Raw genomic sequence first — 60,254 nt, 5'->3', positions numbered from 1 at the left:
ATATATATATATATATATATATATTGGAGAATAGCATCATTATTATCATTATTTATGTACTGGAAGAGGTCATACGTAGTACTTGTCTTATTTTATGAAAATAATTTATATTATGATTATCATTAATTAATATATAGTTTATTATGCAAGTGCACAAATTTTTTTTCTTCATATTATTATAAACCGGCTAAAATGTAATTAATTTAAGTTTTGCATTCTTTCCAAATTAAATGGACTCCACATCAATTAAAAATTCAGTTAAGTTCTTCATATTTTTTTTAATTTTCTGTTACATGTATAAAAGTATGAGTTAAATAAAAATAAAAATAAAAAAGAATGGTTCAACGATTCATACGGCCAAATTGTTACAGTAAATATAGTTAGATTAAAATACAACTTTGAATTCCTACCGCAATAAATTAATTATGTCTATATTCTTACCCCTGTATAGTTTCTACTTTTACTACTTGTTCATTAGACCCGTTTTCGATGGATTGTTTATTTATTAATGAATTCAAGACCATCAATTCATTTCATTTCGTCCTATTTATATATATACTGGTATATCATCGCCCGTGCTAATTATGCAGTTTTTTTAATAATTAATTCGATTTATATTAAAATATGAGTAATATATATCATAATAGTAAAATGTAATTAATAGCCATTATGCAATTTGAAATGATTATATTTAAATTAGGTCACACTATAATTACAAAAACTAACGAAGAACTAAATTATAATTTGAAATAATAAAATAAAGGCAAAAACTTGTGTGAGACGGTCTCACGGGTAGTATTTGTGAGATGGATCTCTTATTTGGGTCATCCATGAAAAAGTATTACTTTTTATGCTAAAAGTATTACTTTTTATTGTGAATATGGGTAGGGTTGACCCGTCTCACGGATTATGACCCGTGAGACGGTCTCACACAGGGACGGATCCAGGAATAACAGTTGGGGTGGGCTTGAACTCAATATGATAAGTTATATATTATTAAAAAAAAAAAGTACATTATATCGTTCAACGAAGTTGTGCCTTACGGGATTTTAAAACATAAAATTCATCAATAATAGAATTTACATCAATATGTTTAGCTAAATCTCGTTCAATATAGAGTGTCAAACAATCGGCAAGAAAGTCATCCTCCATTTTATTGCGAAGTGCCGTCTTCACATGCTTCATTGCTGAAAAAGCCCGTTCAATAGTGGTAGTAGACACAGATAATGTCAAAACAAGATGAATCAATCTAGTCAACATAACATAAACACTTGACCGTCCACTCTCGGTCAATTGCTGACACAACTCAACAAGTGTAGAAACCTTTAAATTCTGCATCACATCGAGTTTATAAATGTATCAATTCATACTTCAAAACAACAATTTCTTGATCTGTGAAATCTCCAGGATAAAACTTCTTCGCAAGCTTGCAAATATCATCACTGTTAAATGAGTCAAATGAATTTTTAGGATCTAAAGCTATACTAAGAGAAAGAAGTTTCACCGATGACTCATTGAACCGAGTATTTAACTCCATCAAAATGAAATCTATTGCTGCATTATAAACATCAAAGTGGTAATGATGTTCTATTGAATAAACCGTCGCTAATTAAAACCGCCGATCCACCTTTTTTTTTTTTTTTTAATAATGTAGCGACGGTTTTAGCAATAACCGTCGCTAATAATTGCGACAGTTTTTGATAAACCTGTCGCCGATCCACATCGGCGACAGGTTTACTAAAACCGTCGCAAACGTAGCGACGGTTATCAAAAACCGTCGCTAAAACCGTCGCTAAATAAAAAAAATGGGCTGGGCTACGGCCCAGTATAGCCCTAGCGTAGATCCATCTCTGGTCTCACATGAGACTCACTCTAAAATAAAAAAGACAAATAAACTAAACTCAAATTTGAAATAATCAAGTTGCAAAAAATATCAACCGTGATATCATTTTTTGGTTATATTCTTAAAAGTTAATAGTAAAAGATTTCTAGCATGCAAAATATCTTCCATTTCATAAATGCTATCATTTTTGTCGTTTTTTCTATATTGGATAAATCTTCATGCTAACGCGATATTTTACAAATTACGCTAGTCAAGTAAACCGCACTGGTCAAACTATGTACAAAAGCTCGCCCGAAAAAATGTTTGATAGAGAGAATCAAAATTCTGACCAGTAATCAAATAATCATCTACTTTGTCAATTCAAATATCCCTTAAATCTTTTAGATTTTAGAATCGATATATAATAATCATCTAATTAATTAGGTTATGTAGTCTAAAAATCAGAAAAAACAATTTGTGTATCGAAAAACACAATATATCTCCATTCTTTATTTTTAACATAATATGACCATACTTAAATCTTATAATTGTAGCGTACGACGGAAATTGTACAAAGAAGAAAAAAGCCAATGGATGGAAGTCGCGAGAAAATTATATTATATTATATTAATTATATTATATTATTATATTATATTATTTATGTTATTTAAAAAGAAGACCCCAAAAGACACGGAGATTTCAGTGGCTTGGAAATTCTAGTAGCAGCCAAAGCTATTCAGGTGGCCAACAAATACAGACAAGAAAACTAAACTAATTTCGAATGCTAAATTTTGACTCTCCGTTTCAAATTGGTTAACGGGGTTTCAGGATTTTAACAGACAAAAGACAGTCACCGGAATTTGGTCTACGTTGTTCAAAACAAAATTTGGAGATGTTATTCCTTTTTCCAGTTATTTTGGTATTCTCGTGTTGATATAGAACCAATTTCAGGAATCAGGGAGAATTTTATTATACGTGGTGGTTTCAAATGGGGTTCTGCTTAACTTCCTTAGGAATCATGTAACCCTTTGAAAATTCTGCATTTTCCCTGTGTAAAATCTGTTGGAGGTTCAAGAGAGAATTGAACAGCAGGTACGTACGAATTCATATTACCCATTCCTCCATTTTTCCATTGTGTTGTGCATGAAATTTTATTGCATGGACAATATTTGCGTATCACGAACCTTTCATCTCCCGTGTGATTTTGCATTTCATCCAAGCTTGTCATAAAATTTCAAGAATTCAATTTTGTCATAAACTCCCAGTTTTATCAATTTTAGCGTCTCTTTTTAAGGGAAAATTTATCATAGTTTTCTGGGAATTTGTGATTATGTTTTTCGAAAACTCATGCAGAAAATTTTAAAAGGTTTTCATTTAACAGAAAGAGGGAAATGAGGCAACCGTCTGGTTTCCCGGTGTTTCCACCATGAAGTTTATGTGGTGAAAATCTAAAACTCTTTCCCCGGAAGGTACATCATGAGATCATATAATCTTATGACAAAATTCAGAAATTAAATTTTGATGAGAACCCTTTTCAATAGATTCTGTACACTTTCTTCGTCGTTTGCAGTTAGCGATTAATGTTTGTGAAATTTCAGTCGGACAGCAGGTGAGACTTTCCTGGATCGAACAAGGTTGTGAAAGCTGGGATGGATCAATTTAGGCAGGTTGGGGAGGTTTTAGGTGGTTTGAATGCCTTGATGGTATTAAAACATGAAATCCCGATCAACCAAAGACAGTGTTGTTTGCTTTACGATATGCTATATTTGGCATTCAAAACGATTTCAGATGAAATCAGGCAGAATTTAAGGCTTGAAGATAGGCCTAACAAGTGGAAAACACTTGAGCCTCCAATGAAAGAGCTTCACAGAATATTTAAAGAAGCTGATCTCTATATAAGACATTGTTTAGAGATTAAAGATTGGTGGGGTAAAGTTATTAGTCTTCATATGAATAGGGATTGTGTAGAGTTACACATTCACAACTTGTTGTCTTGTTTCCCTGTGGTTATCGAGGCTATTGAGACGGCTGCTGAGATTTCGGGGGTGGATGAAGAAGACATGCAGAAAAGGAGACTCGCCCTTTTGAAAAAGTATGATCAAGAGTGTGATGACCCGAAGATGTTCCAGTGGATGTTTGGGAAACAATATTTAGTACCTCGAGAAATTTGTGATCGGTTAGATATGGTGTGGAGGGAAGATAGATGGTTGCTTCTCCAAAATATTGGAGCGAAGAAAGTTGTAGAGGGGAATTTGGTAAAACTAGCAGAATTTTTGCTTCAGAAGATGAATCCAACAGAAAACACGAGGGTGAAGCTCTTGCCGAGTCAAGTTTTGGTAGGATCAAATGACTATTTTGTGAAGCGTCGTTTGGGATTAGGAGGAGGGAACTATAAGGAGATTCATTGGTTGGGTGAGAATTTTGCTTTGAGGAACTTTTATGGAGACCTTGAGCCATTAAGTGCTGAGATTTCTTTTGTTCTTTCGGTATCTCATCCCAATGTGTTGCAGTACCTTTGTGGCTTTCATGATGAGGAAAGAAAAGAGGGGTTTCTTGTTATGGAGCTTATGAACAAGAATCTTAGTACCTACATAAAGGAGAATTGTAGTCAAAAGAAGCAAAATCCATTCTCTATACCAGTTGCCGTAGATATTATGCTACAGATTTCAAGAGGAATGGAATACCTGCACTCGAAGAAGATCTATCATGGAGAATTGAATCCATCAAATGTCTTCCTCAAATCAAGAAATGCTTCCATAGATGGTTTTTTCAAAGCAAAAGTGACAGGTTTTGGATTGTTGTCCATCAAGAACTATGCTTCCCGAAGTGCAATACCGACTGGAGTTGATCTTGATATTTGGTCGTCCCCGGAGGTGTTAGCAGAACAAGAGCAGCACCTTGGTGGCAAATGTACTGCAAAATATTCTGAGAAAGCTGATGTCTACAGTTTTGGAATGCTCTGTTTTGAGCTTTTAACTGGGAAAGTCCCGTTTTCTGATGGCCATCTTCAAGGGGAAACAATGGCTCGAAATATACGAGCAGGGGAGAGGCCGCTTTTCTCGTATACTTCACCAAAATACCTAACAAATCTAACCAAAAAATGCTGGCAAACGAATCCAAATCTTCGTCCTACTTTCTCATCCATAACTAGGATACTACGTTACATCAAGAAAATGTTTGTTATAAATCCTGACCATGGTCATCCAGATTCCCCACCGCCACTCGTAGATTATTGCGACATGGAGACTGGATTCTTGAAGAAGTTCCCTCACGTAGCAGAACCCGTCTCACAAATCCCTTTTCAGCTGTTTGCTTATAAACTGGTTGAAAAGGAAAAAATCTGTGTTAAGAACTGGGACTTAGCTATCGACGGATTAGCAGTTCACCGTGCAGCATCACTGGGTGACCATGAGCATTTGGCAGCCATTGATGATCTATTCCTTGCACCAAGTGATAGAAGGTCAGTTTGTTCAGAAATCATTGACAGGAAATATTCAACCATGGTGGATCTGAGATCAGTTATTTCTGAGATACCCCGTCGGAAACTTCTTTCAATAGACCAAAGGTCGTTTGACTCTGAAAGTCCAGGAAAGAAATTTTCTTTTACCGTAGCTGATCAAAGGCAGCTGGCGGTGGCAACTCCTGATATAAGGGTTGATCAAAGGGAGGATAAAATCCAGGCCATGGAGAACAAAACTGAGAATAAAAATTTAACCTGTCACAAACTTAACGTGGAGATTCCAGACAAGGTAATTTTATCAAAATCAGCAGATAGTAAGTCAACCAGTCCCAGGCCTGAAGAAAATAAGAAATCTGCAATAACCAAAGCGACTGATCAGAATCTAGAAACCACTGAAGACGTGGAAAAAATATTGGTGTCAAAAACTGTACTTGATCAGAAAACAGTTACCTGCGAGTCTTCAGAGATGAAAATGACTTCACGGGCCACAGGATATCAAAAATTAGTTGAGATTCCTGAGAAGAAAACACTGCAAAACACAGAATTTAATCAGAATATGGTTTCTGTTTCTGCTGAAACTTCTGGTGCGAGAGGTGAATCAAAAACTAGAAGCATTCAGAAAGATGGAAATTCGAAAACCTCAGAGAAGAAAGCTCTACATATCAGGAAACTAAGAGAGACAGAGACCAAACAGCTTCCAGGTTAGTTTTTCTTTCTCCCTTTTTTATAACCTGTTTAGCTTAGGGGTATGAAAGAATTTTCTTCGTTATGACCTCAAGAGTATGTAATACATTTGTCTAACAGGAACACCGAAAAGTGACTCACCAAGATCTTCACCAACAAGAATTAAGAAAACAAATCCAAGTTACTTTGCGTCTTCCTCACCAGCAAGACTCTCAAAAATTCTTCCTGCTAACTCTCCATCGTCCTCACCAGCAAGACAGTTCAAAACAAGTACGAGTTACTCTCCATCTTCCTCACCAGCAAGACAGTTTAAAACAATTCCAAGTCACTCTCCATCTTCCCCAGCAAGGGACCTCAAAATGAGTTCTTCTTCACCCAAGCGTTCTTCACCAAAGCGCTCAGCAGTCCATGCATCGACAGAGCATTCATCACCATTAAATCCATGTTCACGGTGTTCACGTCTTGAAAGACAGATCTCAGGACCACCAACTGTTATAAGCCCACAAAGACCCACAATAGATCAGGTTCAAAAATCGTGTAGCATTGTTGTGTTATCCAACAATTATGGATATTCAAATTCATAAATATGTTCGTGAAAGGAAAAAGAAAGCAGTTTTTGATTCAATTACTCATTTTACATTGTTTTTTGTAGCCAAAGAGCTAGATATTTAAGACTTCATTTGATATTTTGTGAATATGATAAATGTTTCTTTCGTCTTTAAATGCATCAATAGCCTCTAACAAGAAATTGACAGATATTCAGTGTTTAGGATCAAGAATTTGCATCTGCATATCATATTCAAGATCTGACACGGTAGCGCATGTACCATTGTGAACTACATTTCCGTACTCAATCCCAAAAGTGTGTAAGTATCTTTGAGACGACCCAATCCTCGTCAACTTTTTCAGCAGAAGCAAAGAACTCATTGCCAGGTGTTGAATATCCGAAAATTAGACAAGGATGGGCATTTGAATTAGTAGAAAAACATTCATCTACTTCAATATTTTAAACTTAGGATAGATTAGATTAAGTTGTTATCCACTTATTTGATTTGTACAAGTATATCTAATACTTCTCAGTTCATTAAGAAAATAAGAATTCATCTTCTTCGGCATATATTATATTATATAAAATTAAATGGTATCAGAAGTCGGGTTCGGCCAATGACAAAGTACGGCATGGCCCCCTCTTCCGACAACACCTCATCTCCGGAGACCACAACCCCAAGCTTGGGCGATGTGCGTCCTCTTTCCATCACATTACATAAACTAAATGGCCGTAATTTTCTGCGTTTGTCGTAATCTGTAATGATGTTCATCTGCAGTCGTAACAAAGAAGACTTCCTTACGAGCATGGTGACTGCCCTGATTCCGGCATTGCCAAATTCAAAACATAGAAGGCTGAGAACAATTTGGTCATGTTATGGTTGATAAATTCACAGTCACTAACTAGTTTGCTACTCTCACCCGCCATCGGCAGGAAATTGATTTGACCGAGGAACATGCCTGGATTCACTACTGATGAGAAACTCTACCGATCCATTGCTAAAAAGAAACACATGTTTAATTTTTTTTTTATGGGCTTATATAGCAGTCTCGATGATGTCCGTGGTCGGGGTCCTTCGCTTAGGACATCCGAATTTTGTATCTTCAAAAATTATTTCCGTTTTTATCCATAAATAAAGGTTCGTGTTTTCCTCATTATGATGTTTGTCAACTGTTGAAATATTCTCGTAACACTTTCAAACCACGATCATATACATAATCAAAATCTTTTGCCCTTATTTATAGCAATATTTGAAGTCTTTCACGTGTGAAAAACATAATGGATACATGTTGGTTCTTATTCTTTGTGGATGATCATCCTCGTCTGTCTTGGTTGTTTCTCATGAAAGAAAAGAATAAGAATTCCACTATTTTTAAAACCTTCCATGCTATGATCCGAACACAATTCTCAACTAATATTCAAATCTTATGCACTGATCGGGCAAGAGATTTCTTTAACTCTATCTTAGACGATTACCTAATCACTCAAGAGATTGTTCATCAAAGCTCTTGCATTACACCCCTCAACAAATTGGTATTGCTGAACGAAAAAATCATCATCTCCTAAATGTTGTTTGTCCGCTGTTATTCACTCATAATGTCCCTCGTCATTTCCGGGGTGACGCCGTTTTACCAGCCACTTACCTCATCAATCTGATCTTTTTTGTGACCTTAACTTCCGAACACCAGTTCAGACCCTCCTCGAGTTTTACCTCAATTCCAACGTCCTTCACGTTCTGAACTGTATCTTTATGGGGTTCTCTCCTAATCATAAATGATACAAATGTTATTCTCCTATCACCGGAAAATTCTACTCTTCCATGGATTATTAGAATAGATACTACAAATGTATAGCTGATATAGTTGATCAGTTACTCACCTACACAGTGCATAACCAACACACACACGGTCGATTGGTTAACTAGTATAAATAGTAGGAGTTGGGTAGTTGAGAATTAATTAGATATGTTCTCTCATAATTGTTCTTAACCGCAACATTAGTCTTGCGGCTTTCTCATCAATAAATCCTTTTTCCTGATATGGTATCAGAGCAAAACTCTGACTGATCTTCGCTTCAACCTCAAAAAATCAGTTTCATTCCTCGATTAATTCGTTTTTCATGATGGTGAAAGCTGGAGGTCAGGCGACTAACAACAGCTCAAATCAAGCTTCCGCGAATCGCACATTTGTTGAAGATTCAAGCAATCCTTACTTCTTACAAAAAGGAGATCATCCCGGTCTTATTCTTGTATCTCATCCAATTTCTGGTTCGAATTATAACACCTGGAGCAGAGCGATGGCCATGGCCTTAACTGCCAAGAATAAATTCGTTTTTGTGGACAATACTATGGTTCGTCCTTCACCCGATGATCTATTGTATGGCGCTTGGGTTCGATGCAATAGTATGGTGATTTCATGGATTTTGAATGTGGTTGCTCGTGATATTGCTGATAGCTTCATGTATATGTCTACTAGTCATGAGGTTTGGGCAGATCTTTGTGATCGGTTCAAACAGAGCAATGCGCCAAGGATCTATCAAATTAAGAAATTGCTCAGTGCTCTCAATCAAGGATCTCTAAATGATAACTCTTATTACACAAAGTTACGAACACTTTGGGATGAATTAAAAGATTATCAACCGATCTCACTTTGTAATTGTGGAACGATGAAAGATTGGACGAATTACCACAATCAGGAATGTGTTATGCAGTTTTTAATGGGCCTGAATGATTCGTATACACGGGTACGCGCACAAATCTTGCTAATTGATCCTCTTCCTGGTATCGCCAAGGTATTTTCTCTTGTAACTCAGGAGGAGAGGCAAAGGTCAATTACTGCTGGTAATACCAAACTGGACTTTGACACTTCATTTGCCTCGAGTGCATCCTCTGCTGTAGGTACCACTAGAAAGTTTATCAATACCAAAGGTAAAAGTGATAAGGTTTGTTCTCACTGCAACTACACTAATCACACCGTAGACAAGTGTTATAAGTTGCATGGATTTCCACCTGGGCATCCCAAGTTTGGATTAAAGCCATTTACTGGAAGAGCTCAAGCATGTCAAACTAATGTTTCTCCAGAACTTGTTTCGACTCCATCTGTTGATTCTCTAACTCATGGTCACTGTAGTCAGCTCATCGAATTCTTGAATTCCAAGATTCAAACAATAAGCAATTCCACTTTGGAACAACAACAGCACGAGTCATCGGTGTATTGCTTCAATGGTATTTTTTCTTTATTTGATTCTTCTTCTGCTATTCAACGTCTGGATTGGGTAATGGATACAGGAGCCACGCATCACATCTGTTGCTCCTTGTCTCTTTTTACCACAATTGAACAAATTAATTCCAAAGTAGTTCTTCCAAACAAATTTTCAATTAATGTTGCCCATGTTGGTTCGGTTAAACTAGCCAACAGTCTTGTTCTTACTGATGTTTTGTATGTCCTACAGTTTCAATTCAATTTGCTTTCTATTACTGCTCTTACTAAATCACTTTCTTGTTCAGTATGTTTTCTTGCTGACACTTGTGAAATACAGGATATCAACCAAGCCAAAATGATTGGGATGGGTAGACGTGTTGGCAATCTATATGTGCTGAGCAAGTTTGGGAATGTATCTTCTTCAGTTCTTTGTAATGTTTCTGTTGATCTTTCGCATTTGTGGCATTTTCGCATGGGTCATCCTTCGTCTGTTAAACTCTCTGTTTTGAATAAGCATTTAGGTTCTTCCTTTGTAAAGCAAAATCATATACCTTGTTCAATTTGCCATTTATCGAAGCAAAAACGATTACCCTTCATCTCTCAAAACAATATGTGCAAAATGTCTTTTGAGCTTTTACATATTGACATTTGGGGCCCTTTTACCACTAAATGCAGTATGCAAACTCCACAAGTCAATATACGGTTTAAAACAAGCGTCTCGTCAATGGTTTGCCAAATTTTCTACTGGATTATTGGACATTGGTTTTTTGCAGTCTCATGCTGATAATTCGTTGTTTCTCAGGACAAGAATAAGTGTTTTTGTTGCTTTACTTGTCTATGTTGATGATATTGTTATTGCTACCAATAGCGAGAAAGAAGCAAGTGAGTTAAAGACGTATCTTGACAGCAAATTTCGGATAAAATATTTGGGAGAGTTGAAGTATTTCTTGGGTATAGAAGTGGCCAGGTCACAGTATGGTATCTCCATTTGTCAACGAAACTATGCTGCCAAATTACTTACAGAGGCGGGACTTCTTGGATGTAAGCCGAGGTCCACACCTATGGATGTGAATACCAAGCTTTCTTCTTACGACGGAGAATTGATGTCTAACCCCACAACGTATAGAAGATTAATTGGTCGTTTAATATACCTCACGATCACTCGTCCTGACTTGACGTATGTTGTGAATAAATTGAGTCAATATGTTGCTAAGCCACACACATCTCATATGAAGGCAGCTTTGAACGTCTTGAGATATGTGAAAGGAACAATTGGACAAGGTATGTTGTACAAGACCACATCTGATTTGAAGCTTAAGTTCTTTTCAGATGCGGATTGGGCTTCTTGCTTGGACACACGAAGGTCAATTACAGGTTATTGCGTGTTCCTTGGTGAGTCCATGATATCTTGGCGATCGAAGAAACAACAAACGGTTTCGAGATCATCTGCTGAATCTGAATACAGATCTATGGCGGCAGCAACATGTGAAGTCTTGTGGATTAGAAGCTTGCTCAAAGATTTGACAGCAGAACAAAATGAACCATCAGTGTTATTCTGTGATAGTCAAGCCGCCGTACATATTGGTTCTAATCCGGTCTTTCACGAGCGGACGAAGCATATTGACATTGATTGTCATGTTGTACATGAGCAAGTGCAGGGAAAGATCATCAAACTGATGCATGTGTCTTCTGAATTGCTATTAGCAGACTTGTTCTCAAAACCATTACATCCTACGCGTTTTAGAGATTTGTTGATCAAGATGGGAGTACACAACATACACTCACATCTTGAGGGGGAGTATTAGAATAGATACTACAAATGTATAGCTGATATAGTTGATCAGTTACTCACCTACACAGTGCATAACCAACACACACAGTCGATTGGTTAACTAGTATAAATAGTAGGAGTTGGGTAGTTGAGAATTAATTAGATATGTTCTCTCATAATTGTTCTTAACTGCAACATTAGTCTTGCGGCTTTCTCATCAATAAATCCTTTTTCCTGATATGGATATCACTTTCAATGAGGCTGAACCTTTCTTACCACATTCTCGGATTAGAGAAAGCTTGTTATGAATGAATCTCACAATCTGGAGCTTATCAACAAAATAAATGACTCTCGGACACATCTTACAATTGACCTAATCTACAAAATCCCACTAAATAACTCACAACCTCATCCTGAACATCCTATTCTACCTTTTGACCATGTTTATTCTCGTGGCCTTCCACGTGGGAAATAGGCTGTTGATTGTAAGTGGATTTTTACAGTAAAGCATAAGGCTAATGGAAGCATTGAACAATTTAAAGCACGACTCGTAGCAAAAGGGTATGCTCAAACATAAGAGATAGATTATAAAGAAACCTTCACACCTGTAGTAATGCTAAAATCATTTACTCCTATCCATTATTGCAAATTTGGACTGGCATCTATATCAGCTCGATATTAAAAATGCCTTCTTAAACGGATATCTAGAAGAATAAATCTACGTGAATTTACCACCGGATTTGAGTCAAAGACTACTGTAAACAAAGTATGTAGGTTGAAAAAATCACTATATGGATTGAAGCAATCTCCTAAAGCTTTGGTTTCACAGGTTCATCCAAGTCTTAGAAGGAAATGGATACATGTAGTGCCAACAGATCACACAATATTTATCCAATCCTCCAACGAAGACAAGGTCTTTGTTATCATTGTATATATTGACGGTATTATTATCACTGGAAACCATGAGGAGGAGATCATTCAGATAAAATTGTTGATCTCAAAGGAATTCGAGATGAAGGACCTAGGGCACTTGAAGTATTTATTGGAATAGAATTGGCCAAATCAAAGCATGGAATCTTGATTTCACAAAGAAAATATGTCTTGGACCTCTTGAAAGAAATAGTGATGTAGCAGAGCAATCCTGTCGATACTCATGTGGATCCAAATATAAAAATTGGAAAGAAATAGGATAGTTCACCGATCGACAAAGGAAGTTAGCATAGATTAGTAGGCAAGCTGATATATATTTCTCAAAAAAGAATTAACATTAGATTTGTTTTAAGCGTCATTAGCTAGTTCATGAACAATCCAACAGAAGAACACAATCCTGGAAAGAGACTATGTTTTCACAGAATTATCACAAAAAATGTATAATTATACATTTTTGCTGACTGGGAAAAAAACCTCTACGGACAGACGATCCACATCTGGGTATTGGCCGTTTGTATGGCTAACCTAGTAACATGGCGTAGCAAGAAACTGAGCAGATACAAAATTTTGGTCTTTGGCCAATGGAAATTGCGAAGGTATATGGCTTCAAATATTGTTGACTAAATTGAAATTAGAAAATCAAGAGATAGTAGAACTGAAGTGTGACACTCAAGCTGGAATCAGTATGGCCGTATGGCCAAGAATCCAGTTCATCGTTATTGAACTAAGCATGTTGAGGTTTATCGCCATTTCATATGTGAAAAGATTGAGAAGGTAATCTTTAAACTTAGCTCCGATCCTAGTCATTCACAAGTTACAGAAATTCCTAAAAAAGACCTTATTTCGATACAATCCAACTTGAAAAAGAACGTTAAATATCCGAAAATTAGATAAAAATGAGCGTCTGAATTATTAGATAGACATTCATCTGCCATTTTATAGTTTAAACTTTTCATAGATTAGATTAAGTTGTTTTATCCACTGATTTGATTTGTGCAAGTATTGGTTGTACTCGGTTTCATTAAAAGAATAAGAATTCATTTTCTTCATCATGTATTCTATCATATAAAACCACACCACGTAAACTTGAAACTGAGAATTGGAGATGCGCGTCATAAGATACAACAGAATTAAAAAAGTGCTAAGTTCAAGCCTGAAACAAATCAAACTTACAAGAGTGAAATAAATTTAACGAATTGGAGACGAGACCATATGATACAACAAAATAAATAGATTGGTAAGTGCAAACCTGAAACAAAGTAAATTTACATCAAGTTTAAAATAAAGATAACCATCAACCAACCATCTCTGTAGTTTCTTTACAATTTTATATGAGAATAGGAATTCATATACAGCAGCTAATGCTGGAATGGTATAGGCTATAAAGCTTGTAAGACTTGTAACAGATTGGAATGTACAATGAATGCCGCTGAGCAGGTTATCCAAACCACTCAAATCCAACGGTTATCTTACTGTATTATGAACGGTCGAATATATTTGCAACAGTGTGCACTAATTTGCATAGGCAGGTTAGTCGAATTTTTTTTCTGAAACTTACGCAAAAACAGATGAAGACCAACATGCCTCAGCCAGTTTATCTTCATCTTTACAAAACTGGGGTCAATGGTATAGCCAGAAACCTCGCACTTTTTGACATACTTAGAAACCATGTCTATTGTCCAGCAACATGCATGTTTTTGCAATAAATGAGTGTTGCAGATCCCAATTCTCTAAATATAGATTCATACCAAAGCCACGTTCTCTTCAAAAGCTGAAAGTCCATTTCCAATATCATTCTTCCAAAGCAGCAATGCGAGAACAAATAAAATGACGGGCCTTTGACAAGATGAAAGATACTTCACTTAGGAGCAACTTGTATGTAGGATAAACATAGTTTCTACACCATTTGCAAGAGCTTGATACGCCCAGATGAATTGGCAGCAACCACCATATTTGATTTCCTTCTCCAGCAAACGCTAGAAACGAACTGTCCATTTGAATCTTCAGTCTCCTTACCAGTTATGGAATCAAAGGAACCAAATTTGTGGGATGTAATGGGCATTGACAGAGATTTGTAATAGGCGAATACCTGCGAACCAATTACTGTGTCATTCAAAAGCTTGAAGATTGACAGGATCCAGCAAAATTTCTATATGATTACATGATATTCAGAATTATGAGGCTACGTTATTTGGACAAGGAATCAACTATTCTTGTTTTTAAAGACTGGGTAATTTAGTAGGATAGAAGCCACGAGCACGAGTAGACACCAAAAAAAACATGTTCAAACATATCGAATAATTTCGATGAACGACAGTATAGTTGAGCTTATAGGACCATTTCAGGATAGAGTTATCTGGATAAGAAAAACCTTGGGCAATGGATTTGTATGATCAAGCGCCACCAAGCAAAATCAATAGAAACCATAACTCACAGCTTCAAAGGCCAATCAATTTAACTTTAGTTCTTTCTAACTGATCACAGCACATTATTTTCTCTCCTTTTTTTTGTTATCACATAATTATACAGAAGTTGAAAGTTTAAACAGACAACCACCTCGTTTGTCTCAGAACCACATGTAATATATCCATCATGAGCTGATAGTCCCACAAAGTTCTGCAAGAGCGGATAGCAGAGTTAGGCAACAAGCAATTTCCTAAGAACTAATAGATGAACATATAAGACACGAAGTCACCAACCTTCTCGTTAGTATGTCCTCTAAGAGTTAATACACAAGCATCCTTTGATAAACAATTGGAGCTAGTCTTATTAAGATCCCAAATTTTTATGGTGTTGTCTGTAGATGCAGAAACAAGAGTTCCAGCATCCAAGAATTTAGCATAACTAACAGTTTTCTCATGGCCAGCCAATATGCACCAAGGAACTGAAGCCTTGCGTAGATCGTAACAATAGGTCTTATAATCAGCAGAGCTAAAAGCCAATAAATGAGCTGAGTCAGCTGAGAATTGCACACAGCACACATTCGCATGGTTCCTGATCGTGCATAAACTGTTTTTCTGCACCAAATGCTAGAAATCAATTTTTTGGACAAGTAAAAAAAAAAAAAAATTAATTGCGGGTAGTGACTAGAATCATCAAGGGATTTAGATACAACTTCAAGGATCATATGGGTTTTGATTCCCAGGTATTAAGATCCACAAAACAACTGGACAACCAACCCATAGAAAGTTACATATATTTTCTTTAATAAAGGCTGTTCGTTATGTCATGTTTTTATAAAGTATAACAACAAGCATTTTACTTCTGGCTCTGATGATTAATATCAAACACACCATACCAACTCAAACAACACTTGTTTTTAACAAAATCATCAAATCTTTACAACTAGCAAGAGCTTGGTAAAAGTTCTAATTCACCTACAACTTTGAACTTATTATCCATTACCCAGTATAGAAGAACAATTACTTGAAACCCAGAAAAAGTGGAAATTCTAGGGAGGGGAAAGCTTTCAACATGTTTAGAAGCATAAAATGCATAAATAAAACAAGAAAAAGCACACCTCACTAATGCTCCAAAGTTTCACCAGACGATCATCACCACCACTTGCTAGTTTCATAGGATTCACACGAGAGAAATCAACAGACCAAACCCTTTCACTATGTTCAATGAAATGTGAAAAACTCTGACCTGTTCCTGCATCCCATAACTGTGACCATTTTGAGCACGTCAAAAAGTAACTCAGACAAAGTAATACAAATCAACATCATTAGTGAGAGGTCAATGTAACAGGATACAAATTTATAATATTCAAAAAGGAAAAGTGGGTTAAATTTTGAAGTACAGTTACTGAGAAAGGATATCTGACGATATGACAAGAACCATATTATTGTGACGTTCGATTTTCATATCCTCTTGAGACATCATACTAATATATGCTTCCACTGCTATGCGAATGCGTGCCAACCACTGTAGCTCTGAGTAATTTCTGGGTAAAGAGTGACCAACTAGTTTGCTGTCAGCAGAACCTCTTAGAACTGTTAATTAAAGAGTTCTTCAAAACAGGTTTACATGGATGTAACAACTATATTATTCTCCTTTCACTGTCATTCCAACGTTCTTTTTTCTGCAAATGCATGCTTCACAGCTCACTCTCATGATCAATTTCTCAGAGTTGCCGGGAAGGCGTAATATGATACATAATCAAATCAAAAGACAAAAAGTAAAGGTTTCAGCCCACACAAGTTATTTTTAGGTTAAGCTAACAATTTAGTAAATATTTCTGCTCTTTCTTTCTATGTCAATCTTTGAGGTTCATGTTCACAGAGAAGAAAATGAGCAGGCCTTGTTCAAGTGTTAAGCAGTGATGTGTATGTCATGATAATGAATAATCCTTTTAGCAGGAGTTGAGCAGTTTCTCGGTATGGATTAATAAATGCTAATACGTAAATGGTTGACACTGTAATATAAAGACAATTTTTAATATATGTCAAAAAGCCATTAACTTCCCGGAAACTTCCAGGAAACAAAGAAAGGTAATGAATGAGACTTTAAATTCAAACAATTACCCACGTATATTTTCATATTTTAAAATTCAAGAACAGAAACTGAGGCTGTGAAAAATAATATAATATTTCCAAGAGAAAGACACTGAGCAAATAACCCACAAACTCAATTTTTGATATGAGTAACATTAGCAACTATAGTATACGTACAACAGTACATATATTTCATTCACAATCACCACAAAGAAAGAAGAGGAAACTCACCTTGACTATGCCTTCATAATCGGTCGAAGCAATATAATTTTTGATGTAGCTATTCCAGCAAATGCAACTAAGTTTTGATTTGTTTGCCATCTCAACAACTGGATAATGAATGTCGACTGAATCATTAAATAGCGCTTCAAATTCAAAAATTTTTATCTTCTTTGACACCAATCCAACAGCTAAGTAGTCCTCATCCCGGTCAAAACTCAAAGAACATATAACATTAGTGAAACTATTAAATTCTCCATTCCGCAAAATCCCACGCACTTTGAATTTGTTATAACGAGCAAATTTGCAGAAACCATCAAAGAAATCACCTAAACGGTCAGCACCATCACCTTTCTCCCTCCCCATTGCGCACCAGTTTTCCCGAGCTTTTAACAGTTCTCTATCCCTGTGAATGGTGGGATTACCATCTGACATCTGAATGTTAGATCTCATGGAAAAGTAAGCACTATCAAGTTTGCTGATGTTACTCATCAACCTTGTTCCTTTATCACCTGGAGGGGTCAACTTTGAGAACACTTTTGAAATTGAATTAGAATACTCGCTGCCACTAGCAGTAAGTGACTCTGGTGCTGATGAAGATAACATTAGTAGCTTTTTAGATCGTCGTTCCTCAACCTCATGAATGTCAGTTTCTAAGCCATGGATTTGTTCCGCCAGATTTGATGCATCCTTCTGTTTTTGCTCACTTAAGGATGAAAGAAAAAACGATAATAATTCTGATTCCCCGTCTTCTTCATCAATGGAAGACAACAACTCACCTCCAGATGAGTCCTGAATTCCACTTATAAATTCAGATTGCAGAACTTCCCTGTTATGCAAAAGTAATCAAAGACATTGAAATTTACATTACAGCGATTAAGGAGTTTTAAGAAAATTGTCACATGGTTAACATACGTTCAGTGAGAAGATTTGTTCAAGACTAGATTATTCATTTACAACACTGGATTCTTTTTTACATTCATAAAACATATGTTTATGAAAGAACTGTTAAGTTTCAGTTCATGCCACTAACATACTGAGATTATCTACTTCTGTATGTGAACATTCGGAGCCAAACCAGACCCCACATTTAATTAGTTTACCAACACCATTATGGCATACAGCTAACAGTACTATAGGAAGACGACAATTGTGGAGATAGAAATTTTGAGAGCAAGAGATTTTAAAATACCTTGCTGTTGGTCGCAATGAAGGTTCAGGATGAAGCAGCCAGAGACAGAACCCAGCTTCCCTGGGATTCTCTGAAAGGAAACTCGGCGGAAGAATCCTATGCCGTAAATCAAGCATCGCAGCAGCATGAGATCTTCCAGTACCAAACGAGCCAAGTAACTAAATTACCATCAATATTAGTATCAAACACATGAACCATATATAATTTTACACATTATAAAGGTTTGAAAATGAAACTTATGTTTTTACTTGAGTAAATGTAAGCTATTAGCTAGATGTTAAGACCTCCGGCCGTAAATTTTAATGCATTACAAAGAGAATATTTTTATTCGGTGTATCGTTGATTTCTCATCAATGATGTCGCACTATACAAATGAGACATTCATAGCTATCACCTTGAAAATTTTCTTTCATTCAGAAAGAAACACTAAAAATGAAGGCCAGATAGGAAAACCATTTAGACAAGGCATCCACAAACCTCAAACAGTAGAACACCCAAGTTATAAATATTTGACGCAAATGTGCAGCCCATCTCTTCGGGACTGGTGTACCACTTCTCTTCCAACACACAACTCGCAGAATCCTGTGATGGATGAGATGGATTGGACACATTATCACTAAAAAAATTTCCCTGGTTTTTAGCTTCTGTTTTGGGGTTGTGCTCTTCATCTACACAATTTCCAGGATCCAGAGGGTCAGAACCATCTACCTTGGAAAATTTTTTGAATACAGACATATTGCCAGATCTGGATGGAAATTGGGGCCACCTTTGAATAAATTTCATACCTTCACTTATTTTCCGCTTCTTCCAAGCCTGGTTGCCCAACAGATGCATGTCTTGATGTACAGGTCTCTTGTCATTTTGATTATGATGTGACTGGTGAATCACTTGATCTGCTGTGTTTGCTGAGGCCTTAGCACATACAAATGACCCTAGATACATGATCTCAGATGATCCCAACAACTTGAAGCAGGAAGGCCTCAATTCTTGCAAAGAAACTCCCTGGTAGTGCAAAAAATCCACAAGACCCAGAACCTGTCTAAATATACACAAGCTACCCACTTTATTTTCCTTGTTTCGGCCTGTTTCTAGCCACTCTCTCAAACTGATTCCATCACCATTATCTTTAGAACTGGGAACAGATGATGACTCAGAAATACCATGTGAAGTACGTGAAACAGGTTGCATGGTCGGGCTTAGTGAAGCAACGGAATTTTTAAAACCAGCAGCACTAGGCTTTGGACAATCCTGGATCCGGGACTCTGTAATAGATCCTCTGCAAGCACCAGCTTTATGTATTACACCCTTTCCTCCCAAAGTACTTTTTATGAAGTATTCAGAGAATCCAGACTTAGATAAAATTTTTGTCCGGATGCCTCCCAGAGAGTTCAACGTATCTCCGGAAGCAACTTCATCGTCATTACTTGGTAAATTGTTCGCGACTTCATTATGATCAAAGTTTGGTTTCGTTTTATTTTGATCTAGAAGCCGAGAAAATAAACTGTCGTCTTCATCCTCCCAGGCACTTGACGTTGCTTGACTTTGTTCTTTGTATCCAATTTGTCCATGGAGGTTGCTAACCTCGGATTCGCCAGCCATATGATGCAAATGCTGCCACTGGCTTTTCCTGGTTTGCGTTCTTCCTTTAGTATTCGAAGTACCCACTAAAGTCAACTTTTCTCCATAACTTTTCAGAATCAACTCTTTAACCATAACCCCTGCACCGTTGACACATCGAGGACTAACGTCTGCATTATCAGAAGAATCAATTCTGTCTAGGTCTTTTGCATCCAGAATATCTGTATACAACTTTCTTGCACTCTCATGATAATCATTCGTACTGGGAGTTAACATTTCATTTGATTGAAACATGCTGGAGCTTCCAGGCTCCAATGAGACCTCGTCATACTCTTTATTTCGAATATGCGTGTCACTAACAGGTTCGACCAGATCATCACCAATTGCTTCATCCATGCTGTCTACGATATTCTCATACTCAACTTATTGCCTTGCACAGAAAAATAAAGCCATGACATCAGGATATGGTATTATTACATTTAGATTATATATTCAATTTGCTGGATGAAGATTAAGAGAAAGAGAATTATAATGATAAAAACAGCATAAATAACAATGGACATGTATATCGATTAAACAGTTTGATATAGATTATTTTAACCTACAGGTTAAAGATACAGAATTCCAAGCCCTCATATTCCAAACAAAACAATGTTGCCTAAAGGTTTCGTAGCCAAATAATTAATAACGAAAATAACAGACAAAAACAGCATCATTAAAGTGAATTTTTTTAACTATAATTGTAGTGCAACAAAAGTTCGAAGGAAATTAATCAAACAACTAATCCAGCTACAATTTAGTTTCATAGCTGAAATATCACACTAACCAAATGTGTGTAGCCAACCTAAAATTAACTCCTTATACTATTTAATGTCCAGTGAGCTTGATGTGAAAATCAAAATCATCACACGGCAGAGCAACCTAAAGGTCCGTGTTGCAGATCTTTAATTAGCATTAGTTCAAACAAAAACAGAATGATGTGATGCATTAAATTTATCTAAGTAACAAGTACAGATGCTGTGAACTGACCAATTTCATCGTCTATGCTTTTGAGAATTTCCAATTTTATCATAATTTTTAATGGAAAAGCGAAACAATTTATCAAAAAATAGTAGTAGGTTGCATTTGGATGGCTTGATATGATTAATAACCCAATGCAATCAAATGTTTGGTTGCAATTTTGTGTATTGATTACTTGTCTCGCGTCAATCAAATCATTAGTTATTATCCCACACCAATCAAATCATTGAATTAAAATTACAACATTATCATTTATATATTTCTTTTATTTATATTCATTAATTACTGAAAAAAGACAAAAATGTAATTTATCATATTTCTCATATTAATCAATCAACCAAAATATCCTACACAAATATTTTAACAATCGCAATATTATTTATCTATACAAACTCATCAATACAACTGAATGGACCCTTATATTAGCTATTAACTATATACTACAGATAATGATAAATATGTTGAGCCTGAACCCTAAATCGTTCATATGGAATATTCATGACTTGTTTAGTATAACTATACAAACAAAATATTGTATTCCCTTTAACAGATTTGTATTGTGAATTAGTTATTAGTTTTCGTTTCCTTTTTGAAAGTTGGAATGATTGAATTGACAAGAGAAGATTAATTTCTTGATAATACCTTCCTTCCTTTTGATAATTTATTCTTTTACATATACAAGTGTAGGACTTTATAGGACTTTATTATATTATAAATTAGACTTAATAATATGGATCCTATCTGAATTTCTTCGAATTTTGACCACCTTCTTAAAAATTTGATTATTTATGTGGGATCTATAATACAAATTTTTTAAATATATCTAACGCTTCAAGGGAAAAATAAATATCTTCGACATTGAGGGGGTCAAGCAAGCCCCTCAAGAAGGGGTAGCTCCACCCATGAACATAATTAATTTTCCCCTTGCCTATCTAACCATAAACACAAGCTAAAATAAACTTGAATATATAATAAATGACAACGAAGATACTAGAACGCAAGAAACACGGACATGTGAGCAACTGTAGGTTGCTAAAATGTTGTGTTTTCCGCATTAGCACAAGGCAGTGACAATAGCAGTGGTTGTTACCCTCCTAAATTTGCTCCTCAACGCTTTGGAAAATTTCAAATTTCGTCCCACTTCATTAGGTACATTCTTGGCCCCTTTATTTAGTTTTTAGCTCCATTACTAGGGTGTACCATAAGAAATGGAAACAGCAGTTTTCGAATACAAACAAAAGAAAACGAACAGCTTGTTCTCACATGACCGCAGCATATCGAACGATAAGAACGGAGCATTAAAAGATAATATGAAAAAAGAGTGAAAACCCAGAAATAAAAAACAAAAGTTAAAATAATATGAAAGAGGAGTTCAAAAATCTGAAACTTCATTCCCAAAAATAAATTAAAAGGCAAAAATTTACCCAGAAACTTACATCACGCAACAGAACACGCGATCATATCAAAATCCTCAATTTAATTTCCATAATCAAGCAAGACTTAACATTCAGTAGTGCACAAGAATTGTCCAAAACGCTAAGGACTCAATATCTCTTTCAATAAAGCTGAACACAAAGTACACTATATTAAACTAAACGTGAAAGGGGGGAAACATAAAAAAAAAATTGAAATTTAAGTCAGAGAGTGAGTTGAAACACACCTCAGAAATGAAGAGCGATGTCGGACCAGATTGAAAGAAGACATAAAATGGGGAAAATTGTGTGCCATGGAAATAATGAAAACCCTAATTTTAATTTAAAGAGTTGGTTGGTGGCACGATAGAGATATGGGACTTCCATCATATGGCAAAAAAACATTCGCTCTTTAATTGTCATTAGTCAAATTTAAACATGTAATCTAACCAAAAGGTTTATATTTTCATTTGAGTCTCATTTTAATATATTTAGTTTCAAGAATTTAATGATATTATATAATGACAAAGAAAACATGATAGTCAACTTTTTATTACTTATACACAAAAACTCATATTATTTGTAAGATGGATCTCATACACAATACGATCAGACCTATTAAAATATATTATTTTTATGTCAAAAGTATTAATGAAGTCATCCATTTTCACATATATATAAATTAATGAGACGGTCTTACATGAAACTTACTCTTACTTATTAGTAGTGCAAAATGCGAGGATACAAATTAGAAAAATATAAGCATTTTGTAAGACAGATTAATAGGTTTTTATTTTTGAAATGGATTGACTAGATCTATGATTATCATAAAAATAGTTTTTTTACCATAAAAAATAATATTTTTCAGAAATTGAACCGAACAGAAGATCTACCGTATAAAATTAATGCAAAGTGTTTGAGTTACAAAAGACTGTACATTGGCAAATGACGTGGCTATTTATGGGGCCACAAATGTACTCGCTTGCTATTGGTTTATTTAAGCCACGCCATCAGATAAAATGTACTGAATCAATTAGGAATTGAATTGGCCAATCATAACACGCGGATTTATGTGAATTCAGAAAATTTACGCGGCACATGTCGACTGTCTATTTTTTTATTTATATTAATAATTTTTCCATTTATAAATAAAAAAAATTCACTCACATCTCCGTTTTCGTTGTTATTTACTTCATATTTTTCTTTTTTTATACAAGATATTCGTGCTAAACAAAAATACGAAGTTCATTAATTTTTTAAAAAAAATTTGGATTCATATTTCAGTAAGAATATCTCATATAAAATGCACCCTCCACCCACACCATTCAAACATTACATATATTGTTTAAATGAATCTCTTGTTAAACGGTCTCACAAATCTTTATTAGTAAGATTAAGTCAATTTTACTTATATTTATAATTAAAAATAATATTTTTTATTAATAATTCAAATAAAATATCAATTTCACGAAATTCACATATAAATATTATACATTTATTCTTAAATTGTGTATATTTATATTTTTTAATATATTTAATTAAAATTATAGTAAAAAAAATAAAATAAATAATACCCATTGCCAAAATACTTATTCATAAAAACGAGAGACTATAAAAGTAACAGAAAGATCCCTACAGCAAAGCATTCAAATTCACATTAATCTGTGTTCATCTCTCGCCAGCGCCCGAATTATTTATGCACCTTCTCATTCAGAAATATCCCAAGGTCCTCGCCGACGTTCTTGATTAGCGGTGCCAAATTCTGGAACCACTTTTTGTGCACATGAAGAACCTTGTCGGCCTCCAGTTTTTCACTCCTCAACTTCTTCATAGCAATATTAGCTTCAATATGTCCACGACTTAGTTTCTCCACGATCTGGAAAGCCTCCATTTTTTGTCTCTTTAGTTCCTCCACAATCTGACCAGTTTCTGGTAATTTGCGCTTCATCCTCTCCATAGCCACTTTCGTCTCAAAATTTTCCCGCGAGGCCTCTTTTATAACCTGGACATACTCGATCAGTCTGCGCTTTAGCCTCTCCTCGTTCTGACGGGATTCAGATAGTTCACTTCTCATTTGTTCATTGATTCGTTGGGCTTCCGATCTCTTCTCCCATAACTTGAAAAGCTCCAGGTTCATCTTTGTCACCCTCAAATCGAAAAGCTTGATCTTTTCTTGATACACATCAAGAGTCCGATCGTTCTCCGACACTTTACTTTTCAGCTCACAAATAATCTTCTCGCTTTCGTTTATCCTATCAATCAACTCTTTCTTCTCCTCTGTCAACTTTGTGTTTTTCACCTTCAAATCCTCCCGTTCATTTTCGCTCTTATGTAACTTCTCTTCAAGATACATATCATCTGGATCCAGTTTAACGCTTCCGAGCCCGAGTTTCGTTTGCTTTTCGATGTTCATTAAAATGTTCTGGACATCATTAAGCCTACCTTCACGAACCAAGCATTCGATGAGTTTCACCAGCTGCGGGATCGGTGATCTTGAAGGGGTTTCAAGGATCATTTTTCCAGAATTCAATGTACTCATTTTTTTATGTTTTCTTGCAGAACAAACTGAAATGGAGATCAAACAAAAGCAAAAAATAAAAATAAAAGTTCAAATCTTTTCTCCAAGAAAGAACACACGCAACACGGAGCCCTACGAGATAAAACTCGAAGAACCCTCCTGATACCTTAAACAAAAATTGACCTTTTGCATCAGATTCTCTGCATGCATCTTTGTGTCTGTGCGTGTGTGTATGACAGATTGAGAAATGGATGTGCTCCAGAGCCTGCCCGTGAGGGTGATTATATACTACTCTCCAAGCGCCACGTGGGACCCGCATGTGTGAGTAGGACGCCGCTGTCTTCGTGCGGACACGGACACGGATACGGACACGTGCAACAACTTCTACGTTTAAAAAAGTGATTAAATTTATCGATTACGAATAAATTATGAAATATAAAAAGTTGGAAGTGTTTTGAAACAAAATTGAAACATTGGAAATCAGATATGTGCAGTATTTGATAAATAAGTTATTCTAATATCTTTTTATCATAATCATTTTTATAGAATTGTAGAAGTAGCATCCTACCAATTTCTGAATTTCAATTAAATTATGTACAAGCTAACTTATAATCTAAGTTTCAGAAATTTTAAAAAAATGATTTTTTATGCCAAAAAATCAATATATAATAACGTATTTTAGTCATGGCAAACATTCTCTTATCAATTGTTAGATTACATTAATCCTTTTATAAAATAAAAAAGAAGATTACTGATTATATGAATCCTTAGTACACAGATTATGAAAGATTTGTAGATTTAATGTACATTAACAATATTGACAACTATTTTATCATTGTAATTATAAGAGAATCAGGACATTAGATTATGCAGTCAAACCAATAAGATTTTGTTTTCAAGAGAACTTTGTGCACAAAATGCACGAGATTTTGCATTATCTGTATGAAATTGGATTTAAAAAAAAAAATCGATAGCATTTTTGCATTGGATTGCTATTTACAGTGAATAAATTGTTTGAATAAATGCTAATAATTTTGTATCTTACCAAATAAAAAATATGTGTAGATTATTAGGATTTTAAAAAATGGGAAGGGCGATGTGTAAATTAAGTATTTTCAAAAACTAATTGTATTTCGATCGAGTCATTGAAATATAATTCGTGATTTTTATTTTCATTGTTGAATAAATTAAATAGAGAAATATTAAATCCTTCTTCTAATTATTTACATTATAATTATATATATCACAATATAAGTATCAAATATATTTGAATTTCTTTTATGTAAGTTATCTAAACAATAAAAAATATTAAATCCGTGGATTTCAAATCCTTGCATGCAAACACAATGATTAAAAAAAGTTGGTCATGCTATTTACTAATTACCTATAGTTTTATTTAAACCCAACAAATAATTAACATAAACGTTTTTATAAAATCTTTTTTTTTTAATGTTATAAAAGTTTTTTTTTAAATAAATATGTGTTTGGACAACCATTCTATAAAAAAGTTTTAAAAGTTCTAAAAACATTAAAAAATATCATCTATCAATTAATTGTCCTTTAAAAATTGTACTTGGAGAACATATTTTTAAAAAACATAGCTTTTTACAAAAATATTGTTTACACATATTTTTAGTTTTTTCGCTTATAAATTTTTTTTAGAGTACTTGTCCAAACATGATATGTCCTCTATGTTTGTATGTAAAACTTCTGATCTAGACTTGTTCTATGATATAATTCGTATAAAAGTTAAGTTTAAATTAATTTAAAGTTTACTATATTATCTAGTTGTATCGCGTAGTTATATATTTTAAAAAGAAAACCTGAAAAGAAAAAAAAAAACAACTATGATATGATATGGATCAGATCTCTTGTGACATGGTCTCACGAATCTTTATCTGTGAGACGTATCAACTTTACCATTATTCATAATAAAAAATAATACTCTTAGCACAAATATTTTTTCATGGATGATCCAAATAAGATATCTGTCTCACAAAATACGATCCGTGAGACTGTTTCACATAAATTTTTGCCTATGATATGATATTTTAAACGAATATATAGGAGGCCATTAAATGACTATTTAAAGATTGAACAAATTTACCAGAACTCAGCAACTACCATGGCTTTTTCTTTCAACAAATTGCATGAATTCCATGGATGACAAATGTAGAATTTCAATTTTTCTTCCTTCGGGCGGGTGCATGGGGGTTCTGTCGATGTTATATGTGGGGACAGTGCCTCTACAAGATTAGGGCCGTTGATTTTAAAGAATTTGGTGCACCACGCATATGAATTGGTAGATCCCGCATATATGTGGTTAAATTTGGGCCTTTGATGTTCTCATGGGGGCAGTGCCCCATGAGGTAAGATGAAATATTCCGGTACATGGGGTTATATTATTGACATTTATTTCTCTTATCAAGCGTAAAAATTATATTATATCATGCAAATAGTCTACGCAACAAATATAATATTAATCAAACTCGCTACACGAAATAAACTAATCAATTCACTTGTTTGATTTCATTGGTTAACGCTTTATAATATATAGATATAGAATCGTGATTAAAAAAAATATTTTTTTATATGTGCTTTAGAGAACTAAAATTTATAAAATACATATAGATGCGAACTTGCATGATTAATATATACTAGTGTAGTGTACAGACGTACGCGTTGCGTGCTTTTATAATATTTTTTATAATTCATTTTATTTATATTTAAATGAGGATCAAAATATAATTATAAGAAATAGTGAGGGACTACACTGTAATTTTGATATATAAATTAAAAAATAAATTGAAAAATAAAAAATTGACCTCAGTAGGAATTGAACCGATAACCTAAACCTCAAGTGACAATAATTCTATCCATTGAACTACATATAACTTACATTAAAATTTTAATATTTTATATATATATATATATATATATATATATAATTAATAAAACAGACCATGACACCAAAGTTAGTTACTCTAAGTGCCTCAAACTTAATAAAGTAGTATAGATTAATTAAATTAAATATGTTAAGAGTGGGTTTCATGTGACACCGTATCACGGATCCTAATATGTTGACGAGTCAACCCTACCCATATTCACAATAAAAGGTAATACTCATAGCATAAAACATAATATTTTTTTCACGAATGACCTAAATAAGAGATCCGTCTCACAAATACGACCCGTGAGATCGTCTCACACAAGTTTTTGCCATGTGTTAAATACCTAAACTTACACAAATTTTGAGAAAATAGTCAAAATTATATATCTCGGTAAAACATGTGATCTAAATATAATTGAAAAGGACTTCAAAAACGAGAAACAATTTAATATTTCTAGTAAATATATAGGACCAGTTTTAATTTATATATGTCTACATTTAAAATTTAATTCACACTGGACCAAATTTTCCTGTCCCGAGTCTTAGGTATTGGGCTCAAATTTAAAGAAAATTGGGCCCACGGAAAAATAGGAACAAAAGCCCAAGGAAAAGGGAGCATGTGTGTGTGTGTTAAATAATTAGTCTCTACATTTAGATTTAAAAATATGTTTTAGAAAGGGGTTTTTCTCAAGCTATATTTACGAAAAATAATTTTTTTTAAATTTTATATATGACAGTGAAAAAAAAGCTATTTTAAAAAATATAAAAAATATTATAAGCATCGACCTAATTGTTTTATAATTCTTGGTCCTACCAAGCACTTTACCTATAATAATTGTGCATTCAAGTGGAGTTGTTTAGTCCCTTTCTACATTGTTGTGACCTGTGGGGAAAAAAGAGCCAGACAAGAATTGTCGGTGGTTTCTTTCTAATGTTGAAATAAAAATAAACATATTGATAACCAATCATCATTTTCTTTATTATATTTTTAATTATTATTTTTAGTTGACTTAATATTTTCATTATCATTTATAACGATATACCAAATTTAATTTTCATTCGGTTTAAATATTATCTTTTGGTCAATACTTCTTTGAGTATGTCTATTATAAAACGATCTCACTTATCTTTATCTGTGGACGGGTCAACCTTACCGATATTCACAATAAAAAGTAATTATCTTAGCATAAAAAGTAATAATTTTTCATAGATAACCGAAATAAGATTTTCGTCTCACAAAATACGACCCGTTTTAAAATATTTATATTTTCCGTTTTAATTGGTTATATAATAATGTGATATTATTTTCAAAAAAAATTGTTCACATTTTTAGATTTTCAATTTATATCAACTACTTGGAAATGAAAAATGGTATTTATTCTAGAGAAAATAAAGTATATTCATCGTTGGATTAATAACGTGAAATAAATAAACGGATGAATGTGTAAGACAATTGAATAACAAAATTATCCTTCAAAATTTAGGTAAAAGAGTAATTCTCCTGTGAGATGGTCTCACGAATGTTTATCTGTAAAATGTGTCAACTCTATTGATATTCACAATAAAAAATAATATTATTAGAATAAAAAGTAATATTTTTTCATGGATGATCTAAATAAGATATTCATCTCACAAAATACGACTCATGAGACTGTCTCACATAAGTTTTTAGTTAGATAAAATTGATGTCCTGAAATGAGGTAGATACACAATTAATATTATTGTGTCGGGACGAAACACTACTGCATTCTATTTTTGTCTGTATATTTTCAAATAATCTAGTTTTATCATGAGACATTCTCATAGATTTATTGAGATATATTAAACCGATTCAACATAGGATAAAAAGTAATATTTTTCATATAAGAAAAACCATTTGAAAAACATTTTTACTCGTTCCAAAAAATAAAAGCATTCTTAATGCTCCGTTTGGATAAGTACTTTAAAAACAATTTTAAAATTTTATAAGTGAAAAAACTTAAAATATGTATTTGATAAGATTTTTGAAAAATACTTTTAAAAAAATCTTATCAAAATATGATTTTGAAGAACAATCGAAAGATATTTTGTAATGTTTTTTATAAACAAAGATAACGATAGAAATAAAAAAAAATATTTATTTTCAATTGTAAAAATATTTTATAGAATAATTATTTTAATGCATATTTATTTTCAAATATTTTATAAGAAATTCGTAAATACATTTTTATAAAAACTTATTCAAACAAAATGGCAAGTTAATTATCAACAGTAATCTACGGATTATGCTCTGAGAATCCACCGTTCCAGTCTCCGTGATCGCGGAGAACGAGCTTAGACTTAAATAGACTGAGAGCTAAAAATCCCTCGAAATACGAGAAATGGTTAAAAAAATGTACAGCTGGAAATCTTGGTGGCGATCTGTGAGCAAGAACAATTTCTTTGTTTTAAAGTTTGGGGTCTCAATTCTTCTAGTGGGTCTTGGATTTGCGCTGCTTTATAATCGATCCTCGGATTTTTCCTCAGTTTCAGACACTCCTTTTCTTGAAAACACCCAGGTTTCGCAACCTCCTCTTATTTCTCTAAATTCCCAAGAAAGTGGAGATCAGATTCCTTCCCAAGGTGAGATGCCTTTATTTTCGTTTATATAATTTATTGGTTGAGTGTAATGCATAAAGAATTGCAGTTGAATTTCAGTGAGCAAGATTTAGGTGATGAAAAAAGACTTCATTTTTTTACTACATTATGAAAGAAGTTCGGAGTGAATCAGTGTAAGACCTTTACAGTATGGAATTTTTACCTTTACGTGTGTTCAGGTGGATTTGTTTCACTTAGAAACATTTCTTGTTTTCTGTTTGTTTGGTGAATTATGTGCTATTCCAGGTTGATTATTTTCTGGCTTTTGTTTAATTTGCACCGTCCATTTTACTTATTTACCAAAAATTATCTACAGGATATGAGGTAAAGTCCATTGATAGCTCAGGGAAGTGTAATCTATTTGTTGGGGATTGGGTTCCTTATCAGGGAGAACCTCTTTACACTAACAACAGTTGCAGCTTCATCGAAGAACACCAAAATTGTATGAAAAATGGGCGACCAGACAAGGATTATCTTCATTGGAGGTGGAATCCTCTTAATTGTGAGTTGCCTAGGCTTGAGCCGGAGAGGTTTCTCGAGCTAATGAAGAACAAGAGTTTGGCATTGATCGGTGATTCAATATCTCGAAACCATGTGCAATCACTGCTCTGTATGCTCTCGACGGTAAATCTTTATAAATTATTGCTATTTAAACTCTTTTTTGTCGAAATAAATAATTGAATCTTGGTATATATCAAAGGCCTAGCATTTTTATCTCGGTTCTACTATGAAGAGTAAAAATATAATTTTGAGTGCTCTAGCACCCATGTTTACTTTGCATGTTCTTAAATGACGTTGCAATTTTTTTAATCTAATTTTTCTGGGAAAAATGATGACATAATGGATCGTTTATTTTTGTTTTCTTGATGTTTTACCTTGTAAAACGTGTTCTTATCTTTTGCTTGCTTGTTTTCATTTCGAAGCCGAGTTTTTTTTTTTTTTTGTTGGAAGACTGAGTTGACTTTGGAAACACAATCAGAGGCGTTGATTCAGAAACTTTGGAAACGCAATCATAGGCTTTGATTCAGAATTTTAGATCAATCATTTTGTTTTACATTCAGCATTCATCTAAACTAGTTCTTTGGAGTAGCTGGTTCCCATGGATGCTCTTCCAGTTGCGTCATCGTATTTAGCTATTGCAGAAACAATTTTCATTTGCTGGGGCTAAGTAGCGGAACATTTTCGGGCTTCTGAATGAAATTAAATAGAATTTCTTCCACATTTTTTTGAACTTTATCTTTGTTGTTTTTTATTTTTAAATGTTAAAATATATCATAAGTATCAATCCTTAAACCTTTAGAAAGTAGTCGAGGCTCGGTTTTGAATGTAAATGGAACTAACATTTTCGAACTGCCCACTATCTTTTTACCTCTTTCAGTTATTATTTACTGATCACCCTCAACATGCTTGCTCTGGTTCAATTCTTTTATTTCTATTGCAAAGAAAAAGTGAAAAATAAAACAATTTCCTTGTTCTTTTCCTACGCAACTTGGGCATAATAATTTAAAATGAGGGTATGTACTCATTCCTCAATCCTCAGCTACTTCACATGGAGAGCAGTTTTGGTATATCCTTTTGGAGGTTAGCATATTGTTATAGTAATCATGTATTCCCTTACACATGTCATCCACCATTCTACCGTATGGTTCAAGTTTCAACGAGATCTAGTAGATGATACTTGGTGGATATTTATGTTGTTTAACTTGCAATTTTGTCTGGTCTTTGCATCTCGAGCTTGTTTGGACGAAGTTTTTATAATACCTCTTGAATTTGTTAAATGGATAATGAAAGCTCGAGTTTTTTTCTCTTCAGGTCGAAAATGCTGTTGAAGTTTACCATGATGAAGAATACAAATCCAGAAGGTGGATCTTCCCCTCGTACAATTTCATGGTCTCTGTTATCTGGTCCCCTTTCCTTGCTAAAGCTCTCATCTTTGAAGACGTGAATGGTGTCTCCACATCTGAAATTGAACTCCATCTTGATGAACTTGACCAAAGCTGGACCAAGCAGTTTGATACCTTCGATTACATGATATTTTCCAGTGGAAAATGGTTCATCAAAGGCACAATCTACTACGAAAACAACCACATACTAGGCTGCCACTACTGCCCCAAAAGAAACTTCACTGAGCTCGGGTTCAACTTCGCCTTTCGAAGAGTCATCAACAACGTTTTTGACTATATCGTCCAATCAAAGCACAAGGGAATTATATTTTATCGGACATTGACACCAGATCACTTTGAGAACGGCCAATGGTTCAGTGGTGGAACGTGCAATAGATCATTACCATCAAAGGGAGGTGAATTCGAGTTGAATGAGATGGACCAGTATCTGCGAAACATTGAGCTAGGTGAACTTGAGAAGGCACTGCGTAAAGCTTCTGAAAACGGCGTAAATCTAAAACTTTTCGATGTTACCAATCTTTCCTTGTTGAGACCGGACGGACATCCGGGGCCGTACAGATTTTTTCAACCATTTGCCAAGGATAAGAATGGTGAAGTTATAAACGATTGCCTGCATTGGTGCTTGCCTGGCCCTATAGATTATTGGAACGATCTTTTGATGGAAATGGTCAAGGATACATATGCATGAACATGCGAACACTAATTCATACATATTCTTACATCTTGTAATGATTCGTTTCTTGTATCTTAGGAGATATTGAGTGGACTTGTCTATTCGAATTTATATTCCCTTTGATTTTATTTTATTAAATAGTTAGTTGTATTTTTCATCACATATTGTTAGGTATTTTTAATTTTTCTAAAAGAAAAAAATGGACACCAACGATTATTCGTTTCTTATATATATCAGCTTTAAACAAGGATCAGTTCTAATATATATATATATATATGCATATAGTAACACAAGAATTTTTACTTTAAAACTATAAAAATAGATTAAATTTATTAAATCATATTTACATCTTTAAAATTTTTAAATCCGGTTTGATTATTTTTCAAATGGTCAACAATACAAAAATGCAATTCTCAAGAGCAGTAGTGACCCATGAATCCAGGTACCTCTACAGCCCTACACTAATGTGGAGATGTCAAAAGTCAAACCTTCAATTATTGAAGGTTTATTCCAACTGTCCACTACACCCGAGTTGAGAAATATATCAATGTTGTGAAAAAATAAAAATTTATGGTAAAAAAGTAAAAATCTCAAATTCTCAAAATTTATCAAATTACACACTTTATAATATTTTTCTCTCTACTCAATTGTGATTTTCTTCACAAATGAGAGATCTATTTATAGGAAATCTTTACAAATAATCCAAAAATAAAATACATCATTACCTACATCATCACACACTAATTTTCAATATTTACAACTCTTATTTTCAACATTCAAATATTCAACATTCAAATATTCAATACACACATTTTAAATATATTTTTCAACACTCCCCTTTGTGATGATGATCATAATGATTGTCTTCATTACGTGTTTTTATACTGCCTCGTTAAAAACCTTAATAGGAAAAACCCATTGAGATAAAAACCATAGTAAGGAAAAAAGAGTGCAGTCACGTAAACTCCCCCTGATGTTGACATTAACAATTCTTCACAAATTACGTAGATTGCGCATCTCAATATTATATATGTGCTTTCTAAATATTGTCGTAGGTAGTGCCTTTGTGAAGAGATCTGATGAGTTTTCACTTGATTGAATGTGACGAACATCAATACATTTATTCTTCTCTAGCTCCTTGGTGAATGCGAAGAACTTAGGAGGAATATGTTTAGTTCTGTCGTTTTTTATGTATCCCTCTTTCATTTGAGCAACACATGCAGCATTATCTTCATATAGTATCACAGGCTTCTCGTCGAATGATAATCCGCATGAGATTTGGATATGTTGGGTCATTGATTTTAACCACACACATTCACGACTTGCTTCATGTAGTGCAATAATCTCGGCATGATTTGATGAAGTTGTTACAAGCGTTTGTTTCTGTGAACGCCAAGATATTGCAGTGCCTCCACGAGTAAATACATATCCAGTTTGGGAACGTGCCTTGTGTGGATCAGATAAGTATCCAGCATCGACATAACCAATTATACTTGGATTAGCATCTTTTGAATACAAAAGTCCCAAGTCTGTCGTTCCTCGTAGATAACGGAATATATGTTTAATTCCGTTCCAGTGTCTCTTTGTTAGATATGTGCTAAATCTTGCCAACAGATTCACGGCAAAAGATATATCAGGCCTTGTACAATTTGTAAGGTACATAAGGGCACCGATGGCACTTAGATATGGTACTTCTGGACCAAGAATATCTTCATCATCTTCACATGGACGGAATGGATCCTTTTCTATGTTTAATGATTTAACAACCATTGGAGTACTTAAAGGATTTGATTTATCCATATTAAAACGTTTAAGGATCTTTTCTGTATAATTTGTCTGGTGAACAAACATTCCGCATTCTTTTTGTTCAATTTGTAAACCCAGACAATACTTGGTTTTTCCAAGATCCTTCATTTCAAATTCTTCCTTCAAGTATGACACAACTTCTTGAATTTCCTTTTTCGTTCCAATGATGTTTAAATCATCAACATATACAGCAATAATTACGCATCCGGATGTTGTTTTCTTAATGAAAACACAAGGGCATATTGAATTATTTACATATCCCTTTTTCATCAAGTGATCACTTAGTCGATTATACCACATTCGACCTGATTGCTTTAACCCATATAGCGATCTTTGTAATTTCACAGAATAACATTCTCTGGGTTTTGAACTTTGCGCTTCAGGCATCTTAAATCCTTCAGGGATTTTCATATATATATTACTATCAAGTGATCCATATAAGTAAGCTGTAACAACATCCAAAATTTTCAGAAACCGCCAAGCTAATCAAATACCGAAACGTAATTGCATCCATCACGGGAGAATACGTTTCTTCATAATCTATTCCAGGTCTTTGAGAAAAACCTTGTGCAACAAGTCGAGCTTTATATCTTACTATTTCATTTTTCTCATTTCGCTTTCGAATAAAAACCCATTTGTATCCAACAGGTTTTACACCTTCAGGTGTAAGGACTATAGGTCCAAAAACATTACGTTTATTTAGCGAATCCAATTCAACCTGGATGGCTTCTTTCCATTTTATCCAATCCTACCGATTTTTACATTCACCAAAAGATTTTGGTTCATGATCTTCATTATCATTTATGATGTCGATTGCCACATTATAAGAAAATATATCATCAATTTCTTCTATATCTTTTCGATCCATATTTTTCCAATATTAATGTAATTGATAGATATTTCATGATTCTCGTCAGTTTGTGGTTCTGACAGAACATTTTCATCATCATGTGTTTCTTCAAGAACATCATTCTCTATTTTGTGATCATCATGTGTTTCTTCAGAAACATCATTCTTTATTTTGTGATCATCGTGTTTCTCTATGAAATTTCTTTTTCGAGGATTTTTATCCTTGGAACCGACTGGCCTTCCACGCTTCAAGCGTTTAATGACATCATGAGTATCTTCAATTTGTTTCTTTGGAATTTCAATTCGAGTAGGGGCATTTGCAGCATGTATATATGATTTAGTTACCCCTTTTGTGTCTGCAAATGCATCTGGTATTTGATTTACTATTCTTTGCAAGTGTACAATTTGTTGTACATCTTTTTCACATTGTTTTGTTCTTGGATCTAGATGTAACAATGATGATACATACCATGTAATTTCTTTTTCGGTATGTTTCTGTTCTCCCCCTAACATTGGGAAGATTTCCTCATTAAAATGACAATCAGCAAAACGTGTTGTGAACACATCTCCTGTCTGAGGTTCAAGATATCGAATGATTGATGGACTATCATAACCGATATAAATTCCAACCTTTCTTTGAGGTCCCATTTTCTTTCGTCGTGGTGGTGCAATAGGCACATACACCATACATCCAAAAATTCTCAGATGAGAAATGTCTGGTTCTTTACCAAATGCAAGCTGCAATGGGGAGTATTTATGATATGCACTTGGTCTGATGCGAATTAATGAAGTAGCATGTAAAATTGCATGTCCCCATATAGAAATAGGGAGCTTTGTTTTCATAATCATTGGTCTAGCAATCATTTGCAGACGTTTAATCAATGATTCAGCCAATCCATTCTGTGTATGTACATGAACAACAGGATGCTCAACAATGATTCCCATAGACATACAATAATCATTGAAAGTCTGGGAAGTAAATTCACCAGCATTATCAAGTCTAATTTTCTTGATTGTATAATCGGGCAATTGATTTCTCAATTTTATTATTTGAGCAAGTAATCTTGCAAATGCAACATTTCGAGTTGACAATAAACATACATGTGACCATCTGCTGGAGGCATCAATCAATACCATAAAGTATCTGAATGGTCCACATGGTGGATGGATTGGTCCACAAATATCACCCTGAATACGTTCAAGAAACATTGGTGATTCAATTTGAATTTTGACTGGTGATGGTCTTATAATAAGTTTTCCAAGAGAACATGCTTTACATTGAAACTTATTATTCTGAAAGATCTTCTGGTCTTTCAGTGGATGACCATGTGTATTTTCTATAATTCTTCGCATCATTGTTGAACCAGGATGTCCCAATCGATCATGTTAATTGGTTAATATTGAAGAATTATCAACTACCATGTTTGATTCAATGGGACTTATATGTGTATAATGCAATCCAGTAGGGAGCATTGGTAGTTTTTCAATCACATATTTCTTTCCTGATTTATATGTGATAAGACACATATATTTCTCATTCCCTTCATTCATTGTTTGAGTATCATATCCATGGGAATATATATCATTAAAACTCAACAAATATCTTTTCGATTGTGGTGAATATAAAGCATCATTGATCAAAAATTTTGTACCATTAGGTAACAAAAATTGTGCTTTACCACATCCTTTAATCAAGTCTACAGGACCTGATATTGTATTCACCGTTGTTTTTGTTAATTTACAAAGGTGCTCAGAGGCTCGACAAACTTTGGACCAATGTCCTGGAGTACCACATCTGTAACAAGAACTTTCATATCTTTTTGAGTGATTCTCAATAACACTTGTATTCTCATGATGCCTTTTCTGTGGATGGTTTGGGACGCTCTTTTGAGATGAGTTATAAAAATAACTATCTCTATTATTTTCAAAACCACGGCCGCGTCCACGACCACGACCAATTCCACGTCCACGTCCACGTCCACGTCCACGACCTCGACCAAGTCTTTGAAATTGATTTTGGTTTCCAGGTTTAAATTCATTTTTACTTACAACATTTACTTCTGTAAATGCTGTTGATCCAGTGGGTCGGGACTGATGATTTCTCATTAATAGCTCGTTGTTTTTTTCTGCCACAAGAAGACATACGATGAGTTCAGAATATCTCGCGAATCCACGTACTCTATATTGTTGCTGTAGAGTAATATTTGATGCATGAAACGTGGAAAATGTTTTTTCAAGCATCTCAGATTCTGTGACCTCATGTCCACAAAATTTTAATTGCGAGATTATTCTATACATCGCCGAATTGTAATCACTGACTTTTTTAAAGTCTTGGAACCTCAATGTATTCCATTCATCCTGGGCGGTTGGAAGTATAACTTCTCTTATATGTTCGAATCTTTCTTTTAATCCCTTCCACAAAGCCATGAGATTTTTTTCAGTCAGATATTCACATTTCAATCCATCGTCGAGATGTCGACGCAAAAATATCATGGCTCTTGCCTTTTCTTGTGACGTGCATATGCCATTTTCTTTAATGGTCTCGCTTAGACCCAATGACTCAAGATGCATTTCTACATCTAGAGTCCATGGCATATAATTCTTTCCCGTGATGTCGAGCGCAACAAATTCGAGCTTTGTTAAATTTGACATGATGGTACTAAAAAAAATTACGATGCATTTTATTAGTTAATAAATATTGCAATACAAAGTAACGGATAAACAACAAGTACAAGTATTTGTAAAAATAAAGAAAACGCACGAGGAGGATATTCTCCGATAAATACAAGACTCGTGAGTATGATAACCAAAATAATTAAAAATATCCTTGAGAAAGCCATCTTCTTTTTTCTTCGAAAACTTTGATGATGAATAATTTTTAGAGATGAAGAGAAAGTTGGAGTGATTGAATGTGTTTGTGAGATCATATTTATAGGGAAAAAACTAGCCGTTTTTTTACTATTTATGACCGTTGGTGTACAAAAAAATAAAGGTATATATTTGTATAATTTTATGGTAATAATATGGTATATATAATATTAGACATGTTTAAATAATTATGTATATCATATCATAATATTATAATGAGTGTCATAATTTATTTTGTTTAAAAACCTTATAGGCTTTTATACTTGTCGTATCTCTTACCGGGAGTGTGGGATGTCGTCTTAACATCCTCCCAGGATTTATAACAAGTTTATGAAAAATTTATCTTTATTATTTCTAATAATAACATTATATTGTATATTAAATAAATACACAATAAATAAATAACAGTAAAATAAATATTATTACTTTTGTTACCTTTTTTTTCTGTTTGGAGCTTGGAAAAGTATGTAGGACTTTTAGAGCTTCGTGCTGATAACGTGTTGTGAAAAAGTAAAAATTTATGGTAAAAAAGTAAAAATCTCAAACTCTCAAAATTTACCAAATTACACACTTTATAATATTTTTCTCTCTACTCAATTGTGATTTTCTTCACAAATGAGAGATCTATTTATAGGAAATCTGTACAAATAATCCAAAAATAAAATACATCATTACCTACATCATCACACACTAATTTTCAATATTTACAACTCTTATTTTCAACATTCAAATATTCAACATTAAAATATTCAATACACACATTTTAAATATATTTTTCAACAATCAAAGATTTATTTCAATTATGGTAAATTAATTATATTTACCTTTTTAAAGTTTGCCCTATATAAAAAAAATCAAATATATTTAAATATTATGTATATTTTTCATGAGGTTTGTGAAAAATAACAAATAAATATGATAATTTTACCATTACATACATCCTCTCATTTCTGTATTTTTCTTTTATTCAACTCTCTAAAAAGTAAGATATAATTGAGGTGAATGTTTGTAGTTTCAGAAGTTATTTAAATCAAGGTTCTAAAAAGCATGAAGCGTCTCGAAGCACGGATGTCGAGCTTCAAACTTTTCAAGCTTAAGCGAGATTAACACATGCTTAAGCATGAAAAAAACAATTTTTATATTTAGTGTAATTGTAATTATCTCAAACCAATAAATAGATACAATAATACATAAATATGATAAATTTAAGTCTGATACTTTAATTCTCATATTTATAAAAGCATAAAAATATCAAAATTTCAATTTTTATTTGTTTTTGCAATTACACCATATTAAAAAAAGCTAAATATTTGTCAAATCATTATCACATACTTAATCATAATTAAAATTAAAAAATAAAATCTAAATTATAAACATAATTTATTATTTTAAAATAAAAATATATACCTTCAAAATAAAAAAATTAAAATTAAATATATACTATTAATTGTATTAAGTATACTTAATTAAACGTCTTAATTACACTTAATTCGGTCAAACTACAGTTTAACTGTTTTTTTTCCGAAGCGGGGCGTTTTTGTCGAGCTTCAAGATTAAACGGACTTTTTAAAACACTGATTTAAATACATCGGATTTATTTGTTACTTTTCACAAACATCAAAGAGATAAATGTATCATTTCAATATAGTTGAATTTTTTTGTAACTACGATAAATTTAGTGGATGTGAATATAATTATCCCTTTCAATAATCAATACCATCTACATAATTATTATGAAAAACAGCCCCACGACAATTTTTTGTCGACAAAATGTTTATGCTAAATTTACAAGAATTATCAGTAGTTTATGCAAGGCTCACAAAAAATCCAATACAAAGTTTCGACAAAATAAATTACCTCACAATATTAGTTGTTGTATCAAAAATTATAGATAATAAAAATATAATAAAACTTAAAATTTTTAAATCGTACCGTAGATAATCCGTCAACGTGTGAATGTGAATCACTAAATTCGAATTATTGGGAACTAGCGACAAGTCAACAGTTGTTGGGATCACGTTAGGTGTTTACTCGAGCAGAATAGTTTTAAACAAATGTGAACACCATTAATCCAAACTTTGGATTAACTTTTTTGGAGGGTAATTCCATCGGAAACCCGTCCGTAATCAGCGATTCATGTGCAAGTGGGCATACCATTCTCTCCGCTGAAAACAGTAATATTTACCTCGCTCGTTTCCACACCAATGGTATCTCCTGAAACTGAAAACGAATCCATGTCATCTCATGCTCTGCTACCAAATACGAGGATGCTATCCCGCGGTGATTTGCCTTTCTCAATACCTCGAGGTAACAGTGTTTTTTTGGATCCAGATTCAGACAAGAAACTCGTATGCAAGAGTTGATTTTTTTTTTATTCGAACAAGTGAAGCAATTAGCTTCTCCTCCTCCGGGATTTTTAGAGAGTGATTTTGATTTTATACATGGGTGATGAAAACAGAAAAAGAAACACAGTTACGAAACCCAATTTCTAAAAGGTAAAAAATTCTGTTGAATTTTCAATCAAGCCAGCTCGGTTTATTATATTAATTAAATATATTTCACTGAGCATTGACTTCAAGGTTTATGATATTGCACCCAATTGTTTAGGTAGCGATAATTTTGTGATTAAATTTTGAATCAGAGGAAGAAAAGGATGTTATTAGATTAGATTCCCTTTTTCGGAAAGAATAATTTACATTTAAAAATTCTAAATTTAGTTACACACGAAGGATAACCTTGTAATTTTTTGCCTTGATGACTCCTAACATATTCCTCCACCCAGATTTCTTCTTCATATATATGTATTTATCTTCATTCCCCGTACGCATCGTTTGGCGGACAGGATTCTTCCTGACGCCGCTGTAATTCATCGTTACATTTTCTGAAAGGGATATTTCAATGGCAGAGGTTGCGCTGAATGACCCATTTCATGAAATCCGCCGGGAAGACGACGCCGGAGCAGCTTTTGTATTAGAATCCAAGGGTAATATTAGTTTTTTCTACACTGCTTACCATGCATTTCGCTGTACGAAGAATGGGTAACGGGGGTGTTATTCGAAAATATGTGGGTCGATTTGAATTTGGAACTAAGGTGTTTGAATAATTAAAATGGTATGCTTTTGAACAGGGGAATGGTGGAAGTCGCGGTTTCATTTTTATGCCGGCGAACTTTAATATTATTGCTGCATAGATAGATTTTGTGAGTGTATTATTGCTGCATAAAATAAAAATTTATGGCACAAGATATTTGCGAGTCGATTCGAAACCAGAACACGGGAATTGAATGATTAAATGTACGATGATGGACAGGGGAATGGTGGCATGCGGGGTTTCATTTGACCACGGCGATAGTGGGTCCCACGATACTTACTCTGCCATATGCGTTCCGGGGGCTCGGATGGGGTTTGGGATTCCTGTGCTTAACGGCCATGGGGGTGGTTACTTTCTATTCCTATTATCTCATGTCGTTGGTGCTTGATCACTGTGAGAAGGCGGGGCGCCGCCACATAAGATTCCGGGAACTGGCAGCTGATGTATTAGGTTAGTTTTCCATTTAAAGATTTCATTATTTGTGGTAACCAGTACAAGAGTCAACAGCACGATCCCCATCTATCAATTTTACTCATTCTGTACGAAATTTCATAATTTTCGTACAAAACCCCTATCTACTGGTATTCATATATGATAATTTCTGCATAACTTTTTTTTAACTGGGCATTTGATGCTTCAAGAAATCATGAAAACTATTTTTCCCACTTTGCTGCCTAAATCTTACAAGCTACAGATTCCTGATACCATTTAAAAAAAAAAATCCATATCATAATCATGGAAAATTGTGGTTTTTGGCATTTTTGAGAATTCATTTCAATTTTTATTTTTTGTTGTTGTAAGGTGTTAATGAAGAAAATTTATAGGTAGAAGATTTTAATTGCTGCTTGAAATTTTGGAGGAAGAAGCCAAAATATTATCATTTGTTACATGTCAAAGCACTTTGTTTGAATTTTAAGATTGCAAAGTTCCAAAATCTGGAAGTTTAAATTTGGATGTGGTAGAGAGGTGCTTATACACTTATTTTTGGTTAGGAAAGAGCCATTTACCCTATCAGTTTGTCCTGAAATTTTTGTAATGTAAGATCTTCTGTTGCAATATCGTTGGGTAAAGTGATTGAGAAATTCCTAAGAAAATTCTATGAAGACAGAAAGAAGTATGCTGAATTGTTTGTTTTCTGGTGGTGAGCAATATTGCCTAGCTCGGATCTGTGCAGCACCCTATATTGAAAAAAGAAATCGACCTAGTTTTCTGTAGTGTGTTTCCAACATGATAATTGATTTTTTTTTTTTGTGTTCACGCCTTCTTTTAGGATCTGGATGGATGTTCTATTTTGTGATTTTCATTCAAACGGCAATTAATACGGGCATCAGTATTGGAGCTATCCTTCTTGCTGGGCAATGCCTTCAGGTATAGCAATGCAGATATCATTTGGTTTACATGAGGCAGACAACAGCCAAATTATGCTCTATAGCTTGTAAAAGAAAATTTATGCTGGAACTGAATATGCAATTGTTTGCACTTACACGGGGAATTTAATTTAAAAAGTACTGCACATCTCTACTAATTATAGCATCATAATTTAGATACTTATATCAAATTTTATTTTCAGTTTTATTATATTGATGTTTACATATTTTATCTACTGCTGGGAAGTGCAGATCATGTATTCAAACCTCTCTCCTCACGGGCCGCTGAAATTATTTCATTTCATAGCAATTGTTACAGTAGTTATGATACTCTTGTCTCAATTCCCAAGCTTTCATTCTCTGAGGCACATTAACCTGGGATCACTGCTTCTTAGCTTTGGCTATACTTTTCTCGTGGTTGGTGCTTGTATTAATGCAGGTGAACATTTTATGCTTTGTTCTCTGTCTAATTCTAGAACGTAGCATATTTTTTTATAAGGAACTTGCTGCATATGTAGCCAAAGATTTAAATAAAATATCCATCGTTTTCTTGAATTGCTATATGGATCTAAGTCTGATTTCTTGATAAATAATACATGCATATGGATTAGTGATTTGATAAAGTTATTGAACATGTATCATGTTGACCCAGAACTTCCACTCTGATGAAAACCAAATGAATGAGCGCATTTAATATAGCTTTTCTTGATAAAATTATATGTTGCAGCTATCTTTTAAACAAACAGTATATGGATCATGCTTGTGATCTTACTGTTTCCATTATTATGCAGGCACCTCTAAGAATGCCCCTCCAAAGGACTATTCTTTAGAATCCTCAGAATTATCGAGGGTTTTCAGTGCGTTCACTTCTATATCCATAATAGCCGCCATATATGGAAACGGTATACTACCTGAGATACAGGTAACATTTATTTAGCTCTAGAATTGAATAGTTTATGGAATATCTTCTTGATTCTTGTTTGAAACAATCATACAAAGTCAAGTCTAATAGCATTTGGAGAGGATGAATGAGTCCCAGCAGAAAACGTTGATGATGAGCATCTTAAAAAAATATATTGCTCAAGTTCCATTACATGATAATTACCACTTTTTTTGTAATATTACCTTTTAAACAAATGCAGGCAACACTGGCTCCACCAGCCACAGGGAAGATGGCGAAAGGCCTAATAATGTGTTATACTGTAATATTCCTGACCTTCTACTCCGCTGCAGTCTCCGGATATTGGGTTTTTGGGAATAAATCTAACTCGAACATTCTCAAAAGCTTAATGCCTGATGAGGGACCTTCGTTGGCTCCAGTTTGGCTTTTAGGTCTCGCAATTATATTTGTTCTCCTTCAACTTCTTGCTATTGGCCTTGTAAGTTCTATCAATTGTACTCGAATTCTATTTTCTTTATCACTCTCTTTTTCATCACCAAATTCTTGAAATCCCCGAGCTACCTTGTGATTTTAGCTTTTATACCATGGCCCTACTCAGGTATATTCTCAAGTAGCTTATGAGATAATGGAACGGAAATCAGCTGACGTGAACCAGGCAATATTCTCCAAAAGAAACTTGATCCCGAGGATAGTTCTTCGCTCCCTCTATGTGATATTTTGTGGGTTCTTCGCAGCTATGCTACCTTTCTTTGGTGACATCAGTGCTGTCGTAGGGGCCATCGGCTTCATCCCCCTCGATTTTGTCCTGCCGATGCTTCTTTACAATATGACTTACAAACCCACCAAATCGTCGCCTGCATATTGGATCAACAACTCAATTATCATCATTTTCACATGTGTTGGCTTATTGGGCTCGTTTTCTTCTATAAGAAAGCTGGTCTTAGACGCCAAAGAGTTCAAACTTTTCAGTGATAACGTTGTTGGTTGAGTAAAAATGGAGGGAATTGCTAACTTAGTCTTAAAACGGAAGATATGTGCTCTGTTTTACGCAGAAATTTGTTGTCATTAAGGATCATAACCTTTCAATATATGTCAATTTGTCGATGAAAGAGCAAGCAACGTGGGGATAATTAATGTTAGCCTTTTACGGTGCAAGAATTTGTCCCCGACCTAGTAGGTGTCGATCTACATGGTCTGGATGGCTGAAGAACATGATATGTTTATGCAAAGTTCGACTCAATCTATGGATTTGTAACAAAGTTCATAAAAATCGTACAGACAAGAATTCAATATAATTTGTATGATCATATACACTCAGTTTGATGTGTGACTCGAAATTTATAAAAGATACACTCTTTTGAAGAATTTCTGTGGCGGGGTTGGATTTTCTATCATTTTTTGTCTTTTCAAAATTCTTGAATATTTTTTTTTTCGCTTTGTGAGATTTATTGGATAATAGTATCTGGACGTATAGGAGAGGGGGGGGTGGGTGGACGGGGACGTGGGGGGACCATAGGACCGTGCAAACTCCGGGACTTTTTTCAAAAAGCACACGAAATGACTTTCAAAAAACTCGAGATATATTTTTTACATGCTCAAAATTATTGAATGTGTATTCTCAAAAAAAAAAAATATTAATGTGAATGATTTTTGTTTATCCTATGTGGCAGGCCTTTGACAAATATTTTTTATTTTATGAGACCGAGTCATTTTTATGAGACAGATCTTCGACTCGATCCTGATGCATGAAAAAAATATTAATTTTCATTATAAATATGGATCAAGTTAACTTATGTGAGACGGTCTCACAGGATCGTATTTTGTGAGACGAATATCTTATTTGGATCATCCATGAAAAAATATAACTTTTTATTCTAAGAGTATTACTTTATATGAATATCGATAAGGATCCGTCTCAAAGATAAATATTCGTGAGACCGTCTCACGAGAGACCTACTCTTGATGATTTGAAGGAGACGTGAACCATACTGTTGGTAGTTTGTTCAGGGGCAAATTTTTGAGAGTTGAAAAAAGTCCATCTTTAAAAAAATCAGTTGTCTTACATATAAATTTTCAGAGAACTTGAATTTTCACCCTTAAAATATATTTAATGTAACTAATGTATGTATAAATCCTTATTTAGAATTCATTATTAACAAAACTTGTTCGCAAAAAAAATCATGCGACAATTTTAAAAGGAATATTTTATTCATATTTAATCTATATTCTATTTAATTAGAAATATTAGAATTTTGTATTTCTAGACTAATTTAAATTAGTCAAGATGATAATATTTATTAGTAGATAATTTTATTCTTGGGATTTATCCCACATTATTTAATTTAGAAACTTATCTCTAAGATATAACATTCTAGATTTGAATAGAGTTTCATCTCTAATAAACTCTTGTTTCCTTGTTTGTAGGATGTGGATATCTATGGAAAGATATTTAGGGCAAAGTGGGAGATCTATATAGACAGCATATTAAGAGAAAATTTGTGACGTTTTTTGAAGGGATTCGCTACAGCTACTGGAGCTTTTATGAACCAGCACAAGTTCAGTATTGAAGATTCGTGTGGAGAGTTTGTGTGATTGATTCACATAATCACCGTGTTGCTGATTGGTATTGACGACACTCAAGAACAACACTGACGTCAAGTGTTGATCGAAGAGTACTTTCGTTTAGTTTTAAGCAATACGTTTTTGTTTTATACATCTAGTTTTAGTTTTATTTATTTTGACGTTGTTTAATTGATTAATTCCTTAAAGTGTAAGGAATTCGGATTTATTATTCTCAATGGTATTGTTTTGTGTAAAACGATTTACATAATTGTCTAATGATTGCGATGATGCATTACACAAATAGTTGTATTTGTGCATAATTCAAATCTAGTGTTTATTCATTAAAAGTTATGTGAGTGTTAAACTTTATTTCCCTTGCATGTTGTATACTGGTATTACCAACACCTGAACACAATACTAACTACTGATATACACAATATTTTAATTTCTTATATGTTTATGAACAACATCCCTTATTCAAATTTGAAAGAAATTTGTCTGGTATCATATAATGGGGAATATTGAACATAAGCAAATATGTTTGTCAGTATTTTAATTTCAATTGGATTATGAAAAAAGGACAAAAGCAACGTATTGAAACAGCTGTTCATACTCAGCAGACAAGCGAGTCTGCTGTCCAAACTCCGTATGCTTTCCAAAGAAGAAAAGATACTCCCATAATCTTTACTAATCCATCCAAATTCTGTTTTATTAACTAATTATTCAAATTAGCTTACCAAATTGTTTAACCAAAAACTCCATGCACACTGAAGACTTTCTCATATTACCCCTTCTTAAGTTTGCTTGAAATATATTTATTTCGAATCGTTCTAAAAAATATTAAAATTATTATTTGAAATATACTTTACCCCAATACAAAACCAACATTTTATAAATATGCTTTTAAAAATTAAATAATTTTCAAGCCTCAACTACAATTCGACTTTCCTTCAAAAAAAAAAAACTATAATTCGACTTGTAGTCTAAATAAATATTTGCATCTCAATTCCAAACTCCAATCATAAAGTCTAACATTTACGTCATGTACAAAAACTTATGTGAGACGGTCTTATGAGTCGTATTTTTTGACATAGATCTCTTATTTGGATCATTCATGAAACAGTATTACTTTTTATGATAAGAATATTGCTTTTTATTGTGAATATTGGTAGGGTTGACCCGTCTCACAGATAAAAATTCGTGAGACCGTCTCACAAAAAACTATTCATAATTCTGATAGAGATCTGTTCAAAGTGAGTTTGAGCAAACAGAGACCAAGTTCATGAAATGTTATTTTTCAATCTAAACATAACATATAATTATTTCAAACTATAATATGATAATTCATTAATTTTATAATTATTATATAACTCATATTGAATATAAATTAAATTAATTATAAAAACGATTGTACAAACATACAACACATACGTAAATACATTTAGTATAAATGAAATTTGACTCGATTAACGCTCGTAATCAACTATTGCTGAGTGAATGACAATTTTCCAAAGTCATGATGTCACTTATAAGCGCATTTTTTCCCAGTCGACGTCTTCATAATCATAATGATAGTCCGATATGGTGTACCAAAATCAAATTAAAATAATAGATCTGACCAAAAGAATAATATATAAATATAAAAGAAACCTCATGTTTGACCAAGTAGTGCATTAATTGGGCTCAAAATCGTGCAATTATTTGCATGTACTCATAAATTTTTATTTGTGATACACGTTAATTATATTTATATTTATAATAAAATATAATTTTTTTGTCATGAAAATAATACCATATCTCATATATGATATAACTCAGGTACTGTTCTTCATTTATTCTCAATTTTTGACTTGAGCGTCAGAAGGATTATGCCAGGATATCCTCCCGGTCCTCTTCTAACGGTCTTATTCGTGATTTCAGGTTGAGTACAATTTCGAAAGCTGCGTCTGGACAAGTGACACTTTCTGGAATCAGACTGTAAATTTTCGGTGAGCATCAGAAAATAATAATTTTTAATGAGTGATTCAGATAGACTGTTCACTTATTTCTCAATTTTTGACTTGAGCGTCGTAGGAACTACGCCAGGATATCCTCCCGGCCCCCTTCTAACGGTCTTATTCGTGATTTCAGGCTGAGGGCGGAAATCAGACCCTAAATTTTCCGTGAGCATCAAAAAATAATAATTTTTAATGAGTGATTCAGATAGAATATGTATCTGATAAAATTAACCCATAAAATCATTTCATATGAGTTTTTGTATTTCTTAATTTCACATTTTGTTTGGATAATGCAAAATTTATTTTAAAATAAAAATAAATGTATTAATTTTGAAATGGTTTGCTGACATTCAAATATAATTTTAATTTAGTGGTAAAAAAAAAGTGAAATTGAACGTATTTTTTAATGTAACTACAATTTACTTACTTTTCATTAAACATATAAAATTAAAGAGTTGATATTTACATTTCATTTCTTATTACTTGCATTTTATTTATAAATAAATTTGATATACATTTTATCTACACAAAATGTAATATAAATATTGATTTTTATAAAATAATAATATTATAATTATATATATTCACACACACATTAAATATGCGCGTTACTGTTAAAGTTCCTCCACGCCATGTACTGAACATCGCACCTCATTAATGCGAAGTTTACTCGGTGAAACTTAGCCATAAGAAAATTCAACCAACTGGACACATTTCACACATCACTAGCTATTTATAAACAAGTCAAAAAATATTAAATTTTACTGGTCTGAAATCAAATTACAAAAACCACAAGTTTGAACATATTGAGTTTACACTATATTTATAATAATAATTTTCTTTATATATTATTACAATATGGTGGTCTCTCGTACTTTTATTACACAAATTATATTAGATTTAATTATATGATATAGACATTTCATCCAATCGATTTTATGTATGAATCAGATCTACTCGTTTTATAAATATAGATATTTGAGATTATCTTACAAAAAATTTACTTTTTTATTTTAAATTAAGATAATCAATTGAATATATTATATTAAGATTAGGTATCTTGCGAGACGGTCTCGCGGATCTTTATCTGTGAGACGAGTCAACTCTACCGATTTCACAATAAAAGTAATACTCTTAGTATAAAAAATAATAATTTTTCATAGATGATCCAAATAAAGACATGTCTAACAAAATACGACTCGTGAGACCGTCTCACACAAGCTTTTTGTCTTATATTAAAACATACTTAAAGTGTTGCTAAAAATTGTTAATATTTGAGTAGGTCTCTTGTGAGACGGTCTAAGGAATCTTTATTTGTGAGACGGATCAACCTTACTAATATTCACAATAAAAAGTAATAATTTTTCATGGAATGACCAAATAAAAGATCTGTCTCACAAAATACGACTCGTGAGACCGTCTCACACAAGTTTTTGCCTAAATATTTTTACATTAATTTTTCAGTATAATATTAAGTATGGAAAAAAAAAATCCAATACGTGATTTTATTGTTTGTGAAACATTGCAGTCTCGTCTCACACCATAGACACGCACCCACCATAATTAAAAACTTCACCAGTACAACACGAGCTTCAATCCCGTCTTCCCAACTGATCAAAACCTCCTCAATCCTTGGAAAAACGGAGGAAAAATGGAGGAAATTGCGAAAGCAAAGCAAGATCAACAAGCGTCGAAGAATTTGGTGTGGGACTGTGGCAGCTCTCTCTACGATTCGTTCGAGTTGAAAGCATTGGAGAAGCAGCTCAGTTCCGCCATAGCTTCCAGAACTCTCTCCATGCCCCACTTAACCGAGGGCCACCGCCTACCTCCTCCGCCGACGAAAAAGAAACAACCCACGTCTAAATTCATGCGCTCCGTCCACAGACTTATGCGGTCAGTTTTCAAATCCAATCACAGCAGCAAGATCAATAACAGCGAAATCGACCCGCTTACCCCAGAATTCATTCCGAATGAAGGGTTTTATATGATTCACGACAAGTCTGGCGCACTTTCCACGATCCCAGAAGTTCCAGAGCGTGAAGGGTTCTCGCCTGAAATCAACTCTTTGGTCAGAAGAAGTAAGTCCGATAGATTCAGTACCGCTGCTGCTGTTACTAATTCTGTAGGTATCTATTGTATGTGATTGATCGACCGATCGATCGACCGATCACAATTAAGTATAATCCATCCCCAGTCCAATAATCTTCTCCCAAAAACACTGTGGAAATATCCTCTTTACGTATATTTGAATCAGCTATATGTACATTAAAGGACTCGTATCAACTTAAATATAATTTTGGTTACCTTTTCTTGATTATATAATGTTACTATAAAAAAACTATGGCAATTCTTGTATGGGCTTTGAAATGCAATGATTTCATCAGAGAACGTAAACTTAGAATTGGAAGAAACCTGTGCAAATTGCAATCGATGTCTTAATGTCAAAAAATGTAGCAATCTCTCAATTAATTTTGAAATTCATCTGACTCATCATGATGATCCATAAAGTTTAGAGTAAGTCTTTTGTGAGACGGTTTCACGAATATTTATCTGTGAGACGAGTCAACCCTACTGATATCAAAATAAAAAGTAATACTTTTAGTATAAAAAGTAATATTTTTTCATGGATGACTCAAATAAGAGACCGTCTCACAAAATACGACCCGTGAGATCGTATCACACAAGTTTTTCCTCAAAGTTAATGAATAGAATGTTTGGTTTTTATGAATTTTAATTTTGTCATATCATAAATGATCATATTCAAAATTGGTATTTTTGGCCAAAATTGTTGGGAGAATATGGGTTTTAAGATTTGGTTGGATGTCTTTAGCAAGAAAATGTAGTAATTACAAATACAATGGAATTCCATCTTTGTCAAGGTGGACACATCTTTTATTAAATTATGCATTTTTGGCTCAGCATTTGGTGTTTTCATTAATTGCTCACTTATTGTAACTTAGCCCAACTCGTACATGGAGCCAATTGATCCACATATGCTCACGGGGGTTTTCTATTTAAATACTTCTGCCCAAATTTTATGGGTATCTTTTCACATTGAAGTATTATTATATATTAAAAAATGATAATATTTATGGATATATAACAAATAACTCAAAATTCTAGCAAATTTAGTGTATAAAGATTATAAAATAAATAATAGATTGCATATAATATTGATCAACGGGAAATTTATATCATTTCCAGCAGCATAATCATCCCTGTGCTTAATAATTGAAATATTTGGGTTATAATAGGGAAAAGTAATTATGTATAGGAAAAGTACATTAAAGTGATTTTTTTTGGAAACAATAATGTAATATCTATGAACTCTATGAGCACGAAAATTTTGAATGCTTCTCCGTACCATAAGAATTAAGATCAACCTCAGTCAGTGACGCAGTCAAATATTAATTCTGAGTTTTAAGATAATTTCAGAACTTTCTGCGAAATTAAACGTGTATCTATATTCATTCAATTGTATTTTATATGTTATATAGTTTGTTTATACATACACGAAAAAATACGTCTCTCCCTAAAATTTTGAAATTTTGGCCATATCTATCTCTGCAACATTTGATTCGTATGATGAGATGATAAACCGAAAGATAATGATTTTTAACTTGTAAAATTTGAGTCAAACGTAGATGCTTATAATTTCATTTTTTGACCAAACACAAGGCATGTATCCCAGAACCATTATTTGGAATACAAGTAAAAATTTATTTTGGTTGGATTAAAAAAACTTGTGAACGACTTGAACTTAAGAGAGACGATTTTTTGTACGATGAAAAAGGTTTCTGGTGTCGTGGATTGATGGCACTTGATGCCTTGGTCAATGGAGATTTCGAATAAGTTGGTTTAAGTCCTGTATGAAAATGTTCTCCGAAAGTATAAAATATTGCGATGTTGAGTTTTCTTGGGACGCAAAGATATTAAAGAAATATTAAAGACATATTATTAAACATAAATGACTTAACATAACTTCTAACTAAAGGCGTTTTTATAATATAATTTATTGACAAAACATACTGTTAGATTTATTTCGTCCGACAGATATCGAAAATAATGAAAATATCAGAATATGATGTAAAATAGTAAATTCGTGTTTTATCAGAATTAAATCTTGTGCCAGATGTTACAACATCTCGGACAACACCTACATGCAGCAGATAATTAATAACACAAATTCACTTTAAATAAATAGATGTACAAGATTAAATATGCACAAGTATAAATACTTGTGCGGTGCCTTATGGCAAAAATTAATCACTAGAAAAACCAAATCGTTTACACAAACCTATCACTAGTGATTTTTACAAAAATCAATTTCCTCAACACTTTGAGAAAATAAAGCTTTCTAAAAACAACCAACAATATTAAAACATGAATAAGAAAGCAAAAACGAGATCCCTAAAAACACGAGCAGCTAAACACGATCTTCAGCCAATATCGTTACAGATGTTGTCTGTAGATGTTGGCAGCATTCAGGGCAACACGTAAACCAGCACTCTTCAAAACAGCAACGTCTCTTGAATAAAGTTTTATCTGAAATTCTGAACGTGCAAAAGTGCATAAGTTATGCATTCATGAAAACCTCCAAGCGAAGAGTGAAAACCATATAAATCGAAAAAGCTCTCTCTTAAAAGTATGCGTGAATCCTCAATCCAAGAGCTCTCTCCAAAGTGCGTGTATGAATAATCGAGAAGGCTTGTGCACAAGAAAGAGAAGAGAGAGTGAGAGAGAGCTTCAACAACGTCTTTTTTCTCTTATTTATAGATGTAGACTTTTATTCTTCAAGGAAACCTATTTCACAAGGAAAGTGAGAGTCTAATTAGAAATAAACTCTTTTCAAATATTGATATCATATCTCATTAAATCATTATCATAAATATAATATCTAGAAGATATTTATCACAAAGATAATATCTAGAAAAGTAAAACAAAATATTCCACATGATATTATATCACAATAAAATTTTAACATAATTATCTAGAAAGGCAAAACCACAATTAAATATTATACTCAATCAAATCAACAAAGAAAAGATAATATTAGGGAAATTATTTAAGATAAGAAATTATATCAATTAAATAAAGAAAACTTATTTCCCTTCAATCTCCCCCTTTTTGCCTTTCTGGACAAAATCAAATCAAACTCAATTTCTCAGTTAAGCTCCAGTTAATTCCCCCTCAATATGAGAATTTTTCTCCCCCTGAATAAAATCAAGTTAGTATGGGTGTTGTTCGTTGTGTTAGCAACACCTGAGACAACACCTGCAAAAATCATTAACATTCATTAAAACAGAAACACATCAGGGAAACATAACCTTAACAAAGCAGAGGCAAAACATTAAAAACGAAATCAAGCAAAGGTATCAGATAGATGGTATCATGTGATCCTTTCAATTCACAGTCCCTTGAGTTTGAGTTACATCTTCTCCCCCTTTTTGTCCAGAATGGACATCCACCTCCATAGCCAGATGATAGTCAGAAACTAAGTTCTCATAGGAGACAAGATCAGTTTTAGCTCGTAATCACTATAAAAAAATTACTGAGATAATTGCGTCAAAAATCATTTCAAAAAAAATTCCAGAATTGCAACCCACATCGAATTAACACCACTGAACCATCAAAATCACAAATATTGGAGTTCTAGCAAAATCCGGATTTTCATCGAATTTTCTCAATTGAAATACGCATGCACTCTTGACCAACAATATTCACAATGTTATGTTTATGCATGACCTATTTATGTCTAATAACAGAATGTAACAGAAATAGAAACATGAAAACAAATATGAGATATGTTCACAAATGAAATGTTGTCACAAATGTTGGCAACATCTTCTGACAACACGTCCAATTTCAAAATATATTTCGATTTTTTTGCACACTTAGAGACTTATCAACTTTTTGATCATAGAAGTGGTAGCTCCCACACTAGAGGAACGGTCTTCTTTAGGACTCCTCTAGGTAGCTTTTTCCATTTTCTTCTATTTTTGCCTTCTGTATTAAATTCAGAAGAGGTAGCTCCCACACTAAAAGCACAGTCTTCATTGGACTCTTTTAGGTAGCTTTTTCCCATCTTTTCTTCTGATACAGAGCAATATGTATAATTGATTTTATTTATTTATTTATTTTTAATCTTTTCAAGTCACTTTTCGTATGAGTCAATGTCATGAAGTGCATGATCATCCCTCAACTACTTTGTGATTCAAACAGATCATCAATCATGTCCAAGTGTGTTAAAGATTAAATTGAACAAGAAATTGTAAGTGCACCGGAATGTTGCAACATTGTGATAACACATCATATAACAGTATGAATGCAAATGCAGTATGTCTAAGTCCTAGAAATGCACATGCATGTTAGGTGTTGTCCGAGATGTTGTAACATCTGAGACAACTTCTATGAATGATCAGACATAACACATGTTGAGAGATTTCCTAAGGTTGGAGAATCTCTCAAATTCTAATCCATTTGTGAATATGTCAGCCAATTGGTTATTTGTATCAACAAATTCCATCCGAATCAATCTTTTTTCTACTAAATCTCGAATGAAGTGATGTCGAATGTCAATGTGTTTGGTTCGAGAGTGTTGTACTGGGTTTTTTGAAATGTTTATTGCACTAGAATTATCACAGTATACAACTAAAGTTTCACTTGAAAGTCCATAGTATTCAATCATTTGATTCATCAACAAAAGATGAGTGCAACCACTTCCTGATGCCACATATTTGGATTCAGCAGTTGAAAGTGACACAGAAAGAAACAAAATTATCAGCATGCTTTTGAGATAAGGAACCAAAGATTATATCATCAACATAGACTTGACAAATAAGAATCTCACCTTTAGATTTTTGAATAAAAAGAGTTTTGTCTACCTCACCTCGTTTGAAGCCAATTACCAGTAGATATTCACTCAATCTGTGAGTATAAGGAGCTCATGCAAATAAGTCCAGCCATCTTTCGATAATCCACTTTTTCTTTCTTTCGAGTTTGGACACCTTCATGCATACTTCCAATTATTTGAGATGATGGATGATTTTTCTGAATTTTACTTGGAATATTCTGTCCATCATCGTTATTCGTTCCGTCCTCAGCTTCAGTGACGTCAGTGTCAAGTGTTGTGTCAGATGTTGCAACATCTGAGGCAACATCTGTATTTTCCAGTATGATTGGAATTTCCAGTAGGTCTTCCACATTATCTTCAGTTGTTTTCTTTTTCAAATCTGCACAGTCATCAAAAACAACATTAATGGATTCCATAATAGTCCTAGTTCGTAAATTAAACATGCGGTAAGCTCGACTATTAGTTGTATATCCCAAAAACAAACACTTATCACTCTTTGAATCAAATTTTGCAAGTTTATTCATGTCATTCAAAACATAGCACACACAACCAAAAACATGAAAATATTTAAGGTTAGGCTTCTTTCCCATAATTATCTCATACGATGTCATAGTCGAACCACTTCTCAAATACACTCTATTTGAAATGTGGCAAGCGGTGTTAAGGGCTTCTGCCCAAAAATACTTTGAAATACACTTTGAAGTCAACATCACCCTTGCCATTTCTTGAAGTGTTATATTCTTACGTTCGGCTATCCTATTTTGTTGTGGTGTCTTTGGTGCAGAAAATTCATATGAAATACCTTTTTTGTCACAAAAAGATGAGAATGAAGTGTTTTCGAATTCCTTACCATGGTCAGTCCTTATCTTTCTCACCTTCAAATTATGAAAGTTTGTAATCCTTGTGATCAATTTTTTAAACACATCGAAAGTGTCTGACTTTTCCCTAATAAAAATTATCCAAGAAAATTGTGAAAAGTCATCTACACACACAAAGGAATATTTCTTACCTCCGAAACTTTCAACTTCCATGGGACCCATAAGATCTATATGTAGTAACTCGAGGCAACATGTTGTCCCAAAGTGGGGCAACATGTGATGTGACACGCGAGTTTGCTTACCCTTTTGACAGTCTCCACAAACATACGGTGTATTAAATGATAGGTTAGACATACCTCGTACAACATCGTACTTACTCAAATTCTTCATGGTTTTGAAACTAGCATGTCCAAGTTTTTGATGCCATAAGTCGAGTTCACTAACTTCTGCATGTTTGCATGAAAGCTCTTCACATATTTGGTAGAAATTGTCCGAAGACCTTGTACCTGTCATAATGCACAAGTTAGTTTCATCAAAAACTTCACAAGTATGTTTATCAAACTTGACATGCAAATTATCATCACACAATTGGCTTATGCTTATCAAATTTGAATTTAATCCTTCGACATGAATCACATTGTGGAGCTTTGGAAGTCCTTCAACATTCAGTGTACCCTTTCCTACAATTCTTCCTTTTGCTCCCCCTCCATAGGTCACTCTACCACACTTTTGTTCAACATACTCGATTAGATGTTCTTTAGAGCCCGTCATGTGGCGTGAGCTACCACTATCAAATTACCAATGACCTGCAGTGTTAGTTTTTAATGAAGTGTAGACAACTTTGCAGTGAGTTTTTACCTTTGGGACCCAAATTTGTCTTACTGTAGGTCGATGATAAGAGGTGTTGCGAAGAGTGTTGGACAACATTCAGGGCAGCATCTGGCTTGACTTTTGATTCATGCGATCATCCCTGAGTTTAAAGCAGTATGGCCTGATATGACCAGGCTTAAAACAATAATGACATACATACCTGCGTTTTCTTTTCTTAGGGATAGGTGCAGCGGTTTGTCTTTTCAGTGGAGAGCTTTTGGTTGAAGATGTAGTGTGTGATGGTGTATACGTTCCAGTTTTTCCTTTCACAAAGACAGTAGGTTTGGAAGATTCACCTGTTTCATACACACTGTCCTTGAACCCTAAGCCTTTCTTGTCATCTCTTCCCATCAGAAGAATGGATTCGAGCTTGGATGAGCTTGTGCTAAATTTGGACAAGGTTTCAGTTGCTTTTTGAAGATCTTCTCTGGTCTTTCCAAGTTCCAAATCCTTTTTGCTCAAAATTACCTCGAGTTTAGCAACCACTGCTTTTAGATCAGCATTTTCTTTTACCACCGATTTTAGTTCGGCATTTTCTTTTACCAGATTCGCATTGAGCTTGTTTCTTTTGGTCCAATCTTCAAACAGTTCTTCATAAAGCTCCTGGACACTTTCAAGAGTAAGTTCTTCACCATCAGCCTCCAGATCATCTTCATTCAAGTTTCCAGAAACTGTAGAGTTGAAACAGACTGATTTTTCACAAATGTTGTAGCCAGGTGTAGCAACACCTAGGGCAACACCTGAGGGATTCACTTGTAGCCAGCGGGTTTCTGTCAGTAGTGCAGTCAGGGAGGTTTGATTGTCTTCATCCGTGTACTTCTCCTCAAGATCAGATTCTTCATCGCTCAGGGATGCATTATAACCTTTGTTCTTGCGTAATTTGTTTGCACACTCGTTGGCGTAGTGGCCGAATCCTTGGCATTCTCTACACTGCACCGAATCAGACTTCCTTGATTTGAATTGTCCCTTGCCTTCGTTCCTAGTTTGAATTGGTAACTTTGCAGGAAACCTTTGTGGCTTTTCAGGAAGACTAGAATATTTAGAAGGTTGTACATCTTTTTTCTTTTCCCGGATTCTTTTCAAGTAATCCCCAAATTTCTTTGTGATGAAAGAGATAGAATCCTCGCAGAGATCAGAATCATTGACTTCCTGAGATATCTGTAGAAGCTCATTGTAGGACTCATTAGAAGTTTGAAGTGCAATTGTCTTTCCTTTGTCCTTTCTTTGCATATCCAGATTCATCTCAAACGTGCGTAGTGAGCTGATAAGATCTTCCACTGACATCTTAGACGTGTCCTTAGCTTCATCTATTGCACAGATTTTTATATTGAATCTTTCAGGCAGAGAACGGAGGATTTTGCTTACTAGACGCTCACTGGAGATAGATTCTCCAGCACTGAATGCCTCATTAGCAATCTCTCGTAGACGTCGATCATACTCAAGTATGCTTTCAGATTCCTCCATCCTCATCATTTCGAATTTGGAGGTAAGCATCCTTAATCTGGTTCGTCTCACACTCTCTGACCCTTCACAATGGCATTGAAGGATATCTCATGCACTTTTAGCCGAAGTACAGTTTGTGATTAAACTGAACATGTTCATATCAACCGATGTGAATATAGCGTTCAAAGCCTTTGAGTTATGGTTTGAATTTTGCACTTCGTCAGCAGTCCAGTTATTTTCAGGCTTTGGTCGATTGTCCCCCTCTTGGTCTGTTGCGACTGGTGGATACCATCCGTTGATAACGCGCTGCCATGCCCGTTCATCTAGGGATTTTATGTAGTATCGTATCTTGACCTTCCATAAGCTGTAATTAGTACCATCAAGGACTGGTGGTCGAAGTGCTGCACTTGCAAACGTAATGTCCATTAAATATTTCTGTCAAACAAAACAAAAACCAGAATCAACACTTAGTATATCAAGAGTTGGCTCTGATACCACTTGTTAGGTTTATTTCGTCCGACAGATATCGAAAATAATGAAAATATCAGAATATGATATAAAATAGTAAATTCGTGTTTTATCAGAATTAAATGTTGTGCCAGATGTTACAACATCTCGGACAACATCTACATGCAGCGGAAAATTAATAACACAAATTCACTTTAAATAAATAGATGTACAAGATTAAATATGCACAAGTATAAATACTTGTGCGGTGCCTTATGGCAAAAATTAATCACTAGAAAAACCAAATCGTTTACACAAACCTATCACTAGTGATTTTTACAAAAATCAATTTCCTCAACACTTTGAGAAAATAAAGCTTTCTAAAAACAACCAACAATATTAAAACATGAATAAGAAAGCAAAAACGAGATCCCTAAAAACACGAGCAGCTAAACACGATCTTCAGCCAACATCGTTACAGATGTTGTCTATAGATGTTGGCAGCATTCAGGGCAACACGTAAACCAGCACTCTTCAAAACAGCAACGTCTCTTGAATAAAGTTTTATCTGAAATTCTGAACGTGCAAAAGTGCATAAGTTATGCATTCATGAAAACCTCCAAGCGAAGAGTGAAAACCATATAAATCGAAAAAGCTCTCTCTTAAAAGTATGCGTGAATCCTCAATCCAAGAGCTCTCTCCAAAGTGCGTGTATGAATAATCGAGAAGGCTTGTGCACAAGAAAGAGAAGAGAGAGTGAGAGAGAGCTTCAACAACGTCTTTTTTCTCTTATTTATAGATGTAGACTTTTATTCTTCAAGGAAAGGCAAAAACTTATGTGAGACGGTCTCACGGGTATTATTTGTGAGACGGATCTCTTATTTGGGTCACCCATAAAAGAGTATTACTTTTTATGCTAAGAGTATTAATTTTTATTGTGAATATGGGTATATTTGACCCGTCTCACAGATTATGATCCGTGAGACGGTCTCACATGAGACTCACTCTCAAGGAAACCTATTTCACAAGGAAAGTGAGAGTCTAATTAGAAATAAACTCTTTTCAAATATTGATATCATATCTCATTAAATCATTATCATAAATATAATATCTAGAAGATATTTATCACAAAGATAATATCTAGAAAAGTAAAACAAAATATTCCACATGATATTATATCACAATAAAATTTTAACATAATTATCTAGAAAGGCAAAACCACAATTAAATATTATACTCAATCAAATCAACAAAGAAAAGATAATATTAGGGAAATTATTTAAGATAAGAAATTATATCAATTAAATAAAGAAAACATATTTCCCTTCACATACTTAAATAGACCGCTACTTTCTTTACCATTTTATTTGTGTTACATTTTATGGAAGTGTAAGAATGATTGGTGAAGAGGCTCCGACGTAGAGGGGTGCAAATCAAGGGCTCGATTTGAA

General features: G+C 33.8%; 6 protein-coding genes across 13 annotated transcripts; 5 read left to right on the top strand and 1 right to left on the bottom strand.

The window, feature by feature from the left end:
* The first annotated feature begins 2,534 nt into the window (after positions 1-2,534).
* Positions 2,535-6,975, top strand: LOC140831186 (uncharacterized). Of its 5 annotated transcripts, XM_073194989.1 has the most exons (4): positions 2,535-2,914; positions 3,204-3,291; positions 3,393-5,983; positions 6,087-6,975. In XM_073194989.1, the coding sequence occupies exons 3-4, from the start codon at positions 3,472-3,474 to the stop codon at positions 6,548-6,550; spliced, it is 2,976 nt and encodes a 991-aa protein (XP_073051090.1). In that variant the 5' UTR covers positions 2,535-2,914; positions 3,204-3,291; positions 3,393-3,471; the 3' UTR covers positions 6,551-6,975. The 5 variants fall into 5 exon arrangements, with proteins under 5 accessions (XP_073051090.1, XP_073051095.1, XP_073051094.1 ...); XM_073194994.1 differs by lacking the exon at positions 3,204-3,291 and having other exon boundaries at positions 3,432-5,983; XM_073194993.1 differs by lacking the exon at positions 3,204-3,291 and having other exon boundaries at positions 3,429-5,983.
* Positions 6,976-8,451: 1,476 nt separating this feature from the next.
* On the top strand, positions 8,452-10,369 carry LOC140829857 (uncharacterized). The gene is made up of 2 exons (XM_073193139.1): positions 8,452-9,736; positions 10,051-10,369. Exons 1-2 carry the CDS (start codon positions 8,632-8,634, stop codon positions 10,083-10,085), a joined length of 1,140 nt encoding a protein of 379 aa, XP_073049240.1. The 5' UTR covers positions 8,452-8,631; the 3' UTR covers positions 10,086-10,369.
* Positions 10,370-13,627: 3,258 nt separating this feature from the next.
* On the bottom strand, positions 13,628-22,717 carry LOC140831185 (protein SPA1-RELATED 2-like). Of its 4 annotated transcripts, none has more exons than XM_073194988.1 (9): positions 22,580-22,717; positions 19,107-20,329; positions 18,799-18,989; positions 18,322-18,479; positions 17,142-17,958; positions 15,935-16,081; positions 15,114-15,431; positions 14,971-15,030; positions 13,628-14,503 (listed from the first exon to the last, which is right to left on the bottom strand). In XM_073194988.1, the coding sequence occupies exons 2-9, from the start codon at positions 20,293-20,295 to the stop codon at positions 14,312-14,314; spliced, it is 3,072 nt and encodes a 1,023-aa protein (XP_073051089.1). In that variant the 5' UTR covers positions 20,296-20,329; positions 22,580-22,717; the 3' UTR covers positions 13,628-14,311. The 4 variants fall into 4 exon arrangements, with proteins under 4 accessions (XP_073051089.1, XP_073051087.1, XP_073051088.1 ...); XM_073194986.1 differs by adding an exon at positions 22,344-22,484 and having other exon boundaries at positions 18,799-20,329; positions 22,580-22,684; XM_073194987.1 differs by adding an exon at positions 22,356-22,484 and having other exon boundaries at positions 18,799-20,329; positions 22,580-22,684.
* Positions 22,718-29,991: 7,274 nt separating this feature from the next.
* LOC140831184 (protein trichome birefringence-like 24) lies at positions 29,992-33,053 on the top strand. The gene is made up of 3 exons (XM_073194984.1): positions 29,992-30,340; positions 30,672-30,979; positions 32,168-33,053. Exons 1-3 carry the CDS (start codon positions 30,100-30,102, stop codon positions 32,945-32,947), a joined length of 1,329 nt encoding a protein of 442 aa, XP_073051085.1. The 5' UTR covers positions 29,992-30,099; the 3' UTR covers positions 32,948-33,053.
* Positions 33,054-40,483: 7,430 nt separating this feature from the next.
* LOC140831183 (probable GABA transporter 2) lies at positions 40,484-45,170 on the top strand. Its single transcript, XM_073194983.1, has 8 exons — positions 40,484-40,762; positions 41,361-41,438; positions 41,765-41,995; positions 42,816-42,913; positions 43,165-43,351; positions 43,704-43,834; positions 44,055-44,291; positions 44,412-45,170. Exons 1-8 carry the CDS (start codon positions 40,660-40,662, stop codon positions 44,799-44,801), a joined length of 1,455 nt encoding a protein of 484 aa, XP_073051084.1. The 5' UTR covers positions 40,484-40,659; the 3' UTR covers positions 44,802-45,170.
* Positions 45,171-50,023: 4,853 nt separating this feature from the next.
* On the top strand, positions 50,024-50,515 carry LOC140830281 (uncharacterized). Its single transcript, XM_073193563.1, has one exon. The coding sequence runs from the start codon at positions 50,024-50,026 to the stop codon at positions 50,513-50,515; it is 492 nt and encodes a 163-aa protein (XP_073049664.1).
* The last annotated feature ends 9,739 nt before the right edge of the window (positions 50,516-60,254 follow it).

This window comes from Primulina eburnea, chromosome 4, assembly GCF_022965805.1.
Source record: "Primulina eburnea isolate SZY01 chromosome 4, ASM2296580v1, whole genome shotgun sequence".
Lineage (NCBI taxonomy): Eukaryota > Viridiplantae > Streptophyta > Magnoliopsida > Lamiales > Gesneriaceae > Primulina > Primulina eburnea.
This window is presented reverse-complemented; position numbering and strand designations above follow the sequence as displayed.

What these genes read in the sequence shown, in the direction of transcription:
- LOC140831186 (XM_073194994.1), top strand. Translation starts at nt 3,472, where the DNA reads ATGGATCAATTTAGGCAGGTTGGGGAGGTTTTAGGTGGTTTGAATGCC. An exon ending in AGAGACCAAACAGCTTCCAG is followed by an intron (nt 5,984 to 6,086) that starts GTTAGTTTTTCT and finishes TTTGTCTAACAG; the next exon opens with GAACACCGAAAAGTGACTCA.
- LOC140829857 (XM_073193139.1), top strand. Translation starts at nt 8,632, where the DNA reads ATGATGGTGAAAGCTGGAGGTCAGGCGACTAACAACAGCTCAAATCAA. An exon ending in ATCGGTGTATTGCTTCAATG is followed by an intron (nt 9,737 to 10,050) that starts GTATTTTTTCTT and finishes TGTGAAATACAG; the next exon opens with GATATCAACCAAGCCAAAAT.
- LOC140831185 (XM_073194985.1), bottom strand. Translation starts at nt 20,295, where the DNA reads ATGGATGAAGCAATTGGTGATGATCTGGTCGAACCTGTTAGTGACACG. An exon ending in TGGGTGTTCTACTGTTTGAG is followed by an intron (nt 18,480 to 18,798) that starts GTTTGTGGATGC and finishes ATGGTAATTTAG; the next exon opens with TTACTTGGCTCGTTTGGTAC. An exon ending in GTGGTTCTGAGACAAACGAG is followed by an intron (nt 14,504 to 14,970) that starts GTGGTTGTCTGT and finishes ATTGGTTCGCAG; the next exon opens with GTATTCGCCTATTACAAATC.
- LOC140831184 (XM_073194984.1), top strand. Translation starts at nt 30,100, where the DNA reads ATGGTTAAAAAAATGTACAGCTGGAAATCTTGGTGGCGATCTGTGAGC. An exon ending in AGATCAGATTCCTTCCCAAG is followed by an intron (nt 30,341 to 30,671) that starts GTGAGATGCCTT and finishes AATTATCTACAG; the next exon opens with GATATGAGGTAAAGTCCATT. An exon ending in TGCTCTGTATGCTCTCGACG is followed by an intron (nt 30,980 to 32,167) that starts GTAAATCTTTAT and finishes TTTTCTCTTCAG; the next exon opens with GTCGAAAATGCTGTTGAAGT.
- LOC140831183 (XM_073194983.1), top strand. Translation starts at nt 40,660, where the DNA reads ATGGTATCTCCTGAAACTGAAAACGAATCCATGTCATCTCATGCTCTG. An exon ending in TGGTGCTTGTATTAATGCAG is followed by an intron (nt 43,352 to 43,703) that starts GTGAACATTTTA and finishes ATTATTATGCAG; the next exon opens with GCACCTCTAAGAATGCCCCT. An exon ending in AACTTCTTGCTATTGGCCTT is followed by an intron (nt 44,292 to 44,411) that starts GTAAGTTCTATC and finishes GGCCCTACTCAG; the next exon opens with GTATATTCTCAAGTAGCTTA.
- LOC140830281 (XM_073193563.1), top strand. Translation starts at nt 50,024, where the DNA reads ATGGAGGAAATTGCGAAAGCAAAGCAAGATCAACAAGCGTCGAAGAAT.